The following is a 72,089-nucleotide window of genomic DNA, read 5'->3' as shown; positions in this document are numbered from 1 at the left end:
TCTCTGTCTCTCTTTCATTCTCTCTCTCTCTTTCGAATAAATAAATAAAATTTTTAAAAAAGACACAGATGAATCTTAAAGGCACAGTGCTGAGTGAAACAAGCTTGTCTGTAAAGGATGTACACTAGGTAAGTCCAATTATATGACCTTTTGAAGAAGGTAAACTGTACTGGAAGTAAAGCAGTCATTACCTGCCCAAGGTCCTGGGATGAAAGTTCGGGGTGGGAAGATAGAACTGGTAAGTCACAGGGGATTGTGTGTGTGTGTGTGTGTGTGTGTGTGTGGTCAAACTACTTTGTGTGACACTATAATGACAAGTACATGACATTCTGCATGCAGTTACACTAGTAAGGACAAGTTGTTGTCCCTTCCATGGCAAATGTATAATCCACCTGCCTGCTCTGGGTCAGCTGCCCCCCCTCCCCCAGGGTCAGTAGCATGAAAGGGGTTCAGTGTCAATCTCCACTGTTGGCGGGAGGCCCTCAACCATAGGGTTGGCCAGATAAGCAGTGGTGGCCCTTAGGTGAGGGTCTGTGGTTGTTTCCATGACTAGCTTCTGTCCTTGCTCCCAAAGGACTTACTGAACAGGCACCAGACGGGCTGAAGGAAGTGGCCAGCTGATGAGCCCAAGAGGACCACTTTCTCCACCTGGCACCTCCTCCTATCTAGAGCGTCTCCTGAAATGGACATCTGCGCATCTGAGTCCCTTCCCAGAGCCTGTCTACACATTTCTTCCCCAGACTTCCTTGTTATATAAGCATTCTAATCTTGTTATTTTGAAGTCCCCAAAGATCTGGGTAAAACCATTAGCTACTGTCACAAGTCTACAGTGATCTGTAGCTTAAGCTTTCTCTTGATCCCTGTCAGGATTGGCACCTTCTAGATTTTTGAGGTCTTTTTCTTTCTTGATTATCTTGTAATAAAGCTTTCGAAGGAAGTGTGATGGAAAGAGCACTGGGCCCAGAGCTCAAAGTTGGAAAACCTAGTCAGGAGTGTGACCCAAGACAGGTCATGTAACCTCTCTTTGCCTAGGGAGGTCTTCATAATTTTATTTATTTATTTGGAAGAGGCAGAGAAAGAGGAGAGAGAGAAAGCATGAGCGGGCAGAGGCAGAGGGAGAAGAAGACTCCTCACTGAGCAGGGAGCCCAGTGCTGGACTCAATCCCAGGACTTCAGGATCATGACCTGAGCCAAAGGCATTAACCAACTGAGCCACCTAGGCACCCCTGTCTCAGGATTTTTATCTGTAAAATCAGTCGACTGAAATTGAAATTTGACATACAGGAATTGGTTTTGTGGTTGTAAAACGTGTCACCTAAGAATTTAAGATAATTTGAAGAACAAATGTGTTTATATTACATCTCAGCCTCAGCCACTTGGGTATTTGAATAATTCTGCATTTCACATTGTTAGTAAATACATTAAAATTTGTGGCATAATAGATGCATATTTCATGCAATTATTCGTGTTAGAAATTCCAACATAGCATCAATTTGTATAATATTTGTGACAGTAATTACCATTAATATTCACTGGCTGCTCCTTTCAGATAGGCACCACGCTGGTTCCTTTACACACATCATTTCATTATTGCTCACAACGCCATTAGGGAAATGCCTTTGTCTTTGATTAGTCCTCTCAGAGAAGAGCTTCGGCTGTGAATGGTTTGCTTGAAACGTTTTCTGCTCGTAAGTGCTGTGAGCAGGTGGGGAGGTGACACAGAGAACAGATGGGCCACCCCTCTGAGGACCCTCGAAAGAATGAAGCACACATTGGAATTGTGCCTGAGTCCGGGGACAGCAGGCACTCACCTGCTGACCTCGGCTGTCACTGGCCATTCCGGGCATGTCCAGCCTGCACACAAAGAGGACAGGTGTGCGCCCGTGGCCAGAGCACACCTCCAGGCAGGGCAATTCAGGAAGGTGGGCGTAGGGGACTCAGAGAGGGGACACTCGGGGACACCAGGAAATTACAGACAGGACACCGACAGCATCTGGTGCCATGGTTCTTCCTATCTTTTTGTAAGTTAAGAAAATGCCCCCTTCTGCAATAGTCATGAGCGTGTACGGACACGCTAAGAATAGCATTTTGGAAGGTGAAACGGCATTCGAGAACCGTGAGTTTTCACCTTCAAGGTTGAATTCACTCTGAAATATCAGCTGTAGGGTGTTGACAGGTGAAAGCTTATCTCGATTTTGTTTTCAATCTTGAAAATACCCTGCGTGCCCAAGGGGGCAGCGTTCACTCATTCCCGAGCCTCCTTCACTCACTGGCCACAGAGCAGAGCACGCACACCTGCGATGCTCACTGAACCTCATGTGGTCCTGCTTCCAGCCCAGTAATTCACATCTCTGGAATCCCTCCTAGCGGCTGCAAAACCCAGATAGAGGGCTTCAAGGCGCCGGTTACATAATTCTTACACTTCTGCATATGAAGACGTGAAACAAATATTACAGGAAAGCCTTTCTATGAAGGGAGAGGCATAAAAACGGATGTGACATTTACTCACTTCTTAATTTGCTTTTCTGCAGGCATTCTTGCAAGTTCTTGCTAAGCGTGCGTGAGACCTTCCCGAAACGCTGCTCCTCAAGCCTGCACCTCTGGGGGCTCTGTCAGCTCTCCTGTATCCCTCAAGGGAAGACACATAGAGAAAGCGCCAGGAAATCCTGGAGACCAAACTTCCAGATTTGAAGGCAATTTTGGAAACTTAAATTGATAGGGATGACCTCCCTCAGTGGGGGATTTCCTACCACGTTGGAGAAGCAATTCCTACTTTCTGATGTCAACCATGGTCTGAGTCACCAGCTCTTGGGTGGGGGGAGAGAGGGGAAAAGTAACAATTTATAACCACTGCTCGGGAGGAATTTTCTGGAAACAACTGGGTGATGGTGTGGCTCTCGGAAATGAGACATGAGCATATATTTAACAAGCTGCAAAGACAATGTAATGAAAAAAATATTTTCAAAAAGCTGTGATGGCAAATTTGGATAAAACTATTTTAAAAAAGAATCTTGAACCATGCCTTACAATGTCTAAAAAATTAACTCCGAGTGGCTCATAGAGCTAAATTCAAATAAAACCATAAATGAAACAAATGAGATGCTTGTGATCTTGGGTTGGGTGGAAATAGCCCAGACACACATCAAAAGCAGGACTTAGAAAAGAAAAAGGCAAATAAGATGTCATCAAAATTTAAACCTTTGTATAAAAGACATGGTTAAGAGTATAAATAATAAGTCACAACCTGAGCAAAAGTACTTCCAAAATATACGTTGAAAAGGGGCTTATATCTAGAAGGTAGAAACAACGAACTCAAACTTAATACAAAAGCAATCCAATTTTAAAAGATGCAAAAGATTTGGACAGACACTTCAAGAAAGAAGATCTGTAAATGTCAAATAAATACATAAAAAGATATGCAAATTTAAAAAGAATAAAATGCCATTATACACTTTTTAGAATGGCAAAAAGCAAAAACAAAGCAAAAAAAACAATGGACCCTACAAAATACAAATGTTGACAGATAGGAGACAGAGAGATGGCATCTCGGGAGTGCAAAACGGTGCAGCCGCTTTGGAAAACAGTTTGGCTATTTCTTCTAAACTTAAACACACACTTAGCATATGACCTAGCATTTCATTCTTAGGTACCTGCCCAAGAGAAATGAAAACTTCTGTTTCCTCAAAAGCCTGTATGCAAATTTGTGTTTAATAGTTAGATCCATCCTGCCCAAAGCCAGAAGCACTAGAAACATCTTTTAGCAAGTGAATGAACAGCTGTCTATCTACCCAGGAAGTGTTATGACTCAGCATTAAAAAAGGACAAACTGCCAATACCCACAACTTCACAGATGAATTTTAAGTTCACTACACCGCAGCTACACAGTATAGGATTGCCTTTACGTGACCTTGTTTAAAAGACAAAATTCCAGGACTAGAAGACGTAACAGTTGTTGATAGTCACAATACACGGGGAAAGAGCTTGCATAAAAGGGGCATAAGATAAGTCTGCTTGTTTGAATTTACGTGATCACAACATCTTTGCTTTCAACAAATTAAGTCCTATTATATTAAGCAACCACATAGTGCTGTGTCTCCCTGCCTCGTGAAAGTAAGAATAAATTTCATTTTGAAGATACCTACATCTCTAATGAATCATACAGATGGCATTACTTGAATTAGGAAGAAAGCCCTGAACGTGTGTTAGTTTTCTGCTAAATGTCTATATATTCATGCATCTATATATGAGATGTAGGAGTGAAGGCAAAGGAGGGAAGTAAAAAAGTGAGAAATCCCACCCTTCTTCACTCCATCTGCCAGACTGATTTTTTAAAAAAATAATAATGCATTTATCTTTATTCTTCATTTCTAACTATTTTTGTCTCCGTGAACCCAAGAATCTCTCTTGAATTATTTCTGGAGTAAAAAGTAAAGCTGCTAGGATTCATACTTTTGTGGAGGCGTGAAAATATTACATCAGGGGTATAAAATTAATTGTCCTGTTTTAGTATCCTATGATGCCATTTTTTATAGTTCATCAGAGTTAGAACTTGTAGCTAAGCAGTCTTTACTAAAAACATTTCCATATAAAGAATCCTTAACTCACCTCCCTGTATACACCCAGGAAATAATTCTTACTCTTTTCTTAAAAAAAAAAAAAGAAAGAAAGAAAAAAAAGAAAGAAAGAAAGTAAGAAAAAAGGAAAAAAAGGTCATAGAAAGAAACTTCCAGATTGAAAATAGTGCATCCTGGATGATTCAAGGAAGCGCTTAGGTCAGAGTGACCCCCAGGAATTCATAGCAGCCAGTCAAAGGATTGATTGCTATTCCTTCTTGCTGGTGACCTAAATCATGAACCAGATAGAACAGAGGTCCCACTGATTCCTAGGTGACTTCAAAGTTGGGGATAGACAGCAGCACAACAAATAGCAACATTCACTTAACTTGAAAAAATAGAAAAGCAACCAGAGACACAGTAAAGAACATGGAAGTGGAGCAGGATATAGGCTCTATCAAGGATAATCTGATTATTCAAGAAACATGTCTTCTATGTGTTTCTTAACACTTTCAAAGGTAGTATGCTAGGTGTTGAAGGATTACATTCTCAAAGCACCTATAAAATGTGTGATGAAGCAAGTGACAAATGGATTCTCATTACTGATGGAAAAGACAGTGGGAAGGACCAGGGGTGGTTTCTAGTAAGACGACAAAGTAAAGTGTCAGAGAGAATAAGATCAGGCAGTTGCACAGATTGTAAACACAGGTAGAATAGGAGATATATGGAGAGGAGGGGTGTTTTCCAGGTCTTAGATCTCTTACCCAAACAAGAATGTGGACATTGTGTAAAAGAATGAAAGCAAAGAAACGAAAGTGGATTATATATACTTAGAGATAGGAACATTGTTTTAAGCTTCCCGAACTGGGTTCTAGTCCTAAGCCCTCTTCTTGGCTGCCATCTCCATCCTTGTGTCCCATCACCTGTGCCCCCTTAAGCCAAACCCCAGAAGAGCCCTGGGAGTACACAAGGATGAGAGTGGGCAGGGTGTTGGAATCAAAGGACGATTCCTGGGAAAACATCACTGCTGATCGACAGAAACATCTCCATGAAAGAGATTCTTGTTTGTGTTGTTTCTCTCCCTTTTAAACATTTTAGTTTTAGGTAAATGTAGATAAATGTTTTTGCTATAAAACAACAATGCAAAGCTCTAAAATACTATGAAACACTAATACAGTTATAAAACACGTATACAAAGGGGCACTATGAACTGTTTACCCAGTTTCCATGAATGAAAACATTTTGAAAAACTATGGTACAACATCACAACCGAGATACCAGCACTGATACAGACGTTCGGAACATTTGCACCACCACAAGAACCCCTCGATGCCCATTTATGACCAATTACCCCCTAGTCCATCCTTGATAGGATGGTTACCATCCCAACAACCACTCATCTGTACCCTGCTTCTAAATTTTGTCATTTCAAAAATTTTATATCAGTAAAACCATGCATTATGTAACTTTTTTTAAAAAAAGATTTTATTTATTTATTTGACAGAGAGAGAGATCACAAGTAGGCAGAGGCAGAGGGGGAAGCAGGCTCCCCGCTGAGCAAAGAACCTGATGTGAGGCTCGATCCCAGGACCCTGAGATCATGACCTGAGCCGAAGGCAGAGGCTTAGCCCACTGAGCCACCCAGGCGCCCCATTATGTAACTTTTCGAAATGGCTTTTTTTCTTCTCAGCATATTTCCTTGGAGATTGATCCAAATCGTTGCACATATCAGTAATTCATTCATTTCCAATGCTGAGTAGTGTTTCATGGTAAAGATTTAAGGCGGTTTGTTGAACCATTCATCCACTGAAGGACACTTGGGCTGTTTCCAGTCTCTGAGCATTGTGCGTAAAGCTACTATAAATATTTGTGTACAGATTTTTATGTGGATATAAGTCTTCATTTTTCTAAGAGAAATGCCCAAGAGTGCAATTGTAGGGTTATATGGTAATTGCATATTGAGTTTTATAAGAAAATGTCAAGCAATTTTCTAGAATGGCTGTCTTGTTTTGCTTTCCCACCAACAACATAGGAATGGTCAAGTTTCTTTGCATCCTTGCCAGAAATGGGCATTTTCACAGCTTTTTAATTTTAGCCATTCTTACAGATATATGAGAATATCTCCTTGTGGTTTAAATTAGCCTTTGCCTGATGGCTAATGATGTGAAACATCTTTTTATATGCTATTTGCCATCTGTGTACCCTCTTTGGAGGATAGACTCCCACTTCATTCTTCATTTTCAAGACCGTTTTAGCTATTCTAGCTTCTCTGCATAAATGTTATAATAAGTTTGTCTATGTCTACAAAAATCTTTCCTGGGATTTTGATAGAATTGGATTAGCACTAAATCGATTTCAGGAGAATTTACATTTTATTCTATTGAGTCTTGAATCCATTAACATAGTATGTCTCTCCATTTATTTAGATGTCTTTTGGTTCCTTTCATTAGAATTTTGCCACATTTAGCATACAGATCTGGTTGTTTTGTTATGGGCATGCTTAATTCATTAGATTTGAAGTAATTGTAAATGGTATGTTTTCAACTCAGTACTCACATGTCCATTGTTACTCTACAGAAATACAGTTTATTTTTATGTGCTGCTCTATTATCTGGTGAACTTGCTAAATCCACATACCAGTTTTAGGGGATTTTTAAATTTTTTATAGATTCCTTGGGATTTTCTACACCCACGAGTATATCTCCTACAAAGAGGGGAAGATATGTTTCTTCTTTTTCCCCCCAATTTGTATTCCTTTTATTTCCTTTCTTGCTTTATTATGCTTTCTAGCATTTCTAATACTATCTTTAATAAGAGTAGTGAAAGTGAAAATGTGTCCTTGTTTTGAACTTAGGGGGTAAGCTTCAATCTTTTGTCAATAATTATGACGCTGCTATGGGGCGGTTTATAAATGGTCTTTATCAATTTGAGAGAATCCTGCCTTTGTTTCTTAGTTATTTTGTGTTCTTACCTCAATGAATATTGGATTTTGTTGAATAGTGTGTGTGTGTGTGTGTGTGTGTGTGTGTGTGTGTTACTTGATACAATCATGTGATTGCTCTTTAATCTGTAGGTCAGGTGGATTACATTTTTGGATGCTGAATAGCCTTGCATAACTGGAACAAATACCACTTGGCTATGATGTATTGCTTTATATATAAAGCAAATGCTAGATCCAACAATGGTTGTTAAAGATTTCTGTGTCTAAATTCATTGCTACTTTTTGGTCCTCTTTTTGTTAGGGGACAACACTGGCCTGTTTCTGTCTTTTGGGTGTACAATTCACATGAAACTTCTTTAATTTTTTGTGAAATTACCAAAATTTTTGATGAAACTACCTGGGCTCTTTTCAAGGGATTTTCATTATGAATTTAATTTCATTCTTAGTTGTTAGCATTTTCAAATAATCTCTTTCAGAGTTGGTGAGTTGTTGTACTTTGTGAGGAGTTCCATTTCCCCCCAGTTGTTGAATTTATGCTGCATTATGTTTGAGGGGTAGCCCTCTTCCTTTTGGTGTTTCCCTGTACTGATTTCCCCTGAAATCAGTAATTCGTACTTCTCTCTCCCTCTTTTTTTGTCAGTGTTGGTGCAGATTTGTCTATTTCCTGCATATATTTAAAGAACCAGCCTTTACTTCATTGATTTACTTTCTTGTTTCCTATTTTCAATTTCATTGCTTCCTGCTTTTATCTTTAAGGTTTCCTTCCTTCTGCATTCTTTGGAATTACTTAGTTCTTTCTTTTATAGTGTCTGGCAGGAGGAACTCAGGTCAATAGTGTTTATTTCCAAGAAAAACACGCAGTGTCCTGCCTGTTTCTCACCCTCTGCTTGACTGCACTTGTGTAGTTCAAATACTGTATCTCATTTTCCTTCAGAGCCATTTTTAAAATTTCCTTTGAGACCTCCTCTTTGATTCTGGTTTTATTTACACATGTGTTGCTGACTTTCCAAGTTTTTGAGTTTTATGGGATTTTTTTGTTATTAACATTTTTGCTTCAGCTGTCAGTGTGACTAAAGAAATTCATGGGGCGCCTGGGTGGCTCACTGGGTTAAAGCCTCTGCCTTCAGCTCAGGTCATGGTCCCGGGGTCCTGGGAGCTCTGCTCAGCAGGGAGCCTGCTTCCCCCATCTCTCTCTCTGCCTGCCTCTCTTCCTACTTTTGATCTCTGTCAAATGAATAAATAAAATCTTTAAAAAAAAAGAAATTCATGAGAAGGACTTTCTTTTGTATTAATCTCTGTTTTTACCCATACTGAGGTCCTTCTTTCAATTTTGAAGTTATAGGATTTTTTTCTATTATGGCATCATTCTGGTTAGAGAAACTTTTCTAGCCATCCTTCATAGGCAGATTGGCCAGCAACGATCTCTCTTAAGTTTTCCCTCGCCCGAGAATGTCTTTATTTCCCTTCCATTCCTGAACAATATTCACAATATTCTCCCCAGGTACAGAATGCATGATTAACAGACCTTTTCCTTCAAGACTTGAAAACTATGCCATTTGCTCCCAGCATCTATGATTGCAAATGAGCGATCTGCCAACATTTGTAGACTTTTGTGTCTCCAATACAGGTAAAAGCTCATTTTTCTCTGACTGTTATCATGAGCTTTTCTTTGCTTTTAGCTCACAAGATTTTATTTGTAAAGATTTTATTTATTTACTTGAGAGAGAGAAAGAGGGAGAGAATGCAACCATGAGCAGGGGTGGGAAGGGCAGAGGCAGAGGGAGAAGCAGTCTCTCCATTGAGTAGGGAGCCCAATAGAGAGCTCAATCCCAGGACCCTGGGACATGACCTGAGCTGAAGGCAGATGCTTAGCCAACTGAGCCACCCAGGCACCCTAGCTTACAGAATTGTAATTATGATGTCTCTTTGTGTGGATCTTGGGGCTAGCCCATATGGGTTTACTTAGTTTCTTGGGTTTATAGGTTTATGGCTCTCCAAATTGGGGGAAATTTTAGCCATTATTTCCTAGGATATTTTTTCAGTTCCACTCTCTTCTCTTCTGGGCCTCTAGTAAAACAAATGTTAACTTTGACTATAGTCCCACAGATACATGGCCCTTTTTTCATTTCTTTTCAGTCTACTTCCTGTTTGTTCAGATTGGGTAAATCTTATGGATCTGTCCTCACATTCTACCCTCTATCATCTCTACTCCACTCTTGAGACCATCCCATTGAGTTTTGTTTCAGTGCTTGTATTTTTCAGTTCTATAATTGTTTCCTTCTTCTTCATAGTTTCCATTTCTTGGCTAAGATTTCTCATAACTGTTCGTTACACATTTTGGACATTAAAATAAGACACTCCATATCGCATTAGCCAGTGTGCTAAGTGTCAGTCTGGTTAGGGTGCCATCCTGGGACGGGTGGTATATTTTCAGCTTCCTGCTGGAACCTTGTGGAAAGCACCTAGTGGAAGAGGGACACCGAGTTACACTGCCTTGATTCAGACAGTGGGTGGATGTTCAGCTTCTCTCATTGGGCCCACTGACCATGCAGACGAGCGGGAGAGGGATGTCAAGGACCCCACTGGCCCAGCACCTCCTATCCTGGTTCTTTGCTTCAGGGTTGGAGGGGAAGCTCAGCAGATGGGGAGAACCGGCGTGCCAGCAGACCCTATCGCAGGCGTTCTGTCTTGTCCCTGCCCCGCGTGCAGGGAGGTTCTGCTCCCACCAGCAATCGGGGAGAATGGAGTATATCCCAGCCCCAACTTGAACCACCTCATCAGTCTCCTGAGTAGCAGATAGGAGTGGAGGCTCCATCCTCCAGTGGTCCCTAATGTCACCAGGGAGGAGGGGTGAGTCTGAGTGAGGAGTAATCCTGCCTCCTGTTGCCTTGATAAATCCCCTTGCCAGGTGGTGGTGGGGTCGGGGGTGGGGGGGAGCTCATCTTGGGACAAAGATCTGCTGTGGAAAAGCGAGCGCCACCTGTCTCTGCTGCCCCGAGGACAGATGAGCAGCTCTCTGCTCCGTCTTCGGACACCACCGGACACCTGGCCAAGGACCCAGCCCACCGCCTGCTTCCATGGAACCCCACCTGTATCAATGTTCTGAAAGACCCATTCTCCGAAACCATGTAGCTATGGGGCTTTTTCAGCTGCCATCAGATGGGCACTGCAGACAAGTTTTCTGTTGCTAGATCATGCTCTTCTCGGTCCTTTAGCTAAAAATGGGGTGAACAGAACTGTTTGGGAGCTTTATTGTCTATGGCTTTTGGTGGTTCCAGGTCAGGAGTGTCTCCAGTACCGTATCTGGACTCACGGAAGGAAATGCAGAAGCTGTGGGAATTCACCACTGTGCTCTTCTTTATGGCCAGAAATTCCTCAGCATCTACCTTCTCCTCCACACCTCTCAGAGTCTGCTCGTGCTTGCTGTTGTGCTAAATCTAGGATCCTGTAGCTGGAGGAGGGGGGGCTGTGAGGAACCGCACATCTCCATCTGGTGAGAAGGGAAGTACCGTTTCTCATCCGCTGTGCCATGGAGAGAGGACATCATCGTTGTTCCCAAGAATGAAAAGGAATCCATCATAACTAAAAGTTCAGTCCCATGAAAAAGAAAACGATGCTTAGCTAACTGCTGGGGCTGATCACTCATCAGAATGTGAGAGAACACAGGGAGATCATGGCTAGAGCACGGATGATCGCTACCTTTTCCAATTTGGATCACGCTTCCTTCATGGACACGTCACTAAAACATACTTTCAGCCATTGTGACAGAGCAGGAGTGATACCACTGTAGTCTGAGCACAGCCTCAATTCACAGAACAGTGTGATTCACGGCTGGCTTAAGCTATGTACAATATACACTGGAGATTTAAGTCAACGAGGCTAATTCTGTTATTCAAGGTCAAATTTAAAGCTCTACCCATTCTTAGCCTCTTACTTTCTCCATGCTCTCTGGCTTCTTGATCAAGTGTTTAGGACATTTGGAATACTTCTTATATCCCTTTCTTAGTTTCCTTTACTCTAATTCCCCAGAGGTTTAAACCTAATCAGGGGGCAAGTGCTCCCACCATATCCACCTCCTTGGTCCAGGTCAAGGTGGGAGCAAAGGTAATCAGGTTCTCCATTTGTTAAACTCTGAGCATCTGCCTTGTGCCTGGCATTGTTCTAGGAACTATGGGATTCGCTGAAGGACAAAATATGAAAGTCTTCCTGCTCTTACAGAACTTGCATTTAATTAGAGTAAAGAAGAAAAATGAACAAAGAAATCCTCAGCTAGCTCTAAGTGTGCAATGTGTTAAAATAGACTAGTGTCTAGGGGCATCTGCGGGTACATTCGGTTAAGCATCCAACTCTTGGTTTCAGTCCAGATTGTGATCTCAGGGTCCTGAGATTGAGCCCTGCAACAGGCTCCGTGCTCAGCACAGAGTCTCCTTAAGACTCTCTTCTACCTCTTCTTCTGTCCCTCCCTGTGCTTGTGCTTTCTCTCTCCCTATCTCAAAAAAATAAATACTTTAAAAATAATAAAATAAAATAAGGTAGTATGTTAGAGATCTCATGGGTATTTATGTTTGATTTGGTGGTCAAGTAAGACCTTTCTAAGGAACTGTTATTCATGATAAGACGTGAATGGCTAAGAAGGTCATTCTACCTAGGAGTCCATTCAGCTTAAGAGGAGAGCTGATATGAAGACCCCAAGACAGGGATGAGCTTGGCTTGTTTAGGGGAGATAAGAAGTTGGTGTTTCTTACGTATTATGGTAAAAGGGGTGTGTGTGTAAAAAAGACTGAAGAGAAGTCAGGTACCAATTCACAGAGAGGAAGGCTATGAAGGAACCAGAATACGGGATTTGGATTTTACTTAGAGGGTAACTGACAGCCATTGAAGAATTCTGCCCTGAGGACTTACACCATCTCATTTTTCTAACAGCTCTCTCAGTCTCCACTGTGGATAAGCTAGGTAGGCAGATGATGCTGCAAAGATCAAGGGAGAGAGGACAGCCGGGACCAGCACAGCATTGACGGAGTTGGGGACACATAGAGTGGGTGAGTTTGCTGGTGAGCTGGATGTGTAAACTTAAGGAAGGGGGTATGGGGTCCAACATGCATCACAGATAGATTCTGACTGAATTTTTCTTGTGCCTTTGTGCCTATCTAAGCACCACAAATTTTCTTTTTTCATGTTGCTCCTAGAGGGAGTGGGTTTCCACTGAGCTCCATGGGAGGAACCCCACTTTACCCCACTTTCTATCTCTAGGGAGGAAGAAGATGGATCTGAACAGTGAGTTGAGGTGTGCCCATGGTTCAGGACCCCCCCCCCCACCATGGGTTCCCTGTCTCTTAGCGTCCACTGTTTTCTCCTTTCCTACTGGGGCAAGGGCTGCATTCTCCATCTGTGCTTGGAATCGAGTGCGTTTGCCTGAGCCCAGCTGTTTGAAGATAGAAAGCCAGGCTCTCCTTTTAACAGTACGCCTGTTGCGAGCAATGATGTTTTGATCTCAAGGCATCTCTCTTTTGTGTTCCACATTTCAATTGGCTCCAAACTCAGAAAGGAACGACACATTAGTATGGTTCTCTTAATTCAATACATTAGTTCTCTGTCCAAGACCGTTGATAAATTGGGGAGAACTGGCATCTGTGCAGAGACAATACACACTGATGTACTAGAGATTTTTAAGAGGAAGATTGCTTTTGTTGGCTAGCGGTCTATGGGGGATTCTTTTTCCATTCAGCAATTCTCTCGGGAAAAACAAAGGACACATGATTAGTAAGACTGATGATAGAGAACGTGTCTTGTTTTTGATGCATTTTTTTTCACTTTCTTGCCTAATGCAAATATAACATAAATGTCTTTATTCTTCTGGAATGGATAAACACTATGAAAATGAAGAAAAATTTGGAAGATGACTCTTGGATTTCATCCCTTTAACACAGTGATTATTTCCCACATGCTCCTTTCTTTTATCTATATCCATGTTTTTCTAGATGCTTCCAGAAACAAAACACGGAGAATGCAGAAGCAAGACAAGCGGTCCAAGGATAACAACCCATAGAGAATCTTAATAACCTAGAGAGCACCATGAACCAGAATTTCCAACACTATAAAAATAATACCATCCTCTAAAGGGAGGCTGACCAATTTTGAGTTGAAAAGCATAACCAGGACAGCACTAGAGTAAATATTGTGACATCTCATTGGGATTATGAAAAGCATTCTATTTCTTGAATATTAATTGCTCTGTGGTTGGTGTGTCAGGAAAAGTCCAGTTTCTGTAAACCTTCCCAGGCTCATTTGAGTTTCGAAGACCTCCTTGGTCTCCTAAAACATGTGGCTTGGGGGCAGTTGGCAGCCCTGTCCACATGGGGGAGAGAGGGCACTGGCCATCTGTCTGTGACAACACCTCTTTCATGCGCCGACATGTGGTCCCACAAGAGCTTGGGCCACTCTATTCACACAGTCATGCCCATTATAAAATCACAACATGGTGGGTCCAGGGAGAAGGAAGTCATAGATGGCTGTGTAGTGTTTTATGCATAATGATGACTTTTGCACATTTGCAACTTTGTTAGAGAAAAGAGAGGCTGACTCAGTGGCAGAAAGGAGACAATACAGTTCTATGCACTAGGATTTCCAGGATCCCCTCCGCAGCCTGGCTCTGGGTGAGAGACAAGCAAGAAAAAGAACTTGTGTGCAGATGGAGAGCAGCGTAAAGCTGGTGTAGCATTCTTGGGGGATAGTCACAGCAGGTAGATGACAGGTGTGAGGCTACAGCCTCCTTCGTGTGAGCTTCTGGTCGGTGCTGGGGTTGAGTGGAAACCCTCTGGTCCAGGACCAGCACCGGCCATGCAAGGGTCCTTTCCCCTGTGCTAAAATCCCGCAATGGTGGGGCCAGAACCCTTCCCTGTGGGATTGATTTCTTACGCGTATCCCCTGGAGGAAGGTTTGCTGAACTTATCATTGCACGATGATGTTGTGTTCTCAAAGACTGTGGCTGGGTAATGCTTGAAAGCTTTTTGCATGAATCCGCCTTCTTTTTCTCAGATGAACTGAGGCCGTTCAGCGGTAAACCTTGGTGGGAACCCAGAAGTAAACACATCTTTGGGAGAGTCACACTGTGTGTTTCTCTTCCGCTGTCCCATTTGTAGTGCTGAGCCTGCTGCCTGTCCCCTGATGCAGATGCCCATCAACCCTGGCTTCCCAAATGTCCTTGCTCCTGTCCCGCAGGTGGAAACTAAAGACATGGGTCCATCATGGTTTTTTGTCAGTTCTGAAATCTCAGCAGTATGAAAACCAAAATTCTGGGCAGAGAAAGCATGATGAACTTACATGAGACAGTTTATTGTTTATTAATTGCCCTTAGTGAGAATGTCTGTACATTTTGTGCCAAAATACCATTGTGTTTTGTTTCTGGTGCTGGCCCAGCCTTCATGGTGGGTGAGACTCAGTGAATGTTATATGCTCCCTAGTACCTTTCGATGATCTAAAAATCTCCTGATCCAAAAACAGCGAGACCCAAGGGTTTTGATGTGTTACAATTGTTACCTAGGGGCAAAGTGGAACAGATGTACAGATGCTTCTGTGAGGGTTGAGCAGACATTATTATCTTTCCTTAATATCATAAAAGTCTGTTCATGTTACTGCCATGGAGAGTCACAGCCCAAGCTCTTCCATCACCGTGAGCATTGTTCATGTGGCTCTTTTACAACCACATCAACACACACATCAAGTAATTTTATCCCAAAATTGTGATAAAAAGGAAACCCACCGTAAGAAGTCTTTCTAAAGTGGTTTTTTCACGCATTCTCCTCCCCTGGAGAGCCATCCCGGTTGTTGTGTGGATCAACAGCCTGTTCCTTCCAATCGTTGAGTGACATCCCTTAACAGGAACGTGTGACGGTCTGACTGACCGTTCACCTGGTGAAGAACGTTTGGGGCTTCTCAGGTGGGCTGTTACAAATAAAAGTGCTATGACCATTCACGTATAGACTTTTTGTGAGTGTACGTTTCCACGTCTCTGGGATTAAACACCCAAGAAATCAACTGCTGGCTTGTGTGATAAACGCATGTTTCCTTTTATAAGAAATCGCCAGCCTGTTTCCAGAGCGGCTCTTCCATGTGTGAATGGTCCGCTTTCTCGTCCTCCTAACCAACATTTGGTGGTGTTCGAATGATTTATTTTAACCATTCCGGTAGCTGTGCAGTGATATCTTGTTGTGGTGTTAATTTGCAATTCCTTGTGGCTCGTGACGATGAACATCCCTCCACGTGCTTGTCTGCCATCTGTGGATCCTGTTTAGTAAAATGTCGGAGTCTTTTGTATGTGCTCAAACTGGATTGATCAGAGTTTTTTCCATTGAGTTTTGAGAGTCCTTTCGATCTTCTGGTTACTGGTCCTTTGTCAGATGTGAGGTTTGCAACATGACGTTTCGTTTCTCTCAATCTGTAGCTTACCTTGCCAGATCTCTCACAAGGGCTTTCGCTGACCACAAGACCTTTAAACTCGGTGAGGTTCAACGTATTAACTTTTCTGCAAATGGGTTTTCTAAGTGTGTGTGTCAAGTCTAAGAACTCGTTGCCTAACCCAATATCCCAAAGATTTTCTATACTTTAAAAAAAAAAAAAAACATTTACACTTTCATGTTTTATATTTAAGCTCATGCTTCATTTCAGTTCCTCTTTACATATTGTCTACGGATTGGGTTGTGATTCCTTCTTTTGCAAACGGATATCCAATGGACCCAGCTCCGTGTATTGAAAAGACCGTATTTCTAACATTGAAAAGCTTTTTTCCCGTTTTCAGAAAACAGTGAGCATGTTTGTTTGAACCTATGTCCAGATTCTATGTTCTGCTCCATTGACATGTGTCTATCTTTCCATCGACACCACACTGTCTTAATTACCGTGGTCATACAGTAAGCCTTAATCCTGCTGCTGTTATCCCCACATCGCTCTTTATTTTGAAGATTGTTTTGGTCATTTTAGGGCCTGTCCCTTCCCCTATAAATTATAGAATGAGTTTGTCCATGTCTGTCAGAAACCTTGCTGGAATTTTGATAGAATTGCATTAAACTCATAGATCAATTTGGGAAAAACTGGTACCTTTACTGTATGGATTTTTCTAACCCATCAACATCGTATTTCTCTCCGTTTTGTCATTTCCAGGGGACAGATGCTTCCAGGCCTTGCTATGTCCATGCCTAAGTATTGCACCTTTGAATTACACATAATACAATGTTATTAAAATAAGTTTCACATTATTAGTATATTAGTATACTGGTATATTAGTATATAAAAATGAGATTGATTTTTGTGGTTGGTCTTATATCCTGCAACCTCGCTGAATTCATGTATTAGCTCTAGATGTGTTTTTTTTTATAGATTCCTCAAGATTACACACACACACACACACACACACACACACACACACATATATAAACAATCATGCCAATTGAAAATAAAGTCAGTTTTACTTCTTCTTTGGAATATGAATGCTTGATTGTAATGACTAGATCTTCCAGTAGTATTGAATAATAGTGATGTGCGTGGCCTTCTACCTTGTTCTTGCTACCATGGGGAAAGCATGTAGTTTTTCACCATTAAGTATGATGCCAGCTACGAGGGTTTTGTAGATGGTCATTCTCGAGTTGAGTTAGTGTCTCAGTTGGTAACCTGCTGAGAACCTTTGTCATGAATGAGTGTTGGATTTTGTCAAATGTTTTTGGTTTTTCAGTGGATGTAATGATAGGATTTTTCTTCTTTAGTCATTAATGTGGTAGGCTACACTGATTGGTTTTCAGAGGTGGACCCAGCCTTGTGCAGCTAGAACAAATCTCCCTTGGTCATGGTGTATAATTCCTCTGTCTCTCTCTGTCTTCGTCTGCTTTTGGTGCTGGTCATTCCAACTTCATAACGTCAGTTGGGAAGAGCAGCTTCTTCCATTTTGTGGAATAGATTATGTAGATCTGGTGTTAATTCTTCTTGAGATACTTAGTCTAATTCTCCAATGAAGCCCCCAGGGTCTAGAGAATTTTTGGGATAGGGGGCAGAACTTTATGCTATAATTTCAATGCCTTATATGGTTATAAGACTATTTAGGTTCTGTATTTCAACTTGGTTGGATTTTGGAATTTGTGGTATTTCAAGGCATTAGTTTATTTCTTTTAAACTGCAGAATATAAGTGTAGATTTGTCCATATAATCCTCTTCTTACCTTTTCAAATGCAGAATCTGTGATGATATTCCCTATTTCATTCCTGATAATGATGACGTATTTCTGCTCTTTGGGTTTTTGTCAGTCTTGCTAGAGGTTTACCAGTTTATTGATTTTTTTAAAAAACAGCTTCTTGTTTCATTGGTTTTTTCCTATATTGTATTTTTAATTTCATTAATTTCTGCTTTTGTCTTTAGTATATCTTTACTTTTGCTAACTTGGCTTTCTTTCGTTCTCAGTTTATTGAGGTAGGAACCAAGATTATTAATTTGTTTTTTTTTCCTAATAGAACCACATATTGCTATAAATTTCCCCTCAGCATTGCTTTATGCACATGATGTATATTTTTTTATATTGTATTCTTATTTTCAAACTGTTCTTTGTGTTTTCATTTCCTTTGAGACTTGGCTCTTAGCCCATGTATTATTTAAAACTGTTTTGCTTAGTTTCCACTTATTTATGCAAATGTTTAGGTAGTGAATGCTTGAGTGTATTCTAATTAAAAGAGGCAAACAATGCAAAACAACGCAGGTGCTGTAATTTCTCCCAGGTCACACTGCTCCCAGGGAATGATACTCCTCTCAGTGCCTTCTGCAAATATGGATGTAATATCGATGTACGCTTAATGTGTTTAAACACAGATGGGTTACTCTATACATTTCTTTTCAAGGTTTGCTTTTTTTTTTTTAATACATGACATTGTGTCTTAGAAACCATACCAAATCACATCCTGACTACCACTTTCTTTTAATGACAACATCAGTGTTTCATAGTATGTATTTAATGGGACTTGAGTGCATTCTACGGATGGATAGACCTTTAGATCATTGGAAAATTTTTAAATTGCAAGTTGGGCTTTGGTGAGCATACTAGAATAGCGGAGGTTCATCATAAATGTGCCTTCAACTCATTTTATTATAGCTCTCTGCCCTCAGCCAAAGAAGGCGAGGGCAACAATGGAGAAACAGAAGAACCTGGGGAAGTCCTGGTTACCAGTCTCACTTGCTAAAGGCATGCACTTATTCAAATACAGAGATGGTGTCAACAAGCTCCTCCTACGTCTGGGAGTCTGCGGGTGTGTCGCACAGCTGGGTCATCTCACCCCAATGCATGTAGGTTGAAGGAGGAGCCTGGACACCCGCAGGGGCGTGCAACACACAAGGCCAATATAAACGGAATGTTTGGAGAAAAGCTTGGGATGATAACTCCAGTTCTCATGCCCCAGGGTGACGTGCGGCTCCTGGCCACGCCTTAGAAGGGGTTGCAGCAGTGACACCCACATTGTATCGTGATAATGTTTGCAATGATGTGGGTGGGCTCCTCGGCTGGAGAGCTGAAGTCTAAAACTTCACCAGGACCATCCACACACCAAGACTTTGAGCTTCAGTCTGCTGAGAGAGCCTTCTGCGGGGTCAAGGAGAGATGTCCCAGGCTTGTTTCTCCTCAGTGTGAGTTAGTGTTGAAGGACAGTTCATACTTCATGATAGCGTACCCTGAACGAATGAGCTCAAAGAAACGTGGGGCCCGGTATTTAGGGCTATCTCTTCCTGATGAAGATAGAGCAAGGATCATTGGTTGTCCCTAATAGTTTTTAGAAGTCAGTTATTCTTTGTTATGGTACTTTTGCTCAACACACTGAATCTGGACACAAACTCATTATACAATGAAAGGGTCCCTTTGTTCAAATGTATCTATATGCATGTGTGAATATTCTTTAAGATATAGTTCCAAAAGTAGAGTGGTTGGGACTAAAGTTTTGTATATCTATATATATCACATTTAATACATATGTAAAAAAAGTTTGTTAATAAACAGTTTTATATGTAAAATGTGTGTGTATGTGTTCATTGACCATATATTATATACACACATACATATATATATATATATATAGAGAGAGAGAGAGAGAGAGAGAGGGAGAGAGAGACAAGTAGCATCTTAAAAAATGTTGCCATTATATATCCTCACCCACAATATATGAGAATGCTCTTTATCAAGACTCTCACCAATTTTGGAAAATCGTGCAATTTCTTGCCATTCTAATAGGCCAAAATTAACTAATTTCTGTTTTAAAATTTATCTTCTTATAAGTTATCTTTGCATGTGTTTAGTTGGCATTTATATTCTTCAATAAATGACCTGCTCACAGAATTTGTATTTCTGTTGAGATTTTGTCATATTTATGAAGACTTAAAAGATTTTTAAAAATATACGTAAGGATAATTTGAGGTAGGGATCCGGTTGTGTTTTTCTTAGGCAGCTGTACATTTAGTTCCTCCAACATCATTGATTAAATCGTTCATCGGCCTCCCGCACTGATCTCGGTATCAGTTAAATGATAAACTAAATACGTCTCTGCACACTCTGTTCTGGAGCCGTGATGTATTTGTCTGCGGCCAATAACTACTGCTTCAAGTACAATTGCTTCTTAGCATATTTTTCTGTTGGAAAAGCAAATTTATTTGCCTCATTATTTTCTTTGATAAGATTTTCTTAAATATATGTGCATTTCTTTTTCCACCTAACTTCTGACCAGTTTTTAAGGGCCATGAAAATGGTCTGTTGGGATTTTTATTGGAATGGCCTTACCTTAATGTATCAGTTTGAGGGAAACACTCCATTTCCAAACCAAGTGTGTGATGTGTTTCTACATTGATTTAAATCCTATGATGGGTCTTTCAGTGTAGTTTTGTCATTTCTCCAGATGGTCTTCAAAACAAGTTAATTCCTAGGTACTTTAGGTTCATTGTTGTTATTTTAAGTATGAACCATTTGCCCCACAGTCCATTTTTCTAATCTGTTACTCTTGAGTTACAGAAAAGCTATAGAATATCTCGTATTTCATGTATATCTGGTCACCTTATGGAATTGGTTCTTTCTCAGTTACTTCTCATAGAACATTGTATTCTCTGTAAGTAATGGCAGTTATGTACCATATCATATCATATCATATCATATCATATATATCATATCATACTGTATCATATCACATATCATATTGTATCATATCATATCATATCATATCATACTGTATCGTATCGTATCATATCATATCATATCCCTATTCAATATTGACCCTCATACTTGCATTGTATGTTGATCATTGGCTGAGTTAGGGTCATCCTTTAACTAAAAGATTCCTTTTTATTATGTTATGTTATGTCCTGTCATATCATATCATATCATATCATATTAATTATATTATATTCCTTTTTATTAGAAATGCTTTTCATCCTTTCCTGTTCACGCTTGATTTGCTGTAGGCATCTGGTATAATCATTTTTGAGATTTAGGAAATTCCCATTGCTGTTTTCATTCCCTCCAGTGATTTTCATAATCACTCATTCTTTTGTTTCCAGCATTGAAGCTCAGGGACAAGCCTCTTTCCCCAGACTTGGACATGTGCAGTTTACATAGATCATTACCTGCTGAGTCCTTAGATGCATTAAAACCTCAAAGACAGGGCCCAGTATCTTCCTTCCAAAAGTGTCTTCCCATCACACTGTCTACCTGTGATGGCAACATTGCCCTCTAACTATGACCTTTGCCTCTTTCTGGGAACGGTCCTTGACATCTCATTCATTCAAGAAGAGAAAAAGGCATACTGTGAACAGGTAAACATACACATACATTCGTGCATGTATGTGTGTACATGTGTACACGTGTGTGTGTGTGTGTGTGTGTGTGTGTATGCTGATGTGTGGAGAAAGAAAGGACACGCATCAAATTTATGATGCTAATTTTTCTCCCTAGGGAGAGAAATCAGATGGCAGACAAAACCAAAAACATTTTATTTTTTTCTAAAGATTTTGTCTATTTATTTGTCAGAGAGAGTGAGAGAACACAAGCAGGGGGAGAGGCGTAGGGAGAAGCAAGTTCCCCACTAAGTAGGGAGTTGGATGCTGGACTTGATCCCAGGACACGGGGATCATGACCTGAGCTGAAGGCAAACGCCGACTGAGCCACCCAGGTAGCCCTCAAAAAGCATTTTAAAATGTATTTATTATAATGCATTCTCTTAATAAAACAACAAACTAAGACAAATCAATAAAATAAAAAAGAACAATCTAAGGCAAATAATTCTAGGTGGTAAGCAAAAGGATGATTTTTACAATAGACTGTGCTTTCATCTATATTAAGATGTTTCTAAGGAAACGTTCCAAATTGAAGAGCACCGGGAAGTGGGAATAAAAAATGTGAATATTAATAAGAAATGGGCCTGCGGAGTATACAGCAGGACTGTGAGCCAGGGAGCTGACATCATTCAAATGTAAATATGCAGCCTGGCCTCACTCCTACAAGGTTCTCCGTAACTTTGCTGCCCCTCCTGGAATTCTTGGTCCTAATTTCTTTAAAGGATGCTTCCCTGCCAACCTCAGGCTTCTATAAAACAGGCAAATTCTGGTGAAAGGATTCCCTCCAGCTGTTCCCAGAGCTTCCCCGTCACTCTTCACCTACACACTTGCAGGCATCTGGGTCACCTAAGAGGTAGCGTCTCATTCCTAGTCCTGCCCAGTCCCTATTATGCGCAGGGTCCATTACGAAATTTCCTGATCACATTTAGTACCGAGAGAAATGTACGTAGAAGCAAGTGTATGGCACACTGTGGCTCTCCCCTCCACTCCGCAGTTTTAAAATATTTACGGACTGCAGGGGGCTGCTCAGTCCTTAAGCGTCTGCCTTCAGCTCAGGTCATGATCCTGGAGTCCTGGGACCGAGCCCCGAATCAGGCTTCCTGCTCAGCGGAAGTCTGCTTATCCCTCTCTCACTCACCTACTTATGCTCTTTCTCTCTCCGCCTTTCTCTGTCAAATAAATAAATAAATCTTTTTTAAAAAAAGAGAGAGCTGGAAATTTATATCCACAGAAAAACATACACATAGCATCTTTATTCATAACTGCCAAAACTTGAAAGCAGCCAGGATGTCCTTCAGTAGCTGAAGAGGTAAATAAACTTTGTCCCATCCAGACAATGAAATATTATTCAGCACTAAAAAGGAATGAGCCATTGAAAGACATGAAGAAAACCTAAATGCATATTACTAAGTAAACAAACCCAACCTGAAAAGCCTACATACTGTATAAGTCCAAGTATATGACATTCTGGAAATGGCATAACTATGGGGTCAGTGAGAAAAGACACTGGTTGCCAAGGATCAAAAGGAGGGACAAATAGTCAGGACCCAGCGAATTTTTAAGGTCATAAAACTCCTCTGTATAATACTATAATGATGGGGACATGACCTTATAAATTTGTCCAAACTCATAGAATATGCAACATCAAGAGGGAAGCTAATGTAAACTATTGATTTTGTGTCCATGTAGGTTCAACAATGGTAACAAATGGACCACTCTGTCAGCCCACTGACAGCTGACCTCTGGACACATCAGCAAGTCCAGCCACTTTCAGCAGAACCGCCACCCTCCCAACTACCAGCCCCACGCCTGACCACAGCGAGCCCAGCGGACAACAGGGGACTTCCCCGTTGCCCCAGAGCTCCATGGGTAGTAATAAAAATGCGTTGCTTTTAACCTTGTGAGTTACAGGATGGTTTGTTGTAGAGCAAAAAGTGATCGATAAGACATCTGAGATGTTGGGGAGGATCAATACTGTGAACTCGTATTTCAGTATTTGTTCTTGACCCAGTCTCTCAGCCAGTGGGGGAGAAGCACAGTGTCTGCAAAGACTTCATTCTCCAACCTTGCGATGGTTAGATTTCTGTAGCTTAGCCTCCATGCAGTTTCACCAGGATGGGATGTTTCTAATCTGAGGAACCCACGATGAATTATAAGTCTGGGCACAAAGTTCAGAGTGTAAGTGAGTCTATACCTTTACAGACAAGTAACCCAAGTGTCTGCCCAGGTGTCTCCTTTGTCACCCTGGCCCCACTCTGCTTTCTTTATCTTTACAGCGTTGGGAGGATAATTTTTCCTCTACCAACTGGTGCCTAATGATCAGTGGCACACGGGTGAGTGGACAATAAGTGGTTTAGCAGGTGGAGGGGCCATGTCTATTCGTGTAAGTGTGGGGGCTCAGGGAAGAGGTGTCTTTGAATGGCTACTGCTAATACCCCAGCTTAATAAAAACTGGGAGGTTTGGGGCCTCAGTGGGAAAGAATGGAGGGTTCTGATAAATCCTGTTTACACCATTTTATTGGAATATGATGGTGTCAAAGGTCGGTCCCTTCCCTGTCTGGAAAGTCCCTTGGAGGGGGTTCTTTGGCGTCTGAATTCTCTAGAGGCCCTGGCTCTAGTGAGATAAGGGAATTTCAGAGAAGACTTCTTTCTGTGTCTGCTGTAAAGATTGTTGGTCCCCTCAAGAACGTGTTTTGGATTTCACTGTGTGTCCCACCCTCACACACACATCCCAGCAAAGATTCTCTGAAAAGGCCCAACCATCAGGACCTCAGAATGAGACCTTATTTGGAAATAGAGTTGGTGCAGGTGTAGTTAGTGAAGATGAGGTCATGTTGAGTAGCGTGGACCCCACATCCAATGCAAGTAGAGTCGTTGTGAAGAAATGGTCATGTGAGGACACAGAGCCATGGTGGAAGGCCACATGGTAATGAGGTAGTGATTGAAGTTATGGAACAGGCAGGGGCACCAAAGATTGCCCACAAACTACTGTAACTGGAAGATACAAGGAAGGAGTCCCTTTCAGAGGGCATAGACACTGACAATACCTTAGACTTCGAGCCTCCTGAGGTGTAGGAGAATAAATTTCTATTTTAAGCCACTGAGTCTTGTGGTACTTTGTTATGGACCTCTTGGAAGCTAAGTCATGGCACGTATCACTGCCTGAGCTTATGTCCCGGGCGTGTCTGCCAGCTCTCTCCACAACTGGAATGTAAGTTCTGATTGAGGGTATGAGCACCATATACAACGGTCTGGCTTCACTGCCATGATGGCCAGTGCCTGGCGGCTCAGCTGGTTAAACACTCAGCTCTTGGTTTCGGCTCAGGTCATGATCTCAGGGTCATGGGATCGAGTCCCAAATCGGGCTTCACGCTCAGGAGGGAGTCTGCTTGAGATTCCCTCTCTCCCTCTGCCATCCTCCTACTTACGCATGCTCATACATGTTCTCCCTCTCTCTCTCTCAAGTACATAAACCTTTAAAAACATAATGGCCAGCATAATGGAGCATTTACTATGTGATAGGCTCTAGCTCTAAGGGCATTATGGGTATTAAATTATTAATCAACAGAACAATCCCATGATAAAAGCACCATCTTTATTCCTATTTTTGGGATGCAGAAACTTAAGAGAACTTAAGGAACTTTCTCAGAATCACATAGCCAGTGAAAAGGCAAAGCTTTTTTTGGAACCAGTAAATAAAGATTCCAAAGCTTTTGCACCTGAAGGGCTTGATTCTGTGACACACTGTCCCTGCCCCCCAGCCCTCTTTGTCCCCACTGTTGCTGGTCTGTTCCCATCATCTGAATCTGCCTCATTTTAGTGTTTTTTCATTATTCAGCAGCTCTCCTCATCTCCATCTCATTACAGGCTAGAGAGGGACCCATCTCCTAGGAAACAGGAGGTGGTTCAGCATGGTTTCACCAACACTTTCTACGCTGCTGACCCTTCTCTCAATCACAGGGTTGAATTCTGGGGCACCAGTACGTCCCTGAAACTGGACATTTATCTTCAGAATATGCCAGGCCTCCTTATACCTACCCTTAAAACCTCCAAAATAAGAATTTTATTAGAATAATACCTGAGTATTATCATTCCCTCAGATTAATGTATATATTAAATTAGACATGATTCACATCTGCAGAGTATAATTTTGTAGTTATTGACCCAGGTGCCTCTCAGTTCTAGGATTTCATGACCCCTCCCCCACCAAAAAAAGGAAGAAAGAATGTTATAATCAATTAATTCTTATCTTGAGATAATTTTAGACTTACAGATCAGTTATAAAAATAGTAGAGATTGGCCATAGCCCAGTGTGATGATCAGCAAGTTCTCTCCTCCAAAAGCAAATGTAAGGTGAAAGAAAAAAATCCTCACAAACTACCATTTTGGTGTTCTGGAAATTGACAAAGTGTTTGATTTTTTAGTAAGAATGGGGGTAATCCATGGCATTTGGCCTGCAGGTGCTCTGATCTCTCAAATCCAGATCATGGGGTTCTGCTAGGACAGGACTGTCCATAAGGGTCCAAACTTCTCTGCCACGTGAGATGAAGATCTGGCAAAGGGTTGGGAATAACAATTCAGAGGTGGATGAATGAAGGAGGGCCAACGGGTTTCCCTTTGAGCCTGAGGTTGAAGTCAGAGTTGGGAAACACATGTTTCTGGTTCAGATTGCATATTTATGCCTTGGAGACCAGGGGCCCCAAGGTCGTCACACACTCCTGGCTGACCCTGGGGCTACACACTTGCACATGGGGTCTCCTGGAAAGTAAAAGCCTAGTCACCTTGAAAATGGCCTGAACTTTGCATGTGCTCCCTGTCCACACTCCCAGGAGACACAGATTATGTCGAGGCAGGGAAGTTACTAAACAAATAGACAGCATCAGAAATGACCTTCAAGAAAATCCAGAGCTGGTACGAGACATTGTCTAAAATGTCTGTTTTTCAACAAAAAGTTACAGGACACAAAAAGAAATTGAGATATTTAACCAAGATGGTGGTGGTGGTGGTGGACAGTCAGCGGAACTGGTCTCTGAGCGACAACCCTTTGTTGGAGCCAGAAAGCAAAGATTTTGAAGTAGTTATTATAAATATATTCGTGGAATAAAGGAAATCAACTTTACAGAATTAAAGGAAAGTATAATAACAATGAATCAACAAAACCGAAATCTCATGAAGCTAAGGGAATTATTAAAAAGAACCGAATCGAAGTTCTGGAGTCAAGAAATAAGGTACCCTGAAATGAAAAATTCACCAGAGGCGCTCAGGATAGAAGAGCTGAGATAACAGAAGAAATAACGAGTAAGTAGAGTCAGATTAGTTGAAAGTATTCAATATGAAGATCAGAGAGGAAAAAAAGAGATTGGAAAATAATGAACATTATGTCACTGACCTTGAGGAGAATGTCGACTATACCAACTTAAGTGTACTGAGAGTCCCAGAGGCAGAGAGAAAAGGTAAAAATAAAATAGATGAAATGAAATGAAATGAAATGAAGTGAAATAGCATTTGAAGACACAATGACTGACCACTTCTCAGTTTTGATGAAAGCATTAATCTACATTCATGTGACTCTGAGCAAACCTCAGTGGAAAAGTGTACATTTCCATTGTCCCATTTTTATGAAATATCTATAAAAAGCAAATTACAGATATGGAAAGCAGACCGATGGTTACTTGGATTGGGGGTGGGAGCAGAGACGGACTGAAATAGTGTGGGGGACATTTTAGACACTGCCATGTCTAAAACCGGGTTGCGATGTAGATTGTACAACCCAGAATAGGGGCATCATTGAGGCGAACACGTGTGGTTGATCTTGGGGTATGTGTATTGCTTATATACATACTTTTTATTTTTTGTGTTATGATGTTAGATGTCTTAACAAGAAAACCAAAACCTTTTTGCTACAGAGGAATTCCCCTCTCCCTGAGCTAGCCAATTCTCAGAGGCACCGAAGGGCCCAGCACTTTGCACCCCTGTAGGCAATGGTCTTCCGTCTCAATCATCCCAGGGCCAGGCGCCAGGCAGCTAGGGACACCCCTATGGCTTAGATCCCACCAGAGTTATTCAGACTAACTTGTCTTAAACTGTTCACCCTGCCCCACCTTGCGTTTCCCAGGGGAATTCCGTAAAATCACAGTCTGGGCTCTCCATTCAGTCCTGCCCCCTCAGCTTCCTGAGGGATGGAGGCTGGGTGCCTCCCCGTAGCGCTGTGTGCCTTGCCTCCTGTCTCTAGGACCTGGGGTATCATCACCTGGGTTTTCCTGATTCTGTCCTGTGTCTCCCCTCATGGCAGCATCTGTGTTCCCATCACATAAAAGAGCACAGAATGGGATGCACACTGTTTAAATTTCAAAACAACATTAACATAAAACCCACATATTACAAGCAAAACTAAGACACATTATAGCTCTCCAGACCCACTTAGAGAAATTTCCTCATCAGAACCTCCTACTGCGTATGATCTAATACTGTGGAAGGAATTCTGGACATGGACTCCTAACACGTGAACTAAAACACTTGTTCTAGCATTTACTATTTCCATATTTCAAAACTACTTGGCAGGGTGCCTGGTGGCTCAGTAGTTGGGTGTCTGCCTTCGGCTCAGGTCATGATCCCAGGGTCCTAGGATCGAGCCCCACATTGGGGGGTCCCAGCTCAGTGGGAGGCCTGCTTCTCCCTCTCCCACTTCTCCTACTTAGGTTCCTGTTCTTGCTGTGTCTTTCTCTGTCAAATAAATGAATAAAATCTTAAAAAAAAAAAAAAACTACTCTGTGAGAGAATTATTTTCCCCATTTCCCCAACTCACGGAAATGGTATTTGTCTATTCATGATGACCTAGTTGGGAGGTGTCGAAGCCAAGATTTGACCCCCGAATTCTCTGATGTGGAGATGCCTCCCCACCATCGCACGCCTTCATTAGTCCATGAGTGTGGAATTCCCTTTCTGTGTGACGTCCACAGCTGCCTTTCCTGAGGCCACTGCACAAACTCCCTGTGGTCATCCAGGCTAGTTTCCTCGTCCCACAGGAGATCGGTCATCAGAACGCAGGCCAAAGTCCAGCCAACACAGGCAGCAGTGACCGTGCGCATGAACTTGGAGGTTCCAGGGTGAGGTCCTCTCTGGGGCAGAGATAGGGTGCCCGGAGGCTCCCTTTGCCACTTCCCTGCACTGTGAATCATCTCCTTTTGGGTCCGAACCTGAAGGGAATGGAAGCTCGTAGAAGCCCCGGGTGACATGTCTCACCTCTGCTCCTGGGTTCTATTCTTGCTGCTTCTGCTGTAGTTCAGCATTTGGTCCCCTCTGGCGGGGGCTGTGTCTCTGGACCCTTCGGTTAGGTCTCTCTCTCCCCACTCATGAAGCACAAGCTTAAAAGACCTCCAGAGGCATCAGCCGTTGCTTTAAAATGCTCTGTTCTCATCCATTTTCCACAAAGACGCCATAAAACCTAGTTCCAGCCTGCTCCTTGGTCTTTCTCTGCATGGACCACTCACCATCGCTACACACACACACACACACACACACACACACACACACACACCCTTCCAGCCCCTTCCTCTCTGCCAGTCCCGCTGCCTCTCACTACATCCTCGCCCGCCCTTTGAGAACAGGTTTCTCTGGGAGGCTCTTGCCCCGTGAAGGTTGGCCTCCACCTCCATCCTCCCCACTGGTCTCATCTTCCTTAGAATTCCTAAGCTTCCCGTCGATTCAGATGCAGGGAAATCTGCTCTTTGAGAGCAGCTGGTGTGTTGCAGTGCGGTTTATTGTGTTGTTATTTGAGTGTTGAGTCAAATGTGCTCATGTGCACCAGCCTCTTTCTGTCTGCGAGACAAAGGTCTCAGAAGAAGGACCGTGTTTTCTGTCCTGCCCGTCGCCCATGGTGGGCCACGCATGTGAGAGGTCACCCGGTAAGGAGAGGGAGAGGCAGTGTCTAGTACTCTGCCTCACCCGCTGATCTGTGTTCTTTAGGACTGGAGTTTCATATTGTAAAGGAGAAGCTTTTCCGCCCACAAAACTGGAATTAGCGCCCTCCACGACAGAGGGAAGGACATCTGCCGCCCCCTCCACGGAGCGTCACTCCCAGGGCGTTGGTGTGAGGTAAGCGGGTCACTCTCCCTGGCCTCCCCAGCCTCGTCTGCCCAGGCTGGGCTTTGGGCGGCTCTGGCTGAGTGTGACCGGCTCGCCCAGTGGGACCTGACCTCGATCTCTGTCCTAGAAAGGCCGACGCAGGTGGAAAACAGGAAGAATCTCATTTTTTTGTTGTTGTTGGCTCTGAAGGGAGTTCTCCAGCTCAACTTTATCAGCGATGAAGCAGAAGATATTTTAATGCTTGACATTTGCACGTTTGTTCACTTGTCAGAACCTGGGGGGAGCAGTGAGTGAGGAACCCCAACACATGTCCTAGAACTTTCCAAGCGTCTCGGGCGCCGCAGGACACGTAGACGTTGTCTGGAAAACTCTTGCAGCGGTACTTGGCCTTCACAGTGGGGAATTCTGCCTGCGTCCTCCTCAGCATCCGCTCTCACCCGAAGACCGATTTTTGGACCCGGAACGGGGGAGAGCAATTTTCCGTTCTAACCTATCACAGACCCAGCCTTTCCATTTTACATCAGAGCTAATCACAAAGCTGCATTGTTAATGACACAGACGCCACATCTCAGGTGCACACAGTTCTGTTCCCTCGGAGGTCAGGCTCATGGCCAAGCAGAAACACTGCTGGCTGTAGACCATTGGCTGTAGACCAGAGAAATGTCCCTTCAAACAGGTCACTTTCCAGCCCCCTGACGCACAGGCCGTGGGGTTTGCGAAGTCCCTCTGGCCTGCAGGCAGAGCACACGAACTCAGAAGTCTGCTCTGGAGTAGACCCGGCTCTCTCCCTTCTGCAAGCGAGGCCACGCCCTGCTTCTGATGGATGCCTTGGGTGCGGCCGGCGCATCCTTCACTTCTGAGTTCGCACCACCACGTTCACTGAAACGGTATCTGTTTCAGGACACCCCAGATCTAGCAATTGTGTATCCCTGGAGTTGAGTCCAAGATCTGCTACTTACTACCTGGGAGGACTTGGACCAACTGCAATCTCCCTGTGCCTCAACAGTTCCATCTCGAGAATGGGAATAATAAAAGAATGCTTTCACGTATGGTTTGGAGAATGAGAAACCGTCATACGTTGCCCGCCTCACACATTAGATAACAGTTGCATTGCCTACTGCTTTTGCTGCTTTTCTCTCCTTCTTCTTCTTCTTCCTCTTATCCTCCTCCTCCTCCTCCTTCTTCTTCCTCCTCCTATGAAATCCTTGACAAATCTCTAGATGTACGCTCCCCAAATATTCCCTGACTTTCCTCATTCACCAGCTTGTCAACATAAAATTCCTCCCTAACTCTTAATTCCTGGAGTCATAACAATGACAAATTCATCAGTGCACAGCCTTGTGAACATTACCCCCACTGGAAGCACCATTGCTCTGAGTAGCATTCTTACCCTTGATTTACAGTCACCATTAATAACTCAGCCTCGTCACAACCATTTTCCTTTACCACCAGCTTCACTGTGTTACTAGCTCTATGACAGAGGGATCCACAACTATAAAGAAGAAAAAAATAAGCCGGAGGAGGGCGAGAACAGCACAGTCTTGCGTCTCAGAATGGGCTTAAATATCATTGCTCTCAGGCTGTGTAGGTTCAGACTGGTTTTGGTAAAATCATCTTAAGGAAGGTTGTAGCAGAATTCTTGCAAATCTGCAGCGCCCTTGAGCCTTTCTGAGAAATAAGTAAAAGCCAACATCGAAATGGTGACATGAAACATCCTGTTTCCTATTTTGCTGGGACTATTTCTATGATCAGCCTAGAAACACGAAGCTGTCCGCATGCTTATTTAGAAGATCTCTTTCTGCCGCCCAGTGAATAAGGGTTTTTCGTGAAGAGATGCTGGGTTTTGCCAAATGGTTTTCACATCTTTATAGAAACTTCACGTGGCTTCTTTTGAACTCTGCATGGAGTTGGGGCTGAGGGGACTTCAAGGGACGATGACACAGATGTCCATAGCCTTAGCCCTCACAGAATCGGACCTGCTCGAGCTGTCTTCTTCTCCCTCACGCTTTCCCTTAAAGACCATACAATTGCAGCTGCTGACATCACTTAGCCAACCCCACTGCTGGCCCCTCTCTCTCCTCAGGGGACCCCTCCACAACCTTCCTCTCCCCTTTCTTGCATCGTGGACTTTAACTGCATTAACCAGTTTCTGTTAACATAAACTGTATCATTCTTTCTGTCTTTGAGTTAACTTGGACATCATGCTTGGTTAGAAAACATCAATTTCATGTAGATTTGCAAGTTTATTCCTACAGTTATCAAAAAATCTCACTGTTCGATCATTTTGCTACACCATAAATTACCTTTATTATTTCTGAAGTTTTTTTCTTTCATTTTTAAATTGCTTGCCAAAGGTTTCCTCTTTGTAATTAACTATTTCAAAAAAATAAGCTTTATATTTTCAAATAGAATTATCCTCGTTTTCCCTACTATTTCATTACTGTGGGCCTTCATCTGTATTAAGCATTTGTTCTTTTTTCTGTTTATTTTATTTTCCCGATTTCCTGTCACTGGCCTCGTCTGGTGCAACAGGGCAACGGGACTCCAGGTGTCCCCTCTCCAGCAGGTCCTCGCCTCACCGGCCCTGGTGCAGGGATCACCTGCCAGTGTCCCCTCTCTCTAGCCCTGTGGCCCTGTCGCACCGGACGAGGCCAGTGGGAGAGAAACCAGAGTCCGAAAACCATTTCTGGCCAGAAAAAGGCAAATAATGAAGTTTCGAAAGGAAAAGGATACACCAGATGTCCCCAAAGGAAGAATTCGTGGAATGACAAATAGAACTGTAAAAACCGCCCAGGACTCATCACAGAGACGAATTATAAATGACAAGAGTCAGCAGGTGCAGGGGATAGAGCGAAAAGTGCAACATCACTCCAGCTGGGAAGAAGCGATATCTCAAGCAAAAATATCAGAAAAGGTTCCAGAACTAAGGAAAGACAAGTCCCGTCAGCTTGGAAAAGTCTATACCCTCTGCCTGGATTTTAGTGGCAATTTTGATTTTCCAACCAGCATCTCTGTTGGCATATGCAACCTCAAGGTTCTTTTAATTCCTTATGACGGTGTAAAACTAAAAAGGGGAACAAGTTCAATCAGTGTTTACTGCCTCTGAAGGCAACGTTTGATGTTCCCCCTCTTGCAGATCAGTGGGGGCGCGGGTGAGGCGAGAGCCGGACCGGCCTCACCTCTCGCCAGCTGGAGTGCTCCTCTTGCCACCCGATTTAGAACGGCAGCAGGTGCCTTGTTGAGAATTGCATGTGCATTTCAGGGAGATATTTATAGTGTTCGTGAGTTAGGGCAGAAGCTCCGTGCTACATCGTGATAGTGTAGGGGGCCAAGGTTTTCTCAGGCTTCGGTATTTTGGGCACGTTTCAATTTAGAACACCGAGAAATGATTTTTATCCACTTGCGATTAAATGTGTCCCTAATTGACAAATATCTGTCAGTGACTATGACGGTTTAATCACATATGGCTTTCACACCCTCGTCAAAGAATGATTTGTATTTCCCCACTATGGGTTAAAAACAAGGGGCACCTGGGGGGAGTCAGGTCATGATCCCGGGGTCCTGGGATCGAGCCCTGCATCGGGCTCCCTGATCAGCCAGCAGCCTGCTTCTCCCTCTCCCTCTGCCACTCCCCCTGCTTGTGCTCTCTTGCTCTCTCTCAAATAAATAAATAGATAAATCTTAAAAAAAAAAAAGAAACCCTAAATCACAAACATGTGAAGGCATAATGCCAGCTCAGGATAATTGTTAGAGTTTCTGATCAATGCAGCTGTATTATCAATTATTACTAAAATAAATGCTTTCAGCCAGTGGTTCCCAGACCGGGTGGAGGTCAACTTTCACTCAGGGCTCTGTCCCCACTTCAGACTGTCTGCACCAGAGCCTCTGAGTGGCGGGAACCGGGGATTTTTACTGCCAACGAGGTCTGGACGATCGGTGATGGTCAAGGTCAGCCTTGCTGTGTACGGGCTGGTGCTTAAAGAGACCCACGGTCAGGACAAACAGCAAACCAGTTAACTAGAACTTCAGGGAAGGGGGCCCAGGAATCAGCATTTCCAAAGTCCTCCCAGCAATTCCAGGGTCTCCCAGAGGCTGAGACCCACCGTACAGGGTAGAGCTCTGGGTTCAAGGGCACGTTGAATGTTCACTGCCAACCCAACGGCAAGGACAAGACAGCTCATCCACCTCCAGAGGCAAGACAAATGCATTTCTGGAACTAAAATATTTAAATTTTCTTAAAAATCCCTACGCCTTTCACATTTTAGTTTATCTACCAGGATTCCCATCAACGGGTGTTTTGCCATCTCTTGTGAAGTTTACAAGGCCATCTATTAAAAACTACCGCTCATTTTCTCTTAGATGTGTCCTTATAACCACACTGTCGAAGCCAGGCTTCTCCTAGGAGCAGTCGAACAAAGGAGGCTTATTTTTAAGTCAATTTGTATGCATCAGCTGAAAAATTAAATTACTAAAATAATTAACAATTATCCGAGCATCGGCAAAAGCTTAAGTGGAGTTTTAAAGGAGACTCAGAGGGTCAGAACTCTCCAGGCGCAATTAGATACCTCACTGATGTTCCAGAGGAATCTTCAACAGCAAAAACAGAACTGGCCAGTCATGCAAATACAAAATGCATGCATATCAAAGACTTTATTCCACCTGCTAATGAGGGAGCTGATAAGATTGCAAAGCCGGTTCAAAGACCAGCTTCCCTTTGAAGGGCAGGCTTTTCATAGGCCACTTGGCAAATGTAGTGGGTCTGAATGCTGAGTTAGATATAAAATTGACTACTCCCTACTGGTCAGTACACTGTATTCCTGGGGGTTATGATCTCTACCAGACAGACCACATGCCTCTCCAGGGGTCAGAGATGTGCAAAGAACAGTGGCTTCATGACGTCTGAGACCAGCAGCTAGCGGTGACCAAAGCCTGCTCCCCAGGTAACCCCTGCCTTCCCCATTAAACCTGCCTCAGGTGGAATGGAGCCCCCCTCCATGGTTTTATCTGATGTTCAAGTTTTAAATCATTTTTCTTAGACTGGCTGTGTCTATCCACCACAGTGTAATTTGATCGTCACTGAAAGCACTTCACGAAGGTAAGACAAAGACGCAGGTTTCTGGATGCCGGTCCTGTAAAGCCCGTGACACAGCGTCCTGGACCGAGGGACACACTCTTCCGGCCCTGATGGCCCTCCGCTTCTCCTCACCGACCCCAAGGCAGCCACTGCCCGCCCTCCGTCTGACTCGGTGAGGGGAGCCAGCCTAGTCTGCAGAGTCCCAACCAGTCCAGACCCAGCTGGGAGGGGCTCCGGCCTCCATGGAGTGAGCCGCCCGGCTCCTCTGTCTGCCGCTGCCCCCGGCGCCGGGGAAAGCTTGCCTCTGGGTGGAACCGAACTCACGGCGGCTGACGGCGGCTTCTCTGCACCACGCTCCTGGGCCCCGTGGCTCAGAGCGCACAGAGGGAGAGGGACGGTGCAAGGGCCCAAGAGGACTGGTTCCAGAATCTTCCACCGCTCCCCCCTAACACCCCGCAGCTGATCCTGTCTTGTGCTGGGACAAGGCCTTCTCAGTGGGCGCTGAGCATCCCAGGCGCTTACGCTTCTTAGTAAAACTGACTAAAATGCTACTTTATTAATTATGTGGGTTATACTTGCATGTTCCTTATGAATTAAAGATAAATTATTTAAAAATGTTAGACCACAGTAGTTTTTTTTTTTTTTGTTGTTGTTGTTTCTCTTTTTGGTTCATCCAACCCACTCAGTGCTGACTCTTAGCGTGGCCCCTCCTGGTTTAGGACACTTTGGGGTCAGATTCTTTATTGCCACAGCATCAACACGAAGTTATAATGGGGCTTCAGTATACCCGGAAAAGGAGAGACGTGTCCTCTTAGAGTGAGCTGTGCTTGAAGAGAATGTTCCGGCGGCAGCCCAAACTCCCTCTGCTCCCACCCCAAGTCCCGATTGAGCACCCGCTGCCTCACTAAATCCCTTGTTCTCATCCCTGGTCTCCCTGTCCTTCTTCCCCTCATGCTTTGATCTCACACAGCCCCGCATTGCTGTAGACCCCCCTCTTCTTCACCCCTCCGACTCCTCAGGTCCTGCCTGTGACTCTCCTTCCTGCTCCTGCCCATCCTGCCCCCCCTTCCCAGTGCCCCGCTGCCTCCCCCACCTTCCTAGGCTTGCCGGGGTGTTGCCCGCAGGCACACAGACCGGATTCACTCTGCTGTCGGGTGGCTCACGTCCCTGGGGAGACTTACAGAACCATCTCGTTAATGCATCGACTCGCAAATTTAGATTCCTCCGTCAGCCGCAGGATACTAGACAATCCATCCCCATTTTAGGTCTGATTTTGACTGATAGTAACACATAATCCCAGAACTGATACACGGTAACACTATTAGAAAACCCATTCACCTACGATAAAGACAGTCATGACGGCCGGTGCTAAAGAATTAACCTCAGACTTCCAGGAAGGATAGGAGCACCGATATCCGTCAACAAATCCCCTCAGATGAAGTTTGGAGAAGACTACTTCCTCTCTTTTAACCGGGAAATGCCTCCGAACTCACACTGCCAACTTCAGAGCACACCAGCCTTGCTACAGTGACATTCTGGAACAAATCGGAAGAAACCGCTCACACCGATTAAATCCTCGCGATGCCAAGCAGGATCTGGCAGGGCAGGAGTAAGCCTAGGAGTCTCATCCATCACCCTGGCCGTGGGCGCATGGGTGCCTCACGGGAGCAGAGAGCGGGCTCCGACCGAGGGATTATTCCCTCCGTTCTGACCGCCAAGGGGGGGCTCAAGGGCGAGGCCAGGCAAGGAGCTACTCCAAGTCTGCTCTGTCCCCCGAGATTTGAAAAAGGAGAGAGGGAGAGAGAGAGAGGTTGGAGCCAAGCCCACAAGCCAGCTGCTGACCAGAGGCAGCCCCGGGCAAGCCAGCACTCAGTGACCCAGCAAGCAGAACTCCCGTGAACCGTCCGCAATTGCTCAGAACCACATTTTACCAACACAGTCGGCTCCACTGGAAGTGGGGGACAAAAGACAACCCACATCCAAATGCAAATGAGTCTATAAAAAATGCTCAGACCCCCCCCACTGTTTAGAGAAAATGCAAACGAGGAAGAAGAAAACATCCCTGCTCGCCCCCCCACCCCATAGCATCAAGAAGGGACATGGCCCCATCCAGAGAGTGTCAGCGGTCCTGTGAACGTCGGAAAACGGCCCTATTCCACGCATTAAACCCAAGAGCAGGCTTGCCTTTCTAGAGAGTAAGTTCAGTTCCAGAGCTTTTCCTCCCACGAGTGCCCTCGGAAGTCATGGGAGTCCGCGTGGGTCTTGCCTGCACCTGGCAACGAGGAGACGCTCTCTGAGCGGGCATTACACCTGGATCTACAGAGCATGGAATAAGGCGCAGTAACACTAGAGAGAAGGTAGCGGGGTAGGCGTCATCTGCAAATGACAGGATGGGAGGCCTGGGGAGACAATCCAAGACGGATCGTTGGGAGTGATGCTCTATAACACGACCACATTGACATGGAAGACGCAGTTTCTTGTGTATCACCACACGGTTAGAGAAGGAAGCGAGATTCAGTTAAGGTAACAAGAGAACTCAAGAAAGCGTGTAGAAAGAAATTCGACTCAGCATTTTCAATCCCGTGAACATTCAGGTAAGGGAAGATCTGTAAAATACATGAAAATGAATAACCGCTAGTTGCCTTCTACGGGGGTATTATCCCGTGGTCCTCGCGCTCCCTAAGTTAGTCTGAGACTCCAGCGTCACTGCATTCAAAGTCCCACCAGGATTTATCTGCCCCTCAGAGAGGCTCGATTCTGAAATTAACCCAAATGAACAAGCCCGGAGCGGAGGCGGCGCGAGGCGGGGAAGAAATGGAAAAATCTTGCGAGTGAAGAGAATTTCCTGACAGTGAGTTAGCCGTGAGACGAAGCTGGTGTGCTCGTGTGGGAACCTCCAGATGGACTAATGCAACGGAGCTGAAGACCAAAGAGAAGCCCCGAGTGGGACAGACCCATACAAACAGCCCTTTCCCAGACAGGCGGGTCGGGGTCCGTGAGTGACAGACGCTCACACGTCCCATCAGAAGCCCCACACCCCTCATCAGTGCGCTTCCCTCACTCCCACCGTGCTGACAGCTGGTCCGCCCCTGCGCACCCCCTCAAACGGGGGCTTTCGTCAGCCCCGACGCTAAACGGATCCCTGTTTCCACAAAGTGCATCCTCTTGGTCTAGGAAGCCCGGGGTCTGCGAACACGCTTTCATTCTTCCCCCAAATGGCACCTGGTACTGACCGGCACGACCCATTCACTCCCTTTTTACTGCTGCTGCTGTGGTTATCTGGTGCCTTGGGGCTGTCTGGTTCAGATGAGACTACTGTTCTTAGTAAACTGTTCGTAGCTGAACGTCCTCCTTTCTGAATCTTTGAAAGCAAGACTGAACACTTGGCCCAGTAGCCTACACTACAACAGGATAGATTTGGAAATCCCTCCCACTGTTTCCTCCAACACCCAGCTCGGCGCTGCAGGGAAGGAAATGATGAATTCCGCTTCTAGACTCTCTGGGACACGAGGGGAGAAATCCCATCAGAGCGTTTTCCCAGGGTGGGACCCAAGCTTCTTCACCGCTGTTCTCGGGCGGTCTTGACCATCAGACTTGCCATCTGTCTGCCCCTCCAGAGCTAACCTCCCAGGTGCCGGCGGCCTCATGCCCACGACCTGTGTGTGTTCAGAGAGCCTCTCCTGTCGTTCTCAGCACGAGTGTTTGTTGACCGACTGCAAGTGACTCAATGGTTACCCTATTTGGTTTTCACGAGATCGTTAAAATAGAAAGCTTTCACAATGACACAGTGTCAATGAAAATCACTGTTTGGTAAAATGGATAATTGTCTACGAAGTTACCTGATTTCATTATCTTCATTCCTTCCTAAAACGTGAGGTTCTGTAACACAGATAAAAGTAAGGCATAGTGATGATAGACATGATTCTGTCTTTGCCTAATTCTGTTCAGACTCCCAGCATAGCTGGGACATCCCACACTCCTCAGATGAGGAGTTCTGGTTCCAATTTTCAAAGGGATTTCAAACCAGCCTTCAGGTGATTGATTTTAACCTCCAGGAAAGAAATAATATATCCAAGATAATTACCTATTTTTCCAAGTTAATTACTTTTTTACAAACACATACATGTACCCACTGGCAAATACTTCCTATGGGAGTAGCTTATTATTATTGGCTTTAGTTTTTATTCAAATGACCCACTCAGCAGTCGCATTTAAGCCAGTACTAAAGAGTTCATCTGACTGCACCACCTGTCCATACAGCCTTCAATAAAATCCATTTGCCTGAAATATCTTTGAATATGGATTACTAAAATATAGATTATTCATGGGGCATACCCATTCCCCTGGCGTCCGACTCATAGGAATGAGGCGTTGCAGCATGTTATCCTATAATGCATTTTAGAACAGGAACGTATAATTTCTCCCTGTTGTTTTACATTTCTCCAGATGCCGCGTGGATGGAAGGAGCCTATTTTATCTGCAGTTCAGGGAAAGACCTGCGGCAAACGCCTGCCTGGCATTACCCAAGGGCCGTGCATCTCACGGGGGTGAGACAGGACACACAGAGCAAGAGACAAGAAGACAAACAAAAGCAATCTAACGGCATCAAGTCGGGAAGATAAAATATCAGACCAGGGCCACAGGAAGCCTATCATGCTCTTAGTGGGGTCCATAAGTCATAAGCATTCTTTTCCAGTGTATTTACATCTTTACATCTTTACAGATGATAGATTTGGCTTTGGGGGAATTTTTGAATATGATATAGTCAAATTTATTTTCTTTTATGTTATAAAGTCTAGGTCTCATTCCTACTTAGAATGGACCCAATCTTAAAATTAAAAAAAAAAAAGTCAGCACAAACTTTGCAAATATTTCTTTAGGATTCAGCCTGAGAGGAAAAATAGTTCACGTAGCCAAGAGGGCCTTGGGGAAGCTTAGCATGTGACAGTAGATGGTTCCAGAATTCACAGTTTTGCAGCCACAGCAGAGTGCATTTGTTATGTAGAATCCAAAGATACCATCGTCTGCCTTAACGCAGATCCATCCCGAGTCTGACACTCCAGCCCTTAGATAGAATTATAAAACCATCAGTCTTAAGCCATAGTTATCAATCCTATTTGTACCGGAAGTGACCTAAAGTGTCGTCTAAACCACATGACTATTACACAAGAAATACACAAACCTCTGCTTGATGTCCTCAAGCACTAATTTACAGAATCATTCTCTTAGGATGAATGTAGGGTAAGTCATGGTCATGTCTGTAGATTTTGGACAAAATAGATTGACGATTGTCCACTCACGGTGACCCTTATCAGCAGAAAAGGGACTCGGGGTGGAGACAGGGATATCTTCCTCGAGCTCTGAAGAGCTCGGAAAGGTTGGCTGCAGGCTCAGGTAATCCGACGTTCCTGGCGTGATTTCACGTGGTGTGTGCTTCTACTTGACCTGTAGGCTGGCCACACTTGAACACAGTTGGTGCTTATGCTCAAGTCATTTGTGATAAGTAGACATTTAGCTCATCTGTCTTTGTATTTGTGATGCTGGTCTGGCACGCTCAGACCACGGTTTTATTCACTTTGTGAAGTACTAACCTTTCGTCTTCACCATCACCCTTCGTGTTGTGGATGTTTGCAACTGGTTTTCTTTTTTACGTGGGTGGCATCGGAAGAATTAGTTTTAATTATGTAAAATGCTTATTTGCTATTTGGTAGAAGAAGGATGTTTGCGTGTAAGCTGTTACATTTATACTGCAGCTCAAAAGAAGGAAAATGAAGCCTTCCGGAGCCTTTATTTTTCATTGAGATCACGAGCATGTATTGACTTGCCGGATCTCGCCAAGGACGGGGATTTCTAAGGGAGTTTTAAAATACGCTTCGTGGAAGGCGTTTGTAAAGGAGAAAGAGGAAAATTCTTCTTTATTAAGGTGGCTTAAATACAGCAGATTAAGATTTCCAAACAGCTTAATGGCTTTTCAGGAAGAAATGCCACTCCTAATTTGTTTTTTTAAAGAATATTTGAGGTGCCTGGGTGGCTCAATCCATTAAGCATCTGCCTTCAGCTCAAGTCGTGATCCCAGGGTCATGAGGCTGAGCCCCACGTAGCAGAGGTCCTTGCTCAGTGGGGAGGGAGTCTGCTTCTCCCTCTCTCACTTCCCCTGCTTTTGTTCCCTCTCTCACTCTCAAATAAATAAAATCTTAAAAAAAAAAAAGAATCTTTGTTCTGCTGTATAGCATTTGCTTCTTTGTCAAACATTGGTTGATTTTTTTTTTTTTTTGGACATAAATTCTATGCCAACATGGAGCTCAAGGTCACGACCCTGAGATCAAGAGTTTATGCTATGCTGACAGACCAATCCCCTCTAAAGTTGCCCTAAGACGTCAGAGGAGTCAATCATAATTTCACAGCTACATATCAGGTAGCATTTTACATGGTCTATTGTGTTGTTAAAGAGAAGACAATGCTGGTATGTTTCACTTTTTCAAGAACCAAATGAGCTGTCAGCTACGGATCCCACTGGCCTTAAATATAATACGTGATTAAACACAGACACGGTACAGTACATAAGACGCAAGAACCACCTTTAACAATTGAGACACGTAATCTGTATTCTCTTTGGTGATCGGATGTTTGGATTTGATATCAAAATACCATATTTTGTGCATCAGTGTATCTTTCTACGAACAAGATTGTATAAAGTGAAGTGTATCTTCAAAGAATGTTGTACCGGTAAAGCTTATAATCAAAGGTAGTCTCGGCTGTCAAAAAGAAAAAGAAAGCCTGCACTGTTCCTCAGTTAGGGATAATGAGTGAACACAATCTTTGTGCTTTTCCCCAAGGTAGTTACGCAGTTATGTCAGCACCATGCGTCAAGAAATCTGTTTTTTCCCTTTCCATCCATGATTTGAAATGATGCTTCTCTTGTACACTAAATTTCTGTACAGATCTTTTTGTATTTCTGGACTTTCAATTAGACTAATCCTCCTGTCCATTCATATGTCAGGACTGCTAGTTTATTTCAATACTATTGTTATATTTATATTTAATATTTTTATTTTTGATAGGTTAAAACTCACAAACATTTACAAATGGTACAGGGTTCCCTGTACACTCGCTCAGCTTCCCCCGGTGGTAATATATTCTTAACTGCAGCATATTGTTAAAATACGTTGTTATTAGTGAAATACAAGGGAGTCCAATACGGAATTTATTCATGTTTTACTAGTTTTTACAGGTGCTATTTGTTGGGGAGAAGAGCATATGAAATTTTATAGCTTATATAGAATCGTGATCACTGAAATTGGGATACTGTTCCATCAATTAATTTTATTTTATTTCATTTTATAATTTAGTGTTCACACCTACACCCAGTCCTAATACAGGGCAACAACTGATCTGTTCTCCTCCTATAATCTGTCACCTCAATAATATTATGTAAACAAATCATACCCTATGCAAAGCTTTCTTTTGCAATTAAACATATTTTCAGGCCACTGTAGATTCACGGGGAATGGTGAGAAATAAAAAAAAAAAGAGAGATCTCATGTATTTTTTACCCAATTTCCCCCAGTGGTAGCATCTTGCAAAACCAAAGTTCATTCTCACAAACAGGATATTAATATTGATTCAATCCACTGGTCTTAGAGAGATTCCCTCAATTTTATCTGTATTTATCTGTGTGCCTATGTGTGTGTTACTGTGCGTGTTGTTCTATGCAATTTTACCGCATGTGTAGATTTGTGTATCCACTAACGTTGTCATAATATATAGCACAGTTTCACCAACATGAGGATTTCTGGTGTCCCCATATTTGCCCCATTCCATCTCTAAGCCTTGTGATTCACTTATCTATTTTCTATACAATTTTATCATTCCAAAAATATTGTATAAATGGAATCATACAGGACATAACTTCTGGGGATTGTATTTTCTTTTCCTCAGCATGACTTTCTGCAGAGTCATCTAAATTGTTGCATGTATGACAGTTTCTGACTATTCCTGAGTAGAACTCCAAGGGATGGATGCATTACAGTTTGACCATTCACCTGTGGAAGGACATCTGGGTCATTTATAGCGTTTAGCTATTATGAATAAAGCTTCTATAAACATTTGTGTACTGGTTTTACTGCGAACATAAGTTTTCATCACTTTGGAGTATATCCCAAAGAATACAATTTTATAAGAAACTTCAAAGAGTTTTCAGAGTGGCTGTAATATTTTATCTTCCCACCAGCAATTTATGAGTAGTATATTTTTTAGGGTGAGGGTTTGGGTTAGAGATAGAGTTAATAATATTTATGGTGTTTTAACTTGCTCAATTCCAATCTCCTTCCTTCTAGTTTAACTATAGCCTTAAAAGATAGCAGTCTTGAAGTCACAGCAGCCATGAGGACAAAGTCTAATAACCCATTAAAGGAGGCAGATTGGGTTGGGAGTTCCCCAAAAGCCCATCTCCAGGAAATTCTCATTACTTGACCCATATGGCATTTCCTTAGAAATCCCCATTCAGAGGGCATGTCTTTATTTGCCTGGCTCAGAGTTCATTCAGGGAAAATTGCCTTTTCACCCCAGGAGAGTTTGTCAGAACAATCAGTGGCAACGGTTTGATGTCATGGCTATCAGTGGTAGTGGTAGCAATAGGACGAAAAAGCCTCTGACACACACACACACACACACACACACACAAACAAAAGAAACAAACAAACAAAAACCTTATAAAGAATACCTGGAAATAGATTGTTTTGAAAAGCTTCAACATATTCCTGGGCATCTAGAAAAGCCACGTGTATGTGCAGCACCTTGTGCATGCCCAGGAGACACATGAGAAAGTCCTGAGGTAATACACACAGACCCTCAATGAAGTCCAAAAAACCTAATTTTGTAAGGGGTTTAAGAACATTTCTGTTCACTTATTAACTTACCACTAAACTAACTGTTCAGAGACTTCAGTGGCCACACAGAACAAGTACAGACTTTACAGAATTTTTTTCAGAAAAGTTAGTAAACAAACAATAACGTTGACAAATACCAGTGACAAGAATCCCTAGGTAGGTGAAGGATCTGATTTCCAGAGTTGCCAAATTCTATTATTTACTATGTCAAATTTCAACAAAAAATGATGAAACATGCAAAGTATGGCCCATTTTCAGGAGAAAAGCAGTTATAAAAACTATCCTTTACAAATGCTCAGATGTTAAACTTACTAAAAACTTTAAATTAGCTATTATAAACACTTTCTCTCTTTTAAAAAGACTTTATTTATTTATTTAAGACAGAGAGAGAAATCCCAAGTAGGCAGAGCGAGGGGAGCAAGCAGGCTCCCCAGTGAGCAGAGAGTCCAATGCGGGGCTCGATCCCAGGACCCTGAGATCATGACCTGAGCTGAAAGCAGAGGCTTAACCCACTGAGGCACCCAGGCGCCCTTATTATAAACATTTTCAAAGAACTACAGGAGACAACATTTCAAGAACTAAAGAAATAGATATATTTCTTAAAAATAAGGAAAAATCTCAAACCTGTACCCCTCCATCTTAAGAGAAGAAAAAATAAAAGTGAAATCAAGCATACACAGAGTGAAAAGGAAGAAATGATGTCTCTATTTGTAGATGACGGGACTGTCCACATAGACAATTCCAAGGATTCCACAAAAAAGTCTTGAGCTCCAAGCCAGAATGTCAGTGCACAAGTATCAGTCATCTCTTTGTAGACGAGCATGGGAAAGATGGAGACAAAAGTAAAACACTATGCTGTTTGTTCACAATTACTAAAGAATAAAACAGGAAGTAACTCAAGTCTAGAGCTAACGAAACGGGTCCAGAGTCTGTGGACTGAAAACTCACAAAACGTCAATTAAGTGAATCAGAGAAGACCTATGTCAACAGACGTTGTGCTCAGCTTAAATGTGTCTCTTCACATTTAATTCACTCGTATGAATCCACATGGTAGTGAGACTAGAATTTCATTCCTTTTTCATGCTGGATCCCACGCCATCACAGAGACAGACGACATACTGGCTCTCTACGCCTCTGCCGATGGAGGGTGTCCACCTTTTGGCCTTTGTGAGTATGCTGCTGGGAACGGCAGCCTCCGGCTCAGGTTATGATCCTGGAGTCCCGGGGTCAAGCCCTGCATCAGGCTCCCTGCTCGGGGGGGAGTCTGCTTCTGCCTCTGAGCTCTCCCCTCTCATGCTCTCTTTCTCTCCCAAATAAATAAATAAAGTCTTTTAAAAAAGAAAAAAGAATCTGTCTGATAGCTGTTTTCAGATCTTTTGAGTGTTCACCTATGACTCAGTGGAATTGCTGGGTCCTAAGGTAATTCTATGTTTAACTTTTTGAGGAAACTGCTCAGGTTTTCTGCAATGGTTGTGCCCTTTTACATTCCAACCAACAATGTAGAGGGTTCTAATTTCTTCAAAACTTTGCCAACAATTGTCATTTTTTCCATTTTCATTTTACTTTACTTTACTCTATTTAAATTATAGCCACCCTAGCAGGTGTGGAGCAGTAGCACTGTGGTTTTGATTGCATTTCCCTGATGACTATCCTTTGTGAGCTGGTTGGCTATTTGTACACTTTCTTTGGGGAAATGTCTGTTCAAGTTCTTTGTGCAGCTTTGAGCTGAATTGTTCGTCTTTTTGTTGTTGAGTTGTATGTGATTTGGGGCAGGCCAGTTTTCAAACCCTTATCGGACACGTGATTTGCAGCTATCTTCCCCCATCATGTGGTATGTCTTTTCACTCTCTTGATAGCACTCTTTGATGTACACAAGCTTTTAACTTTTTTAACACTGAAGAATGTTTATTGCTTTGACTGAGTCAGCAGAAACAAAGTGGGAGACAATATAAAATATGAAAATATTCTTAATAACACAAAGCTACACATACTGCCATATAATAGCCCTGCCAGGACTTCCAGAACTATGCGGAATAACAGTGGTGAGATCCGTTTTAGCTGGTCAACTGGAACGAAGCTGCCAGGTGTCAGAAGAGCCCATGGAACCAAGAAGCCAAAAATGAAACTCGCAGTCCAGCCCTTACTTCCTTAGTGTGAGAGTAGAAGCTGGGGGGCTATCCTGGAGGAGGCCTCAGTTCTCTCCCTACTCGATTTCTTCCCGTGGAATGGACCACTGTCAGGGTCAAGAGGTTTGGCACAGAAGGAGGCCATCTCCCTGCCCACAAAAGGCTTCTGCAACGTGAAGGACCTCGGAACCAGGGCCGGGAAGACAGGAAAGCAGCAGGTGTGCAAGAGTCAGAGTGGAGAAAGGTGTCTTCACGTCTCCCTTGTGGCCCCTAAGGAAGTCTTGGCATCCCCGAGGAAGCACTACGGAAGGCCTCCACATGAAGCCACTTGGGCTGGGGTGTAGACAGGTCTAAGAGCTTGTGTGATTGATGGGGAGCTCTGAGTCCTTAACTGGAGCTCCCTTCTGAGGCCACAATACTTTTGCTGTGCCCCGACCCTGCAGCCGGGAGAGCAGCTTCCGAGATGGACTCTCTAACTCTACATCCCTGCTTTTCTTAGGACCCAAGTGGATTTTATCATAGACCTGAGTGGACTAGACTGTGAGGGGCTGTGTCAAGACCGGGAAAGGAGTTTGAGACAATAGGGAGTAGAGGAGCAAAACTTTGGTCAAAAGCACTCGAGGCAGAATAGGAGGCCTTCCTGGAGGGCAGAATCCCCGTAGAAGACACGAATCCCATAGTTCCTAAGTCAGCAAGCGATGCGTCCTATGTGTCAGGTCTGTTTGGGAGGACCTTGTTATCACTGTGTCTTACTTAACAACCAAAATTTTAATAATGTTCCAAATTCATTTTTTTTAAATCTTTATTTAGGTTTCTTGTCTGGCAGGGTTGTATGCAAGAAGGACAAAAATATTTTTTTTAAGATTTTATTTATTTATTAGAGAGAGAGAGATCACAAGCAGGGGCAGCAGCAGGCAGAGGGAGAAGCCAACCCCCTGCTGAGCTGCGAGCCCGAGGCGGGACTCGATCCCAGGATCCTGGGATCATGACTTGAGCTGAAAGCAGACGCTTCACCGACTGAGCCCGCCAGGTGCCCCAGGACAAAAGTATTGTTATAGAAAATCGTGTTTATATACGTTAACTAGAAAAAAGGGTCATATTTAATAATTGCTTAGCACAACATTTTGAGTGCTGAAAAGATCTCAAAGTGGGTTTCCTCAAACTGTCAGGTTTTCTTGTTTCATGGCCATTGGGTCTCCCTTCTCCTTGAGTCCTTAGAAGGAAGGGCCTGGAAGGGGCTGGAAGGCCATTGAAGCCCACGCCCAACCCCACCCCGAGAACGGTGAATGAAGGGTCTGCAGCGGATGGGGGGACAGTGGGAGCAGCCACAAGGTGCAAACAGGAAGTTCCTTTTGTGGGAACTGCCGTGCCTGGTCACCGGAGATGTGCAGTCTGGGTTGGGGTTATTTTGTCTTTTTGTTTTTTTCTTTTGTCACCCACTAAAGACCGTGTCATTTTTTATGAAAACACACAATGACCCCAGCTGCTTGCGGGTGACACGGAGCGTGACGGTGCTGTTATCAGATACTGTGTGTTCAGGAAACTGGAACAGGAAACAAATGTGGTCTTGTAGGGCCCAGGCAGCCCCTTACCGCACTGGGTCCCAGACAGGACTCTGTCAGGGGGGATGGCAGAAGGTAACGGGGAGCTGCCGGGGAACAAAGCCTGTGTGTGTCCCAGCCCCCGCTGCACCAGGGGGACCGCAGCTCCCTGGGCAAGGTGCCAGGGAGGCATTGGGGACCCCTGAGACCCTGCCCACTCAGGCTGGGTCTTTCCTCCTGCCGGAAGCACCATTTTTATTGCTTCCTGAGCTGTCCCCACTTAGCTGCTTGAGACTTTTGCTCAGACTCACATCAGAATTGCATTTGGGGTCTTCTTTTACAGACCGTTCTGGGGCCCTGGGGCCCATGCTCCATGCTTACTAAAGACCAGTAATAGGCCTGTAACTGTCTCTCAAAGGGCGTGTACTTCCAGAAGCCCATGGGCCTGGAGGGCCAGTGGCGACCTCTGGACTGCGGTGGCTTTTGTCCTGGGCCCTCCCGAGCCAAGTGGGAAGTGCCAAGATGGCAATCCCAGCAGTAAAGGGGTCCAGGGAGAGGGCGGCCTGGGCGGCCCTGGGAGGGTCCGGGGCACGCTGTGGACCGGGGCCCCCATCGGTATGAGATTCGGTCCAGTGTTGCTGTGTTTGGCAGGCATCCTCTGCCCTTTGTTATCTGGGCTTGCGTTTTACCTGTTTCCTATGTGACCTGTTTCCCCATGCTGGGGTTTTTGTTTGTTTTGTTTCAAAGTATTTATTTGAGAAAAGCAATAGCTTTATCAAAGTATAATTGATATATAATATACGTAATGAATATATATAATTGATATATATATAATTGATACATTTTAAATGTATTAAGCACTAGTTAATGTATTCAATCTGATACACTTGAATTTTTATATATACACCCACAAAACCATTACCACAAAGTGAGAAATACACCTCCAAAAGTTTCCTCCTGCTTTCCCTGCTCTTTACTTTTATTACTATTTTTTTATTTGGGGGTGAGAACATTTAACTTGAAATCTGCTCTCTTAACAAACTTTTCAGCATACGGAACGGCTCTGTTAACCACGGACACCGTATTGTGTCACACAACAGACTTCTAGAACCTGTTTACCTTGCACAACTGAAACTTTCTCAAATATGTAGCTTCCCTCCATGGTCATGTCTGGTTGTGATTTGTTGCTTTCCAAATGCAGGCTGGATGAGTCCTTTCCACTCCACTATTTCACAGAAGCCTATAAAATCTCATGTATTTTAAATCATAGAAAAATGAAAGAAATTGTTTTTGGTGAGTTTATCATTTTTATTCATCTTTCTTTAACATTATTTGGGTAAATATAAAATTATCTTTGCAAAAAATTGCTTAAGTTAGTCTTTGTAAAGATCTAAGAATTTCGATATTTAGAATATCATAATTGTAGTTACGACTGATCAGGTAATTATGTGCAGATCTAGCCCTGTTTGATACAACGCTCAAGTCACTAAGCTGGATATTAACTTTTGACTCTAGTATTTTTCACGTGGATCGTTTTCCAAAAAGAAACGTCAGTTGTACTCGTGATCGCGGTTAAGTATAGAAGAATAGCAACAGTCTGTATCAGATGCCAGATCACCCAGCGGGAATCACTTCAGATTCTTTATGGATTACATGTAGCAGCTCTAGGAGGTAGTTACTCATATCTACACAGAAGGACACTGAGACTCAAAGACCTTAAGTCGCATGGCCAATTTCACAGAAATGCTAGAAAAGCTGGAAGAAGCCATCATCCCCGCTGTGGGCAGCATAACGACGTCCCCACGGGGTTGATCTCAACCTAGAAGCTGTTTACAAAAATCGAAACTAAAGTAAGGTGTCCCCTTGCACCTGTTCCAAGAGCTGGTATCAACACGTCCAGAGAACAAGGCCGGCTGGGATGTGCACACACCGGGGGCTCCTCGGAAAATTAAGACTAGAATGACCATGTGGTCCATCCATCCCCCTTCTGGGTGTTCATCCCAAGGAAATAAAATCACTGTCTAAGGGGACGTCTGCACCCGCCTTCACTGACCGTGTGAGATACACACGGAACTCGTGAGAAGATGTGACGAGTATGAGTCAGCCTTAAAACAGGAGGCTGCCTGCCTTGTGGGCACAGACGCATGCACCGGGAAGACATCCTGCAGACTGAAATAAGCCCGGTGGAGAAAGACAAACCCTGCATTTGATCCCACTGCTGTGCGGAATCCAAAATAGTCAAAGTCCTGGAAAAGAGAATATTCCCCGGGGGGCCGAGGGCTGGGGAAGATGGACACGTGAGTCAGAGGGCAGGAAATTCAGGGATCAGGTGGGCGAGTTCTGGGGATCTCGTGTACAGCATGGTGCTGGTGGTTAATAAAAATGAAGCTGGCTGTCACAGCCAGTCTTAAGTGTTCTCACCACTAACAACAACCAGGCAGGTATCCAAGACGATAGCTGTGTTAATTACCTTGATTGTGGTGTTCATTTCACAACGTATGTGTATGTCCGAGCATCATGTTGTACTCACTGCTTAACTGCACGCAATTTTCATCTGTCTGTCATAGTTCCATAAAGCTGGGAACAAAACCCAAACGATCAGAAGACAAAATCCTAAGTCATGTGATGTCCCTGCTGGAAAGAGTTCTCCTTGATTTTCCTGTGTTTCTGCAAAGCATAGGCCTTCAGAGCAGGTTTGAACAGCAAACAGCCTTCAGCCGTAATGAGAGTGTATCCCTCCAGATGGGTCTAGAAGCCCAGCATGTCTCCCTCGCTTCCCCAAGGTATCCGCTCACCTTCGAGCGTGATAAGTCCTCTCTCCTGTGGGAGAGGAGGAAATGCGAAATCGCATACACGGTGCTCTCTAGAAGCCCACAGTGGCCTGTTCCGTGGCGCACCCCACTCACGGCTCCCTCGTGCACTGCTGTGCCCACCACCCTAAAGCAGGGCCCGGGCCACAGCAAGGACGAGTGACACCTTCTCAAACGAGTAAATGGAGGAGTGTGCCTGCGTTGGGGGTGACTCTCTGTTTTCCCGCTCTACTTGAACAAGAGGAAGATGGGAGACGGCACCTCGTGGGTCCGCGGAGGACAGTCTCAACCACAGAAGAGAACACTGATTCTCTCACACAACTAAGCTGTATTATGTAAGATGGCTGCCCGCGTGTGGTGCGCGCGTTTCGCGTCACTCCCCGGTGGGCATCCTGACACCTGCCCTTTAGTTGACTCATTCGAGGTCTCCTTTCCTCAGTCTCTTCCAACCAAACTTCCTCCTTCTCACAGGCGACCTGTTACATAACCCAGGTCGCCGCATCGGCTGCCTCCCGCATTCTGAATTTGTTGATTCCAAGTCAAACCGCAGGTTTGGGAGATCAGACCTCGCAGGAGGTGGGGGGCAGTGAGGGTGAGCGTCCTGGTCAGATGTGGAGTTTGGGGGACTCCACGTCAACTGGCTTCGGGTTCTCTGAACGTGCGTGACTCAGACAGGAACTTGGAAGTCCCAAGACCGGCCTCGATGAGAAAGAGCTGAGGGGCCCACGTGGAACCTGCTCCGTGAGAAAACCCGTCAGGTCTGCCAACAAAAATAAGTGGAGGGAGAGCCTCTCTTTAAGGGAACCGTCGTGGGGCTCCCCGGATTCTATCCAGGAACTGTTGTGAAAGGAGAGAAGCCACCTCGGTATGGGGAGGGGTTCCGAGGGCTGGAGAGACACTGGAAGGCCCGTCAGGGGTGAGGACTTCCCTGTGTGCACAGGCCTCCCAGGGGTCTTGCTGAAGGTGGGCTGAGCACATGGAGAGCCTGGGTGGGCGTAAGACTCGGCGTTCGGGTGGAGATGCCTCCCTGTGTCTCAGCCCTGTCTTCTCCCTGCCCTGCTAGGAGCTGAGAAGCGTCGCCGCCCGACAGGCACTCCCCGGTGTAACCGTCTTCCTTCATGCAGGTGTTCACCAGCTAATGAGAGGTTAAGTGAAGGCCCTTTACAGAGCCCAGGTATCCTTTGCAAAATCCAAGGCCCGAGCTATGCACCGCGGGAGCCCAGGGTGCAGGGTCAGACCCAATCTACTTGTCTGAAGGGGATCCCCCTGGGTCTTCACTCTTCGGCTTTGGTTGCGGTCGAAGAGCCCTTCAACACCAGTCTGACTTAGACCAACCGCAGTTAACTAACATCTACCAGAAGCCCACGTGTGGAAGGCGGGAGGAACGCTTTTGGAAACGGGGAGGTTAAAGTCCACTCTCTGAATTCCAAAAAGAGTAGCTCTTCAGAAGTGGTGAGGTGGGCACTGGGGGTTCTGAGTCAGACCCCTTCACTTTACTGCCCACAGCAGCTAAGGCTGTAACACCAGGTCCCAGCAGACTCACGAGAACGTTCTGGGTATAAAACAAGCAGGATCTGTTCTCACCACATTTCCCAGGGACACATGAGAATCCTGGCAGTTTCCTTGGTCCCTGCAAATGAGGAGGGGGCTTCTAAGCACCGTATATATGTCCTCGTATCTTGGTTGCTGCTGGCATGCAGAGCTCTTCTCGGTGTGTAATGTTTATGGGCCATTATAATCTTTGCTGATCCCAGAACCCCATGTTTGGTCCCAGATATGTCCCAAGACCAGCGAGCACCAGCATCTCTGAGGCCTCACCTTCTCTCCCAAGAGATGCACAGGAAATTGCAAGCACTCTTGATGCTAGAGGGCCCCCATGTCCCTCTCTGCTTCTCAACTCTCCTCTCCTTCCCTGTTGGCCTGTACAGAGCACTTTGCTCCCATCGTCTCCTCTGTAGCCATAGCTTATGCCCGAGGTTGGCTGCCATAGCAGCCTCTCAAGGCAGGAGTAACTTCTCAAGCAAGGTATTGCAAAGCCTTGGCACCTGCTGGAAATGGGAAGCCGATAGTGGGGGAAATAAGAATGACTCCTCTAATTTTTCAGTACATGTTCCACAGATGTGGCTAAAAAACTAAGTTTGTTGACGGGCAGCCTCTACTTCCCCCAGCCCAACATCTACTTGGGTTCATAGGATGCTCGCTCCACTGAGAAGGTGTCACTCTGTGCCCCAGGGAACCACAAGGGCTTCAGTCCTTCAGTAACCCCCGCCCCAGCCCGAGCAATATGAGGTTGATGGAAGGTAGTGAGGGAAGTGGGTGCACCACATTCCTTTAGAGAGCTGTGCGGGTAGAACTGGTGTCCTATGCGGGGGCGGGAGGCCGAGTGCTGCCCTAGGTACAGAGGAGAGCTGCAAGGCAGGCTGCAGGACCAGAGGTGATGGGAGCATTGCTTTGTCCTGTCAACTTAGTTTGGTTAACTACGTGTAAAAGTTACATGGGACCCAGCATCACTGTTCTTCAGTTCAGGAAGACCTAAAGGGGAGCTCGTCAGGTTTAACCTCAGTGAAATCTGCCAGGATAGAGTCTCAGCTGCTTTGGAAATGCCCAGTGAAGGCCAACACCACCACTCAAGTCCCCTGATCAGACAGCGAGGTACCTAAAAAGCCAAAGATGCTGTAGAGATATTCTGCACTGAGGTTCCTCTGAGCATCTCCTGTGAGCTTCTCAGGATACTGGTTAGAAGGCAAACCCTTCCCTGCCCCTGCCCATCTTCCGGGGGCGCCCAGGGAGAGGGCGAGAAATCGAGAAGACAGGACGTACGGACTCACAAATTAAGACCTGCCTTTGAAGGGCTCTCTGATAAATGTCTCATTCAGAAGTTTTAGTCAGAATTACGTTTTCTGATTGGTGAGTTCGTAGCTTCCTCCTCAAGCTAAGTCATGCACCTCTAAGAACCCAAGACCGTTTTTGCGTGCTTGTCACTTCTCTGCAAATATGTTGTCCCTTGCTGAGATGCTATATAAGCCCAAGCTCTAAGGGCTCGTCTGAGAGGAGTCATCACTGCCTTCTCCCACGTAAGTGTGTGACACACATGTTCATAAACTCCTTGTTCTTCTCTTGTTAATCTGCCTTTGTCAGTATCCATCTCAGGGCTCCCACTGGAAAGAGTTAGAAGGGTGAAGAAAAAAGGATTTTCCCCTCAAATTTTAGAATGTATGATTTTCCTTCAATGTGGGCCCTAAAAACATGCTCACCGGTTACTGGTATTCAAAGGAGGAAGGGGAGCTGCTCAAAGACAGGAGGGGAGAAAACGGTTCGGCAGACCTGGTGGAGAGGTCCTCTGAACATCCCGTTTGCCCTGCCCCTGATGAGTGACACGCCGTGAAACTGTGATTGTACATGACTCCCCTTATGAGGGGGTTCCCATGTAAGATGTGACCTCTCTCCAGATGGAAATTTCTTTTGGGCTTAATAATGAAACTTGGTTCAGAAGAATTTACACAGATATGGACATCTACACACGCATGCACATGACACTCAGATATGCAACCGCTCAGGTGCACAGGCATGCACTTAGACACACAACTACACACTCACGCACACCACGCATAGGTACACACCAGCAAGCATTAGGCACATATGTGCACATCTCACACACACACACACACACACACACACCTCTTTTGTCCTGGGGCTACCATGTGGGTCTTGGGTAGACTCAGCTCCCTCACTCCCACTAATCCCCTTTCTGCCAAGTCTCTATATGTAAGGACCCTGTAAGATTACCTCCAGAGGGAAAAGGCACTAATTTGCTATCAATATCATGAAAATCAGCAACATAATCCATCCGGAAACACTGACGGCAAAACAGAATGGTTGAAGCAGTGAGACAGAAGACCCCTCTATGACAATAACCTGCACGTTCTTAGAAATCGGGGGCTGCCAGCCTGCTCCGCTCTCTGCAAGGAGCTCCCTTCCTCCCCCCGGGGTCCACACTGCGTCTTCCCACCTCCCCAGGACTCAGCAAGTTGTGCTCTGGCCTTTCTATAACGGGTTAAAATTCCTCCCCCGTAATCATCACTGAAAGTGGTTTTCTGGTTATTTATTTGACTGAAGGGGCCTATTAATCAAGGGGAAGTTGAGCGGTGCTGACCCCGGAGTCCAGATCAGTCCCCTCCACCTCAATCACTCCCCTGTCAGAGGGGAGCAGAGTCTGCGGCTTCTCAGGAAGCAAACAGAGCTGCCCTGATTGAGGAAATTCCCGGGTCGCTCTGGAATCAGGGCAACCTGGGGGGTGGGGGCATCATTATCTTTATGGCCTTTCCGCTGGACATCCGTCTCCCTTTGTGAAAATGTGTCCGTTGTCCTTGTGGCAGCGAGGCCCCCCAGCTGCCTGGTGTACATCAGAGGCCAAGTAACAGGAGGGCTTCTCTGGCCCCAGAGCTGAAGCCCAAGACCTGCTCTCTGCACAGTAATGAGCAAAAAGCACTAAACCAAAGATTAATTAGGGACTGTGTCAGAGGCTGGCCATCTGAAATAATGTGCTTTGAGGCCAGTCCACAGGGGTGCCCTGCGGACCCCAGCAGACCCCGAGCTCAGATGACAGAGTCAGATGACAGGCTCCGGAGCAGCACAGGCGTGGGCCAGCTCTCAGGGCTCTGCCCGGTGTATGGGGAGGACATAAAGCTGGAGGGGAAGCCGAACAGGGGCTGGGGAGCAAGGCTCATTTTCGAGTACTGCAGCATGTGGGCTACAGGCCAGCATGAAACACCTGCTCACTGTGTGAGGCAGGGGCAGAGGGCTGTCCAGGAAGGTTGTCGTGTTCCTGGCCACTGAGCAGCCTAAGGCCAGGACAGGGGAGGACTCACAATCCCAGAATATGGCCCAGGCACGTTTGGATTGATTTCTACCAAGCTGCCTTGCTTGTGCGTTCCCCAAGGCCAACAGAATTTCCCCTGCCTCTGGTTCACTTGATTGTGGAGGGGATCGCCGTTAATACTAACACTGTGGACACGGGGCATGTCCTGGGTACGTCCGTGCTGTGGTCCGCAAGGCAGAAATGACCACAGAGCCTGAGTTGGGGGCTAGGGAATGCTCCAGAGGCCATGGACATCAAGGTTCCCGAGTGCCCACCCCCTCCAGCCCTGGATGCCCCTGGCTAATTCACACCCCTCCTCAATGGCACGACTCCCCCTGGCTTGAAATTCAGAAATGCTGCACCCCGTCAGGGTGAGGTTGGGGATACAGACCTGAGGGTCCAACCCCCTACTGGGTTCAACTTAACCTCACTCGAGGCTCCAGGCGCAGCCCAATCCCCTGGGGTCGTGAGCCAAACATCAGTGCTTCTCAGACTTCACTGGGTATATCGGAACTAGAGCACGCTTGCCAGGCCGCCAGCAACCCCGGGATCTCTGGGTCAGCGGATCCATGGGAGACTCCAATGTTCTGCTTCTCTAAAACATTCCAGGTGATGCCATGGCTGCTGGTCTTGGGACCCCGCTTTGAGAACCACTGCCGTGTATTACAAAGAGGGGCAAGAGCCAAAGCCCACGGCTGGCTGGGGACTGTCCTGGGGACCATCCCCATTGGGCCACCCCTCCTTCCTCACAGGCAAAGGGCTGACAGCATCGTCCCACCCCCAGCACCAGCAGACCACTGGCTGGTGTGATCGTTACTAGTTTTCTAATCCCAGACGCCGTGGCCCAAATGTCGGCAAAGACACTCTCTCCATCACTGCTCAGCATGATTGCTGTTCCTATGCAGACATTTTGCTGCATTGTGGCTGAAAATCTGGGTTTCTGGCGGGGAGACTCTTGAGCTAAGAGACTAGCCATCGTAGGAAGGAGGGTGGGAGGCAAAGGTTGACTCCTTGGGCTCTTCTGGGCCAATCAGGGTTGCAAACATAGAATCAGTCACATGGGCTCTACTCACGCCTCTGGATGTCTGCATAGTAATTGTATTTACCATCTCCGTGATCTGTGCTCTGCTGTTGAAAAGTCTCATTACCTGTAATTGTAAACGCGATTACTGCTGCGTTCTGTAAATGAACCTAGGGAACTGAGGGCATTCAAAAGCATTTCTTCGAGCTGCTAGACATGTGCATGAGTCTTTGGAATGCATCTCCTCTAAAATAAAGCCTTTGGTCAGGCCACTCGAGCCCGCGTCGTGCAGAGCTTGGATTTGGTGGTGGGGGGAGAACGTGGCTGGGGGCCAGGACGGGGCTGAAAGGGTGCAGACGGCTGCTAAGGCCCAGGTGACCCTAAAGTCTCTTCATAATAAGGGACTTGGCAGTGGGCCACCAGGCTTGTGGGGCACATGTGCCTTGTGGGTCAGTCCCATAGAGAGGAAGACGTCTTGTGATCACAACCCTACATTTCTGAGAAGGGAAGAGAGATTTAACATGAACAGGAAATGGTCATTTGGCACAAGCCCAAACAGAGCATTTTTCCCTGTCGCCTTAGTTTGAAAATATCCAAACAGAGAAATTACAAGAGTTGCAGGGTAAACACCTGTGGGCCCCAGCCCAGGCTCTGCTGTTGGCATTCGCTAGACTTGCTTTCCAGAGTACCTGTCCATCCACCCTTCCGTCTGTCCAGCCATCTGTGCACCACATTTTTGAGGCATTCCCAAAAATAAGTTGCAGGCATCACTCCCGTCACCCCTAAATACTTTGGCCCTATTTGTTGTCCACTCTGTTTTCTTGTAGTAAGAGTTACATAGAACAAAAAGCACAAATCTTGAAGAGACCATTTCATGTTTCGACAGACGCATACACCTATATAACCCCAATCCCCACCCACATTCAGAATTTGCATCCTTCCAGAAGGTTCCATTGTGCCCATCCACGGACGTCCAACCACACCAGTAGAGCCCCTCCCCTCTCTCATTCTCCACGGATTAGCTTTGCTCATCCCTCCGTTCCTCTTCCTCTTTCTCCTGCAGTCGCACACGTAGACTGTTAAAGCCCTTGCTTATCCCATTGGATACTCAGTTATTTTTTCATATTTATGCACGATTTCTCTGGATAACATAGCACACACCTCCGGAAAAATGTTGCCGCCATACTCGATGTGCTAGAGGACCGAGCAGGTTGTAACCGAGGCAGCTTCTGGCAGAAGGGAGCAGGGCTTCCAGCTTCCCTCGCGCAGCCTGGCTGTTTCGGCAAAAACAGACAAATTCATCCGGTGACTGTTCCCCGAGGGAAAATCTAAACAACTCTGTCTTTTCATTTACTGGGGACCCAGCAGTGTTTTCTCTCCCTCACGGTGCAGGACAGCAGAACCGTCTTCCCACAAGCTCGGCTTGAGCCCTTCTTCCCTGTTTTATTTGCAGGAGGCACTCGGCCAGCAACAACCGGGCTCTCGGCAGGCTGCATGATTCCATCAGCCAGAGTGACAGGTTCCAGAATCCGGTGGCTTCCGAAGCCTGGCCTCCGGAGAACAGCGAGTCCTCGGAGCAGATCGTCCGCAGCGGGCGCCTGGCAAGACCACGCGGACCCAGCGGGGAGGTGGGCACGCAGACCTCACCTACTTTCTGCTTGTCCTGCTCAGCGAGTGGATTGAAACTGGAACATTGATGCCCAAACCCCAAGCCATTGGCCTAGACACACGTTAACCCACCCACGTTTTGCCATAAGGAACAAAAATTAATTCACTATTCCCCTGCATATCCATGCATTCATCCAGACCCTTATTGTCTTTTACACCCAAAATTATCTTTTCCTTTCCTTTCTGCTGTGTTGGGATCCAGAAGCCAAGAGGAGACCCTGACCCCTTCTTCCACCACCGCAGCCAGCCCGTGCCTGACTCCGTTTGCTCCCACGCTTTAACGACGTCTCTACTCACAGAAATAAATAGACCATCGAGCGCCCATGGGTCCCAGATGTCACCGGTGCTTGGGGACGCTGTGAGGTGTGAGAACAAACAGGCTCCTGTCCTCCCCGGTGATGGTTTTCTAGGGAGGAAGACAAAAGAGAACCAGCAGAAACCGAACACGTTGGCGTTTCAGATCACGGTAAGTGTTCTGAGGAACACATTCAGAACCAAGGGTCGCGTAACTGTGATGAAGAGGAAACGGCAATGTATAGAGGGGTTGGGGCGGGGGCTTTTCTGAGATGTGAATATTGGCACTAAGGCTTGAGCGCTGGGGAGAGAGGCTCACGCGGTGGCCTGGCCGGGAATCCCAGCAGAGGTGGGGGGACAGGCGAGAGCCCTTCACGTTCACTGAGCATCGCTTCCTCCCTCGCCCAACCGACGGGTCCAGGACGATGTGTCACCATTCACATATATTGTGTCCTTCCTGCTGAGCTCTCTGGAATGCAAACCCTGCTCCCCAGGTTCCCGGCCCTCCTGCCATTGCCATCAAAATACCCATGGCTCTCGATTGCTGTTGATCTCAGTGAAATGTAACACGGCCACGGGCAACCAGACGGTGCAGGACCAGCTCTCAAATTCCTCTCCAGGGAGACACCACACCGCACCCTCCCACCCGCCAGCCTTCTTCAGCGTTCCCACCCACTGTGCCTGCACAGGGGACGTTTCCCCCATGCTCAGAGGGGACCACTCCGCCCCAGTGCTCCTAGCTAATTCAGCCCCATCTTTCTGATTCCGTCTTCATCGTCAGAACCTCAGGAAAGACCTCCCTGACCTGCTCTTGAGAATCAAATGCCCAACCTGCCTGTTTTCAGGAACCCTGGCCTCCTGTTAACGGTGCTTCTCACTCTGGCAATTCTCCTTCTAATTTAGCATTATTTGATTAATGTCTGCCTGTAGATTCTAAGTTTATAAAAGGAACTTCCCTGGAGCAATACTTCAAATACTGATCTTTTAAAATCGTTACATGGATTAGTATAATCATGAGTAACTCCCATGAATTTCAAAGTTGTCAGCACAGAGAAAACATTTCCGACCATGAGAACGAATGATACTGTTTTAGGAGATTATAGGCAGAGTCAGGCCCGGGTGCTAGAGCCGTGGTTCCGGAGGTCCAGAGGCCAAAGAGAAAAGAGAGTCATCCAAGGAAACAGAAGTGGAGTAGCAGGAAGGGGGTGGGAAGTCAGCGGGAGACCCCCCCAGGAGGAACCGAGACGCTCCTTGTCCATCTCTGCCACCGTAACAGAGCACCACAGACGAGGGGTGGACACGCAGCAGGAATGTGCTTCTTGGTTCTGGAAACCAGCAAGTCCGGGATCAAGGTGATGACATAGTTAGTGTCTGGCCGTCTTCTCCCTGTGTCATCACACAGTGGAAGGGACAAGACCTCTTTGGGGTCCCTTTTACAAGGACACTAATCCCATCCGTGGCAGCTGTCCCATCATGACATAAGCACCTGCCAAAGGCCCCACCCACCTCTCACAACCTCACGTCGGGGCTAAGTTTCAATGCACGAGTTTGGGGGTGGGGGGCACATAGCAGAGAGTGTGCTGAAGCTGGACTCCATCCAGGCCAACTCTATGCAATGCTGTGTTTCATGATACTATTTTAGGAAATGCAGCGTCGGAGGAAAATAAAATGAAAATCGAAGACTCACAGACACACACACACAATATTTAGGGAAAGTTCTTGGAAGACTTTCTGAGCAGTCTAACAAACTGAGTGTGTGTGTGTGTGTGTGTGTGTGTGTGTGTGTGTGGTGGCGGGAGGACGGGGAGGTGAGAGCATTAGCCCATAATCCTCGAGTCCCTGAAATGTGTCCTTTACCCACTGTTAATGGCTATAATTTTGTTTTGCCTTGTTTTAAGATTTTTTTCAGGTTTTGATATTACCTTGTACTAACAAAATCCATGTTTTGCAAGTATAATAAGTACATTAAGTAATCTTAAAAGAGCTTGAAAATAGAACTGAATTAAAATTGGGTAAGTTATTACTCAATAAAGTGGATGTTTTTTAACGCCCCAAACATACAGATACAAATAAGAAGACCCTTGGTAAGTATTTCAAAAATAACTTCTATTTCCTGCAGAAAAATATTTTTGTATTTAACATGAAGTAAAAAATCTTTTTTTTTTTTTTTCAAAAATACAGTTTTTTCAAAAATACAGCAGTTTTCATGACATAGAAGTTCGGCATGTAGAAAGCATGGTAGATGCCGTGTAGAACTGATCTATCTTTGGTAACGCTCCTCAGATAGCTCTGGAAATCCCGAGGGTATCTCCTGGGTACTCTTAGAGCCCTTCTGATCACCTGCCAGCAACTGACCAAGGAAGACCCAAGCCAGCACTGGTTCCCTGCTGTTTGCAGCCATATCAGGATTTCCTTCTGTGTCTCCCCATTCCAGGGGCTGTCTGCAGCTCCTCCCCGGCCACCCGCCCCAGGTTTCTGCTCTCAGTACTCAGAAGGGTTGGCTAGAAAGACCTTTTGTTTGCAGTCACTCTGTCCCCAGACTGATTGCACTGGCCACCATGTAAGCACAGGGTAGGAAACAGCCATGAGAAGATACTCTGCATGCTCCAGAGGATAAGCTCCGACCCCCACATTCCAAGTCAAATGAGGAGACAGTCCTCTTGGAAATCAATTTCCCAGATAGTCAGGAAAGGTTTTCCAAAACAGTTTTCTCTACAAATCGGAGGCAAACAACCACTTGTCCTGATTCTCATGCGTCACCACATCGTGAAATGGTGACACTGGTTTCAGTGGGAGGGAAGTCCCCCAGACTCACCCATGAAATAGATATGAAGTCAGAAATCAGGCGTTTATACAAATGTGACCCAAGTGGGCAGCTGGTGACAGCCAGGGGTCGGGGGCACTAAACCCTACTGTTCCCCACCCCCACCTTGCAACTCCCGCTGCTGTCCCTCCTAACTTACTCCTTCATGTTGAGCCATAAACATAAAGCAAGCCCGTTCTATTTTTGTGGGGGATAAAACTCTGGAAGAAAGTGTGTAGGAAAGTAAAAATGGCAGAGGGGCAGAGGGATGCTGTGTGTAGGTGAACATTTCTACTAGAGCCTCAGAGCTATAATTACGCAAAAATCCAAGGCTTAGATGGAAAATTTTCAGATCATTTCCACAGACCCTCTGGGGCTAGAATTATCCAGAATACTTAAAGGTTTAGTCAAAAACAATTTAGGGAAAAAAAAAAAAAACCCTACTTTTCTTTTGGTGTAAGAAGCCTAACGCCTTTGTAACTCTCCCACACCAGGTTACTAAGTGTTAGGGAGAAGGTGAGTCTGAGACGGTCATGGTCCAGCTTCCGGCGAAGAAGAAACGGGAACGCATGTTCATCAAAAGGTAAAGAGGAAAATCTCGATGTGAGCTCCCAGCCTCCAGGGTCGTGGCATTTCCGGCTCGGGCGCCATAACATAGCCACAGGAATCACATGCCCCGTCACGCCGTTCACCGGTAGGTGTAACCTACCATTTCCCTAATGGGGAACAATTGTTGCAGAGTGGGCTCTGACGCCTTTATTTGCACTGGGGGGTGTAGCTGCGTTCACCCCGTAATTATAGTGACACAACAAACCCCAGCAAGCCTAGCACAGCAGAGCCACCTTCCCCGTCACGTCACACGGTCCCGAGATGCAGGAATCCCCGGAGGCACGCGGTCTCTCCCTCAGGGGCTACTGCTGGTGTCCCCACGTCACTTCCAAGGGCTGCAGGGGTGACATTCGGAGAACCCAGAGCCAAGCCCCGCCCCAGACCACCTTCATTAGGATTTCCAGGCAAGGGCCAGAGAGTCTGCATGTGGACACACTTACTTTTCACCCATTTGGGAAACATTGCGCAATCCTCAAGCCCCCCCAACCCACACGCCCACCCCGCCAGCGCCAGGTCTATCCTCCCCTGATGGTCTGAGCTAGTTGTGCCTGATGACGCAGAGGGGCTGGGTCTACAGAGAACCAGCCGAGGACCTGTCCAAGCACACCTTCTGAAATCCGTCCCCCAGTCCTCAGTGACACTGAAATCCCTGACCGGGGTGAGTCTACACGGGCTTGGAAATGACCTCCAGACTCACTGCTGCGCCTTTGACCACCACCCCCCTGTGACTCTGCTGGGCACAGCGTGATCCCGGGAGCTGCTCACTCAGTCTTGCGTATTTGCAGAGCACCTGCCGTGTACTTAGCCTGAAAGATGGACTCCTTCCTCTGACCCCAGCCTCGTGTGGGTTTTGTCAAATAGAACCACCGGGCACTCAACAGACCGTCCAGCTCTGACAGCACACGTTTGCTGACCTCCTGACGCAGTCTCGCTGGGGACACAAGGAGGAGGCCTCACCGTCAGATAAAGGGCATGCGGAGCCCACAAGAGACACCCCCTGATGGGGAGTGTGGCTCAGGGTCAAAGAGGAAATAATCCATAGGAGCCTCGAACACGGAAACATCCAGCTGATCCCCGAAGATGGGTGGGCATGGGCTCCACACAGAGCATGGCGGGACATGCGCAGTGAGGTGGGGAACCTTCTCTCCTAAGAGCAATTCATAAGAGCATGGATCATTTCTCCTGGAAAATTGAATTCAGCCCCAAATGTCCCCATTCCATTTGGAAATGGAATTTGCGTGTCCTTTGCACATACAGAATTTGAATGTGGGATAACATGCATTCGTGTTAATGGCCTCGAGTAATTAGTACGTATATGGACATAAGGACATAATTCTTCATCCCGAGAACTGGAGAAGGCAGGTCCCTGTGACCGAGAAAACTGTAATACGTTTGGTCTATTAAAACAAAACAAAAAAGGAAGGGGGACAGGCAGGGGCAATAAAGAAGAAAAAGAGGATGACTCATGGTAATAATGATGAGGAAGAATTTGAGAAGAGGTGTCTACTTAGAGCATCACCAAAATGAAAACAAACCAGAGCGGGCAAGAGGAGACATGGTGAATGGCATCACGAGGAAACACGAGAAGTGACGGTCAGAGATCACGTGAGCCACTCAGGGTCCCTCAGCTGCTCATTGAGAGAAACTGAGTATGACACAGCCACACGTTCTGCTTTGTAATTACATGCAGACCCTTCTGGAAGGGAGCTCTTAAGTGAGTGGGACCGCACCTGAGAGCGGCAGACTTGCAGGGATGGTGTGTCAAGATTCTGTTTGGTCCAGGCCCTAGAGGGCGTGTGGGAAGAGGGAGAGTCACCCGCGTAGGCAGGCCACTGAAATCCAACAAGACCCCGCACAACCTTGGCGGGATATCTGGAAATCTCAAGACTCTGGAACTGGCAGAACCGGAAGTCGGGAGGTAGGTTCCAAGTGAGAGCAGGAAAGAGGGCTCTGGTATCTCTGGTCTTCACCACTATGGACAAGCAAAAGACAGTCTGCAAGGGACGGCCCTGTCCCCCACCCGCATCAGCCCCACACTCAGGGGGACACTGTTCCCTTGGCAAGAGGCTTTGTTCATGGCGGGGAAGACGCTTCCGGGTGAAACAATTTTCTCAGTTTAAAGTAAAAAATTGACCAGGGCATCTGAGTGGCTCAGTTGATGGAGTGTGCAACTCTTGAATTCGGGGTTGTGAGTTTGAGCCCCATGTTGAGTGTAGAGCCTACTAAAAAATAAATAGACTTAAAAAAAAAACACACATGCACCTCTCTTGCAGGATATAAGCAAAATTTAAACCCCAAAAAGTTAAAAAAAGATCACTTACCAGAACTGTGCAACAGACTATGACTCTACAATCACACACAGACACACAGACACGACACACATACGTCCACACCCCACACCTGTGCAGACGTGCAGACACCCTCCAACCACCTTGAGCGTGAACTCACACACGTGCACGTGCATCTGTATTTTTGGATGAGGCTATTAACAATCCTTCCGGAAGTGAAGTAACCAGAATGCCAAGGCTCCATGCTAGAATAACATGGTTATAAATGATTTTCACATTTTACCATTTTCTTAGCTTTTCAAAGGTGTGAGTTCCTCCTGGAATCAAATATGGATTATGAGGGAAAAGCAGATGTTTCTTTAAGACATTTCTATTAATATCATCATGCTTCATTTTAAGAAGCCACCAAGGGAGCGTTAAGTCTCCGTGGAAGGGAAGGAGGAGGGAAGACCCAGTCCAGGAGCAGGGCGGGCCGCAGGGAGAAGCAGGGAGGAGGCAGCCCACAGTGCGGCCTCTCTGTGCTCCCTCCAGACTCAGCAGGCCTCCATGCCAGGCTTCCTGTCCCTGTGCCTCCCAGAGCCTCCAGCTGCGTGTGCCAGCCACTGTGCCCTCCCTGCCCAAAACCATCCTAGGGAAAAGATCCAAGTCTTCCAAAGGACCCACAGAGGGGAGGGATCGCATGGGGCCGGGAAGCAGCTTGGGCCTTTTGGTTGAAGAGTCTGAGGTCCTGGGTGCCCTGGGAGGGACAGGCTCAAGGAGGGCATGAACTGTTGGGCCACGGATGCCGGGCCCTTGGGGACTGCAGAAGTGGAGGAAGGCGGAGCGGCGACCTCTAAGTGTGGCATCTGGAGGATGGATGGTTGCTGCCCAGGTCTGGTGGCGGTCTAGGAAACCATCTCTCCAGCACGGGTTTGTAAGATTTCTAGATTGCTGCGCTGTCATTCTCTGTGGCCAACGCCAGGCTCCTGATTGTGATGGTGGCCGGCACACGTCAGCCACAGCACCATCGCTCCTACTAATTCTTTCTTTTTAGCCTGGCAACCCTATACACTTGTAAGTGGAAGGATTCAGTATCATTCCCATCACTCAGAGGCTGACAGGACTCTGACAAAGGTGACGTCCCGAGGAGTCCTGGCTCACCTTGGCTTTCCAAAACAGGCAGCAGGCATGCCTCCTTTACGAAGGAACGGGTCCTGGGAAAGGCGTCCCTCCTCCACTCACCTCTCCCATCCTTGAATACCAAGGTCATCTTAACGTGAGTGGAATGGTTGACTTTGTATGTTGAAAAGTGCTCCTAAGACCAAAAGGACGTCTGGGTTCCGGGTCACAGCCTGCCTGCCAATGTGTGGTTTGCATCCAAGCATTCGGGTTTTCAGCTATAAATTCGTGCTCGTAACTCCCAACCTCATAAGGCCGTTGTCAAACATTCCGGAGGTGGTGCAGGAACGCAGACTGCAAAATATGAAGTGCTCTTCCCACGTCAGTAGCAGTAGCACAAGACGGGACGTGAAATCCAAGGCTCGGAAAGGTCCGTCTACAAAGGGCGCGGTGAGCAAGTTGGCCATGGGAGCCATGGGAGGAGTGGAGGGCGGGGGGCTCTCCTGATGCCATGTTCGCTTAGCCACTACACTGCTTTGTTGTCATGATTTCTGTGGAGAGACGGGCAAGGTCTGATGAACATTAGTGGGACTGAGTCCCTGAAGGCATGCGCTTGGCAGCTCTGCTGTGTTCAGGAGTCCGTCATCAAGATAAACCAAATCAAGCCATTCCAATAGCAGCAAACCCAACAGCAAACTCTCTTTGCAGAACTGAGGCATAGCCTCAGAGACAAATGTGTGTGTGTGAGTGTGGTTGTGTCTACACACACATACACGTGCCACAAAAATTAGGGAAGCGTACCCTGTTAAAATAAAAATATTAAGGCAGAATTAGAAAAAAAATTCCGTTCATTCAGAATCTTGGAGAAGGATGTTCAACGATATTTGAAAGTATTTTTGTACAAAACTATGAATGGAGAGTGAATGGGCTGAGCCTGTGTTTTAGAGTGAAGACTTAGAAATGCAGAAAGATAAAAGAAGCATTAGTATATATCGAAAAATGTAATACTTTGTGTTTTGCTGGGGTTAAAGTTTTCCGCCTTGCCAAAGACCAGGTAGCAAAAGAAACACTCAAGCTGAGTGTGGTCAGAGGAGACGTCTGTCCCTGTGTCACCAGCATCCTTAAGAAGACATCTCATGTCCGTGGGGCTCTGCGGTATGCATGGTGCTTTGCAATATCAGGACTCTCAGATCTATTCTAACTTGGTGTCAGTAGCTCTGTCTCTTATTCCTAGGTCCGTATATTAAGTTAAAAAAAGTCCCCAAAGTATTATTTTTTTCTATAGCCCTTGCTGTTTCTTATGAACTACTGCATAGGTTTGTGCAATCAGGGCCACAGGAAATCTGACTCTCCGTGCACCCAGCAACACGACGTCAATGCTGACTTCCTGCCGATGGCGGCTTGGTATGTGTCTTCCACCCCTGGAGAATTGTCTTGACCTTCCACGCTATCGGCTTTCTGTCCTACTGGGTTTGCCAAGTGTTTTGCAGTTGGACAATCCCTTCCGGCTTTCATGCACACCCAAATGAGAAAGAGAGAGGGCACGCCTCTTCCGAATGATGCGATAGGAAGGATTGGTTGTAGAGGTCCTCAAACAGGATCCTACTTATATAGTGTTTGCAAGTATTTTTTTCAGCCTAAGCTTGGTACTGTTTCAGGTTTCCGTGCTCTCTGCGGGAGTCCACATGTCCGACATGGAATCTTGAGCAGACATGCATAATGTGGTCTGAGGGGCTGCCGTCCTCTGCACAGAGCCCCTGGGCCAGCACGCGCCGAACCAGCGCTCCCGTGTTTGGGGTCCACAGCCCGTTCCGCTGTGACACCAGCCACACGTGCTCTCCTAACAGCCACTACCCGCGGCATAATCGCTCCTGAAAACCCACTTGGCGGATGGAAAAATGGGTTTTATGGCATAATGCCCAAGGATTTCACGACGTAGGAAAAGAGTGGAATCTCGTAAAAATAGCAGCACGGTTTTTGCATGTTAGGTGGTTGAAAACATACGCAAATCCTTCAATATATACGACCCCGCACCTGGAGGAAACCCGCAGCTTGCTCCTGGCACCGTGGCCCCCAGACCCTGGGTGTCTGGGAAAAGAACAACGCGGAGGTGGGAGGGAGCCAGAGCAAAGAACAGGAAAGCTCTCCTGAAAGACCCGAGGGGCCCTTGCACACCAGGCTGGGGCAGGGGAAGGGGGCTGCTAGGAGGGGTGAGGGTCAGCCTGTGGAGCTGGAGACCTGCCAGGGCTTCTGGTGGCCGACCCAACGTTTTCAGGTGGCCATGGGCATGCTAGACCGAGAGTTTGGGATCAAAGAAACAAAGCCCGGACCTGGCTGGCTGGTCAAGCTCCCACGGGCCAGAAGCCACTTCCTGCCGCGCGTCCCAGGTGCTCCGGCTGAGTCCTGGAGTGTTTGCCATGGGGTCCGGTTCACAGGTTCCTGACTCACCAAAGCATAAAGCACACCCCCTTCCTGGCCTCCAGGCTCCATTTAAAACCCCTGGTGGCAGCAGCACCTGCATCCCAGAGTGGAGCCCCGGAGGGCACCCAGGGGAGCAGGAAGCCCACCCTTAGTTATTTGCAGGCTCTGGGGACAGCAGAGAAGACGCAGGACTGTGGGGCCAGGCGAGCGACCAGCCCCCAGGGCCTGCCCCTGCTGCTGGAGGACAACTGCGGTGTGCGGTGTGCTGTCCCGGGTCTGGAGGCCCCCCTTCAGCAGGGCCTAGCGCTCGGGGGTGGGGGAGCTGCCCATGCTGGGGACAAGCAGGTGGGGGGCTGGGGACAATCCATCCATTGGGGACAGGCGCTGGCCAGTGGGGGCACCCTCCCGCCGCTGCAGGGTCCTGGGGTTCAGGGCTGGAGGGCCCCTGAGCAGGCCAGGCTGTGTGCTGTCCGCGCTGAAGCCCTCCCTCCCACCTACCACCTTCCCCAGAGCTCTCCCATTACCCTCCCTGGACTTTTTACAATTACTCTTTAAAATGCCATTCACTTAGGGTCTCCACACTTTTTGTTTAAATGTGAATAGCTCTGTTCCAACCCCAGCAGGTTCGGGCTATAATTTGAAAGAAATGTGCTCCATTCAAATGGAGAGCCCAGTAGGATTTCTTTCAAGAATTTGCATTAAGTAATGGAAAGTCCTTTCTCGGAACCCTGCCAGCTGCTTCACTAGGAGACTTCAAGAGACAAAAGTGTACCTATAAAGACAAAAGCACTTAGTCTGCGTGAAATGGAACTTTTAAAAAAGCCACATCCACGTTATTGTGAAGGGAAGGGGGGCCTTAAAACGTCTTCGCTGGCATCCGCCGCGGCCTCCACCCGGTCCCTGCTACTAACTCACGTCCCTTTGAAACAGAAGCAGCTGTGCTTCTCCCCCAGCACAGCCCTCATGAACAGAAACCCCTGCCGAAACCTTTCGTCTTATTCACGTTTAGGAGTCGGTGGACACAGAACTGGAAAAGCGCCGCGTGGCAGATGCGGGCTTCCTGCTCAGGCTGCCCGTGGAACTTTGCATTTTTTATTGTTTTAAGGTTTTATTTATTTATTTCAGAGAGGGAGAGAGCACTCCCAGGCAGGAGTGGGGGGTGGGGGGAGGGGCACAGGGAGAGGGAGAAGCAGCTGGGAGCCCGATGTGGGGCTCGATCCCAGGACCCCGAGATCATGACCTGAGCCAAAGGCAGAGGCTTAACCCACTGAGCCAGCCAGACGCCCCGCGTGTTTGCTCTTAATCACGGTATCTGCACCCTTTTCTTAGGAATGCGAGATGAGGTCACATTCCTCCTCTCAGAGCTAGACTCGAGGGCGGGCCTGGCAGGATGTGGGCACAGCCCTTCCACCCGTCCCTGGCTTCAAGTCCTAATAAAACGGCCCAACTAAGAAATGTCAGCAAAAGCGAAAACAATAAACCAGTAGTCGCCTCCCATGGGCACATAGAGGGGAAAAGCCTCTCGTCCCTGAAGGGGATGACGTCGTGACCAAGTTCTGGGCTGGCTGGCTGCATCCTCAGCTGCCGTGAACCCCTGCCCCAGCCTGGGTGCCTCAGACAACAGTGCTCACGGTTCTGGAGGCTGGAAATCGTGATAAAGGTGCCCTCGCAGACTCTGTTCCCGGGGCGTGGGGCAGTTCAGAGAAGCTCCCTCTTTCCCCCGAATCTGGAAAGGAGGTCTGTGTGCGTAGTTTCTGGCAAGAGTCCCAGGCGGTGGACATTCATGCTGTGAGTGGTTATGTCTCTGTCTGTCATGAATGAAGTTTCCAGCAAACTCTCCAGAACCTAAAGAGTCACTTCATGGGGCGGGAAAGACTCTCATTGCTGGGCCCAGGGTATCCTGTCCTCCCCATTGCCCATCCCAGCCTCATTTCTTCAGTCCACGGACAGGCCTCTGGAACTTGAGACTTGGGGCGGGAAAGGGATGAAGGGAGCCACATAAAGCAGGGGCCAGCCTGACCCCCGGGCCTCACCCGCCCAGAGCTGCCCAGCCTGGCTCCGGCGAGCAAGGTCCCAGAGGCGGGCAGGAGAAGCAGGTTAAAACTGGAGAGTGGACCTCAGGAACTTCGCGCGGAAGAAGCCAGAACTCGAGCAAGAGAAACACATCGCCCATCACTCTCCAGCCTGGAGGACAGTTTCACGAGGATGGAGATTCTGGGAACGGCAGGGCTTGCAGGCCACGGGACAAAGAACAGAAAGACCCGTGAAAGACGGTGAGGAGCTATTAGGAAACACACTCCCACCAGGGTCCCAAATTACAAGGCGCAAACCCAGCAGTCCTGGAAACAGGGTCATGCAGAAAAGGAAGGGGACGGAAAGTCAAGAAGTTTGGAAGGTAATGGACGATCCCCAAACACCAGAACCCGCCCCAGGTCAGGCAGAGGAGTCCACGGATCAGAGAGCACAGCCAACGGCGAAGAAAGGGCTCCAAAATGAAAGCAAGGAAATTTCCTCCAAGCACCCAAATTTGGGGGACCAGATTTTTTTCTTTAACTCAAAGATTAATCCTGCACCATAACATGGTCAGCTCCCTGCAGCTCATGGTTTACCAGAACGAAATTTTCAACCCCAGAACAAATCCCCAGCACGGCAGGAAGAGGCGGGCTTCTGTCTCAGTTCCACGGCGTTGACCTTGGCCCAGGGCTGGATGACAGTCGAGACAAACCTACGCGCTTCGGAGAACAGGATATTTCTTCAATATCCAGGATCCCATACCCACATGGGTCTTCTGCAATTAAGGAATTACAAAAAGAAAGAAAGAAAGAAAGAAAGAAAAAGAACAACTAATAAGTCCCTAAAGACCAAACAGAGCAAAACAAACACGCAAACAACAGAAGAAGAAGAAGAAATCGCCGCAAAGCCTGGTTCGTTCCAGGCGGCCGCGTTTGCGGAGGCCGCAGGGCGCGCCAGGCCCTGCTGGGATTCTGCGGCTCCTCAGATGTAAACACGGTTTCCAGCTCCCCCTGACGGTGAATGACACCGAACACTGTGTCTAACACACATTCAGTAGCTCCCTTGACGACGAAATCAGCCGGCAAAGACATCGGTCGCAACAGCCACGCGGGCAGCACAGGAGCCGGGGCGAGAGCGTGAGCCCAGTGCGCTCCGGGTTTCGGAAAGCCACCGCGAGGCGTGAGCTCCCGACGCGGCCTCGTCCGGGCCCTGGAGGAACTCAGCGGGAGGCCTGCAAACGCATGTGTTTCCCGGCCCAAACACCGCACTGGAATAAGGGTTCGACCTCTTTCTCCCGGAAGACAGGAACAGATTTACAATGTTTGTACCTGAAACGTGAGAAATCGCACGTTGCAATGTCTGCTCAACCCATTCTCACGTCTCCTTGGGGACTGTCCCCCAGGTCTCAAGCGCGGGGACCCGATCAGCCTCTCTGCTGCGGAGGGAACCCTTCTCCGACCTGCGGACTACAGGGATGACTGTGCTTCCAGAACCCGAGGAATTCTGCAGTAGGTCTGGCCTTTTGTCTAGGGCTCCGTGTCAGCACAGAGCCGTGCATCTAAGTGACAGGCGTATGGTGGCCACAGCTGTTTAGATAAAAATTACCCCACACCGTGAAAACATGGTCAGTCTACAAAATCCTGTATCCTGAAGTTCTGGACCGTATTAATAGCTTCTTGTCTGTTACAAAGACCTCATTTTGATAACAGTTTAACAATTATTGGCAACCGTGCTGGGCATTGACAATGCTGAAGCGATGCGAGTGTTAGATGAGAAATTACAGCTTAAATGATCACCTTATTACTGCATTCTGGAGGCTGCGCTCTTTTTCGTTGTAAGAGTCAGCTAAATGATGGCATGGAACTTTCTGTCGTGACAAAGATCCAAAGAATTTTCTAAGAAACTTCTGTGAGTTGGTAATTATATTTCTCATTATGCGCTGACATATCTTTAAATAGGTAACAGTGAATCAAATTACATAAAATGGAATATTTTCCCAGTAACTGATTTTGCTGTTTTGTTTTATTCTAAATTAGGTTTCTATGTAGGTAATATCTCTTAATATTTTAATTTGATCTTCCTCTCTACTCCCTAATTTGTCTTCCTAGCACACACTTGTACACACAACACACACACGTACACACTCAATTTTGCCTTCGCTCAAGCTCTCCGGAGAATGTTTTTTTACAGCATTTCTGATAAGCAAACAATGGAAGCTCCTGTATCTGTCTGAAGACTGAACAGTTCTGTTCCTGCTGTCAAGTGTCATAACACGGGGACATGTTATGACACGGTGTCATAACACAATGACAAAATTCACTGAATCGACTCATGAAGCCTGCCTGCTTTGCAGTTAAGGAATCAGGACGTTGCCAGGACTAGAAGGACGAGTCCATTCCAGAGGCTGGTCCAAAACTCAGGCGTGGGGACCCCTCTTTCTTGGGAATGCAGATACCACAAACTCAAACCAGTCAAACCGATGACTAGCGTGTCTCAGGCGTGTATTACGCATACGAGAACGTTTTGTACACGAGGAGCTTACAGTCTCAAAACTGGTTGTGCCGTGCACGGGTCCAATGTTTCAGGACGGTTTACAAAGTGGAAACGAGGGAGTCCCATCTCTCCAGTGATTGGTTACCGCAGCGGGGGTGTCCAGATGGCAGGGAATCGGCTAAGGTGTGTTATCTCATACCTTTTGTAAGACGATGGCTTAAGTTCCTCTTTTGATTTCAGAGGCATTTCCAAAAGATAACCTAAGTTTCCCATACGCTCATGAAATAAGCTAGATTTGGTTTTGCTCTTGGCATTGAAGTGGTTTTGTCCTTTCAGGGAATTCTCAGGTCCTGTCTTTATTTTGTATTTAATGCTAACAACCCTCCACTCACACTCATTCTTCCGACACGCCAAGTGTGACCCAAGGCTGGCTGGCTCCTCTTCTCCCCGCACACAGCACGTCCTCCCTGGGAGGTACTCCATGGAGACCGAGCCTTCACTGCCGTCTTCCAGAACGTGGCTCAGCGCCAGCCTTCCTTCCAGCGCTCACCTCTCAGAGGCAGCTTCGAGTGGACCCTGGCCTGCAGGGACCTCCCCACATAACCACAGTTCAGCCTCCGCCTGGACGCCCAGCCTCTCCGCACAGACTTCTTCCTGCTGTGCTGT

This window comes from Lontra canadensis, unplaced genomic scaffold, assembly GCF_010015895.1.
Source record: "Lontra canadensis isolate GAN:19392208 unplaced genomic scaffold, GSC_riverotter_1.0 scaffold31, whole genome shotgun sequence".
Classification (NCBI taxonomy): Eukaryota; Metazoa; Chordata; class Mammalia; order Carnivora; family Mustelidae; genus Lontra; species Lontra canadensis.
Note: the sequence above shows the minus strand (reverse complement) of the source record.